Raw genomic sequence first — 72089 nt, 5'->3', positions numbered from 1 at the left:
ACTTATATTGGCCATTTACTAAAAAATATTATTCAATGGTGTCCTTATTTCGTGATAAGAGTAATACCTGGTTGTTAGCTAAATTGTAGCTTCTCTTTTCTATTGCCTCAAATTTGGAAATGTTGCTGTAACTCAACTGTAATCAAATATTACTCTCATAATAATTGTATTGGATGTGAATTTTAAAAATTGTATATGTTACAACAAAAACAAGCTATAGAAGAAAAGAGCCAAACAATAATAAGTCACCACACCAACAAAAGTGTAACTCAACTAACATAGTGTTCGTACTATTAACCTTGAGGTCAGATGTTCGATTCCCCCACTTCACATATACTGAATATATTTACAAATATGGAGAATAATTGTTTAATTGTTTTGACGACTAACTTCATAGGACAACTCATTTAACTCACTTCTTTATGTACTACTAAGCCAATCTAAAAAAATCTAAGTATTTCATTAGTGTCTAAAATCAAGATATATTTAAAATGGTTAGTCATATTGTAGGGTTTGAGTGAGCTTTGTTGATTTTTCTAGCCTACTTTTTTTTTTTTTTTTGTCCTTTTTTCTTGTTAATATGATTAGGTTACCTTAACCACAAAACTCAGAATGTAATAATGAATATGATTATTATTATTATTATTATTATTATTATTATTATTATTATTATTATTATTAATAAGAGATAGATTAGAATAACAACAACAAAACACACAAAAACTGAGAATACAATTTGGATTAGATTTGAAGGGCAGAACATATCTGCCCACACCCCCCATCCAGTCTCTTCATACAGTACAACCACTCTGCAGCTCACACAGAAAAGGATCTTAATTAATTTATAAAATACTCATTAAATTCAATTTAAACAAATAAAGCCAAAATGGTAATCCCATTTTTCCTTACTGCCTGCCTGTGACTGTAACATGGTCACAGCCACATTTCCCACCGTTGGTTTATGGTTTCTTTTATATGTGTGTGGTGGTCACCAAGCCTGGCTGAGGCTGACTTTGTTATGCTGTCACCTGTGGAATATAAATGAAAAAGTAAAATTAATTTCTTTTTTTTTTCTTTATTTATTTATCTGGACTAAAAACATGGACTAAATAATACCCAACATGGAAAAAGATGTAATGTTTTCATCTATTGCCTTTTGACTATTTATTCAACCCAATGCACCAACCATTTTCGTCTTCTTTATTATAAAAATCTGGATAATATTTTCTTTCGCATTATTTAATTCAATTTTTTTACTGGTCCACAACCAAATAGTTGAGTTTATTCTAGGAGTGTAAGTCCAACTTTAACTACACCAATACAAGATAATTGAATCCACTCCGTCCATTAATTTCACATTATTTTTCTTTAGTCTGGTAACGAAATAAAAAGAAGAGACGTCATTTTGCCGACATGCATTGTCTAAATTTTCATAAACGTTAAAAATTGGAAAAAGAAAAATCTGAGAGGATAATTGATATTTAGATGTTTCATTTCCTAATTAGTAGAATTAACCAAAAGATGCATAAATACAGACAACAACGAAGAAGAAAGTTGATGTCTTTCCCAAAAAAAAAATGAATTTACTGAAATACTAATTAATTTTCAATCGAAATTATCCAAATGAGAGTTTTTCTCTTTGGAAAGGAATGAGAATTTTTCCTTTTTGGTCAGCCTATTGGACTAACTAAAAAAACTATTTGATTTTTATCTTCAATTGGATCTATGATCGAGTTGGGTAAATATAGAACACATTAACCTATCAATGAGCAATTATTCAAAAACTAGGCTATCACAGTATAATTGACAATTTTGTATTGTTGTAACTATGAGGAAAAACAATAAAAATACTTTGAATTTATCATTGAAGAATCATACGTTGAACTGATCAATTATTATATTGTAGAAGGATCATTACCTTGAGAATGTTTACTTTTTTTTTTCAGATCCACGAATGAGGATAACAAATGATAATAAGATCTACAACCATAAATTTTTTTGTAAAAAAAAAATAAAAATAAAAGTTTGTTTCTTTTTTTACGTGCAAACAAGATTACTTGAACTCGTCTGCCTGACTAGATAAACAAACAAAGAAACAAGTGTATGGGGAGAGATTTTAATACCAATGTGAAAATGCTTATAGGGATTTATTTCTTAACCCTAATTCGTAAATCTATCTTATTTTTTTAAAAAAAATAAATAAACTCTTGTATGTCATATTTTTTATCTAGGGAAAATAAGTACGTGAGTAAATTTTGTACTAAAATCTATACCAATGTAGTTAAAGAACATGTTATATTTGATTCAATCATAAAAAAAAAATAAAAAAAAAATAAACACATCATCCAAATTCATACCAACTAATTTAAACAAGAAAATTTTAAAATTTTAAAAACCACATAATTAATCCCATGACATAAACGATTCATATAAAACTAACAAATACACTATTTCCAAATAAAAAATTAGCGAAACAGAACTAAATAACAACAATTATTAATTATTGTTTTGTTGGATTTAGAATTTCACAGCTTGGAGATAAAATATATGGAATAAAAATAATTGACTAAAAGCATACACAAACGGGACAGTTGTTTCGAAATAAAACCCCCAATAATTGATTCTGTATATACCACCACTTTTCACTTTTTTTTTTTTTTTTTGGATAAAAGCGAATGCATTTACTTTAAATGGAATATTCAGAAATAAAATAGAATTTAAAAAAGCTGTTCGTTTCAGGTTCTAAGTTTGATAAATTCCAATCTTACATGGCATTAAAGAAAAGACGATTAAAAAAAAAAAGAAGAAGAAGAAAACGAAGGAAAGAGATTTTTGGTATTTGAGTCTGTAAAAGCCATTATTTTAGTGAAATGAGATAAAATAAAATAAATAAAAAAATGGAGCTGAAGAGAACAGAAACTCCCTTTGCTTTTTTGTAAGCATATTGGGTGTGGTAGTCAACACCTGTTTCTGAGACAAAAAGAGGAAAATGGGTCCTCCAACCATACTCCAAAGTTGAAATATTCCTAATATGATGAGGAAAATGGCCCCCAAAACAAACTCTCTTTTTTCCTCTATTCTTTTATTCCCTTCCCATATACTTTCCCTTTTCATTTAAATTTGCTTATTTGATAATTATTTTGTTTTTTTTTTTTTCCGTCGAGAGTCGTTTACGTAAGATTCAAAAGCTATAAGCGATCTAAACCCAAAAGAATAGAAAGGAAGAAAGGGTGGGTATACATAATACCAATCTGAAAATAATCTAGTTGCGCTTAGTCGACATCCCGTGGCCGACATTATTAGAATTGTACATAATCATAGACGATTATAAAAAAAACATGCATTTTAAATAGCCTCATTTGATGACTCCAAAGTGAAAAAGTAAGTAATCTCCAAATAAAAGTTATAACCTTACTTATGGAAAATTGTCAAAAATAGCACGTTGAAGTTTTCATCTTACAAAACTAGCACCATGTTTTTAAAAACTTGTTCGAATAATTTTTCTCGATCCATCTCGAGCGAAATCGAACACCGAGATATAGTCTAAAAATTAACTTTTTCTATCATATCAGTAGATGAAATACCGAGATTCTACTGATTTTTCCAAATATTATGTAATCTACCCAAATCTTATATATTTTTAAATTTTCTCTGAATTCGTTATCTTTACCAATTTCTTACGTAATTTTTCCAAATATCTTTACCAATTTCTTACTGATTTTTCCAAATATCTTTACCAACACAATATCATATTCAATTCTTATGTAATTTTTCAAAACTTTAGAACAATTTCTATTTCTATATTTATATGCGTTTCTAAATTTTCAAATGAATTTACCAATTAGATTTTTTTTTTGCCGATAGATGATTGCATTTTGATTTCTAAATTTTGAGAAATATTAAATTTTGCAAAAAAAAAAAAATTAGGTTAGATAGGAAAATATATAAAATATCAATGTTAATCTACCCAAGAATTCACGGATCTTAGTGTTAATATGCCCGAGATGTACTAAGAAAGGTTAGGGGCCAAAACAATCGATAAGTTAGAAAAAGTTAATTTTTTAGCTAAATCTCGGTGGTTGATCTCACCCGATATTGATCGAGAAAAACTATTTGAACGAATTTTAAAAAAAATGTACTACTTTTGTAAGATAAAAACTCCAACGTGCTATTTTTGACAATTTTTTCTTACTTCTTGTGTGCTTAGTTGAATTATACACCCGTTGTACTAACTTAGACATCAAGTTTGGTAGCTCGACATCATGTTGGTGCGAGGATCTTCTAGGCAAGGCAGCTTAGAAAGCGAGATCGGACCAAGAGAAGCGGACCAAGGTAAAGCCCACAAGAGATATGTGATGATGACGAACACATGCGAGATCCGAGCGCCAACCATTTTCTATTTTAAAAATGTAAACTGTTTTTTCTCAATTTCTTGTCCTACTTTCATCCCTTAAAAAAAAAAAAAAAAAAAAAAAAAAAGAAACATTTGTAGTCATATTAAAAAAAGAAGTTTTTGGCAACTATTTTTTAAAATTTTTAAAACTTAGCGTAATGTTTATAAGTTCGATTTTTTTAAAAAACAAAATAAATAATTATCCAATGAAGTTTTTTTCTTTCCTTTTTTTTTTCTAAAAGATATCTAGCATTTATTATTAAATTTTCGTAAACTATTTTACCAAAATTCATATTTGATCTTAAAATTCGATAACAATGACAAACCTTTTACCTATAAGTATTATATGATATTGTTTACTCATAAGGCATAAATCTCTGTCTTTGCTTCAAAACCAGCCATATTAAATGTCAATAAAATTAAGGTTAGGATTTGTGGGGTGTTTTTCCCGGTTGTTTCATATATTCCTTCTTTTGTTAAGTGGTCAAAATCTCTTTTACTTTGCTGTCTGCTTTTATGTTGCGAATGATAGGGACAATGTAATAAAATTTTACTGATTTTTCTACACCTTTTCTTTCTTTCTTTCTTTCTTTCTTTCACTCCTTTATATTATATCTTTTATTTTTTTATATGTTTTTTTTCTGTGTTTTTCTGCTGTCCACCAACTCTGTTTAAGGTTCTTTTCTGAGTGGGAATTTTAATTTTGCATGCAAATATAACCTAATGCGTCAAGTTCTGATGGACACAAAATTCAAATCATAATTATTTAGTTTTTTTTAATTTTTGAATCCCTTGGGGAATTTTGATTTTATTTTATTTATTTATTTTTCAAAAATTTTTAGTTCAACAACAAATGAATTAGGACCCTCGTAATATTATAGTATTACGTCGTTTTACTTTCAAATGAACGAGTAATGTAAGGCCTCATCACAACGGGTTTTTATTGGGTGTTTGGGCAAAACACTTTGACTACTGTCATTTCTCTCCCTTTCTTGCTTTTTTTTTTTTTTTTTTTTTTTTTAATAATATTATTATTATTATAATTTTGGAAAATATATTCCTTTCATTTTCATCAACCTTTTGAGTGAGAAACAAAATGTGACAATAGTTGGTGGGTGCTCTCCCTTCTTTGCTCCCTTTTTTTTTTGCTTCTTTGTCTGCTTTTGATGATTTTTCAAAACCTCACACTTATCTCTTCCCTCATTTCTTTCCTTTCCATTTTTCAAATATTTCAGCCTTAAATTAATCACTCATTATTCCATATTTTTCTTTTTTGCATATATTTTCTTTTTAACATGTGAAATATTAATTGAAACCAAATGTTGATCCAACTATTTCTAAAATTACCACTACACCTTAAAGCTTCACACGAATAGATTTTAAGTATAACTTTTTATACATATTCAACACCTTTTTATTTTTATATTATATAAATAATTAGTAACATGTTCTCTACGTTCCTTGATTTTTTTTTTTAAAAAATTATATTCTTTGCCCTTTTTATTAATATCCATACAAAAAAAAAATTGTTTTCCTTGGGCCCAGAAATCAGAACACAGTTTCATGCATACAGCGAAATAATCGACATAATTCAAATTGCAAAAGAGCTGGAAATTAAACCATTTCAAAATAATTCATGAAAATAGACAATTTTTTTTATGAAGTACGTCGTGAAAATATATATGATCACCCCACCGCCCCGCCCACCCCCCCCAAAAAAAAAAAAATATTATTATCATTGCTTTTTAGCTCTAATTAATTAAAGGCTTAAAGCTCAATTATAAAAGTTTATAAAAAATGGAAACTTTTTTTTTTTTTGTAGTACAACATTATGAGAAGGTATGGAGATTTAACTTTCCATTTAAAAAATAGAAGTACAGCTTAAGTTGAGATATGTTTTATTATCTTATTTAATATGGAGAGATGTATATTGAGAAAATAAAAAGAACTTTCCTAGGTTATTATAGTTGGATTATAATAATTTATATTTGGGGTGTAGATTATTTTATTTTGGATTATAATAGTTTATAAACTATTTTAGTTTGATAAGTGAATAGTAAAAACTATATAAAAAAAATAATGTAAAATAATAAAAGCTATAATAAATAATAAATACTGTACTACATGGGGATTTTGAAATAGAATTGACTGTAGTTAATTAGAAAATGCAAAACAGTATTTATTGTAGAAAGAGCTGATTATTATAGTTTTAGAATAATTCTTGTCCCAAACACACTTAAAATCTAAGAGAGATGATCAAAATAATTATATTGAAATCAAATAGTGGCCTAACAACGTAGCAAGTCACAAAATAGTATATGGATAGATTAGGGACACATGTGATGCTTTGAAAAATTATAATAAAAATATAATTTGATTTTTTTTAAATAAATATAACTTTTCAGGTTATAAATTCATTCCAAAATAAACCATGTATGAGTTAATACATAATAAACTATAAAACATGTTCATAAATTAATTTATTTGGTTGAAATACAAGTTGCTTCTAGACTCTTGTCCCAAAATTAGTTTATAACTAAATATTATACGAAGATTAAAATACTATTTCGGTCTCTATATTTTAGAGTTTGTTCAATTTTAGTCATTGTACTTATAATAAATCTTTAATTTACTCTATAAAAGCTAATTTTTATAGGAATGGTTAAATGCTAACGATTATTCTGGATAAGAAAATATAATATGTAAATATGTCTTCAAAATTTATAGTAAAAGCACTTAATAGGTAATAAAAAAAAAGTTGTTGAAATAATCAACAAACAAAAAAAGTCAGTAACAAGGACTAAATTTAATATTTATTATAAGTATAAGAATTAAAATTAGACATTTAAGGCCATGTTTACACCAATTAAAAGGTAATCTATCAATGGTAATGTAAAAAGTAGACCCTAATTGATTTTGTTGTTGTTTATCTGTTTTTCAGTAATTGTATTGAGATGTGAGACCCACCTTGAACTTGCAATCAAATTGTGTAATTAAATTGATGAATGAAATGTGTTCAATTTGATTTAAAGGAATCGTGAGGTCCATAACGAAAGCGAGATCGGTCCCAAATTTTATTTTCACATAAATCAAAATTTACAGTACATAAATTATACATCAAAACAAAAATTACAGTATGCATTTGATAGAAGAAATTATGGAAAAGGAAAATTTTACCCTTGAAGAAAAAAAAAAAAAAACTTCACGAAAATCCTTCGTCTTCACGAATCTTCATAAAAAAAATAAAGAACACCACCACAAGTAAGACTTTTGTATTCTTTGTAGGGGATGGGAATTCTCAGGAGGTGTGGGTTCTGAGTTTTGGGAGAGGGAGAATATTGAGAAGAGAATCTTTCAGGGAGATTAAGCAATAGAATTCACAGAGATCGTCTCTGTGAAGAAGATGAAATGGATTGATAAAAATTGATCTCTCACTAGCACAATTAATAGAGAGAAAAGGGATAGGGAGTTACAACTCCCTCCTAAAAATAATTTTCAAAAAATAATTTAATTTTAATAAAATGTTATATATATATATATAAAGTAACATAACTTATAGTTCTTATATTGTATCAAATAAAATATAACTTATAGTTTTATTTCTCTCAATAATGCATGATATTTAATATAAATCATATTTATACTAAATTTAATTATATGAATCTCATCCATATAATTAGTATTTGAATCAAATTCAAACATTTAATTCCCCTTGTAATAAACTATATATCATAATGAATCAAATACCTTATATTAATTATATCACATATATTTAATTTAATTTAATTATATCATATATAGTTAATTCCCTCAATTAATTTGAAAAATTCAAATTAACCAAAAATTCATTCTAAAAAATCCATGTTTAGCTACAAATGGAACCTTATAGACCTATAGATTGAAGCTCCAACGATACTTGAATAATTAATTAAACTTTTTTAATTAAATTATTCAACATTCAGTAACTGTCGGTCATTCCACTAAAGACTGACAGCTGCACCTGTCTCTTATACACATCTAGATGTGTATAAGAGACAGATATATATATATATATATATCCATTGGATATAACCAATCAACAATGCAATGACCCTTCACAATTGCTCGTAAGTGCAATTGGGTTGAAATTACCGTTTTGCCCCTATAGTTACATCTAACTCCGTAAGTACCATTGATCCCTCTATTGAACAATAAGTCATAGTTCAATTATGACCAAACCCCTCTTGGATCAAGAGAGGATGCGACGCCACATTGTTCAAGCCCCGGAATCAGTTTTTAAGAGAACAATTTATCTATTTACCCCGGCATCATGGAATGAGTGAATACCATCTTGTGTACCTATGTTCCCAGCTCCCCAATCAGATGAATCCTCAAAATGGTAGGCTTGTTGAGTCAACAATCTGACCACTCCCACCCATACAAATCAAAGGATCGTCTTCATAGGTAGGAGTTCACAACTCACTCAGGATTCAGGTCATGTCATCTATGGTCATTCTGGTGAAATGTAAGTCTCTATTATTAACGGCATTATATAATGAGACTATTCATTTCATGGTCCGGTCTACAAACTCCTTTATATAGAATACCCTCGCTCACATGTCTCTACATGAATGATCATGATCAGATCATTTGTAGTACTTTACAACAATTTTAACATCTACAAAATGAGTCATATTCGTAGTGTCACAAGGATAAGGTACCTAGTATTATTCATCTACTACATACCATTTAGGTTATCACTTAAACATGATCCACTTGTATGTCTCTACATACATGTTTAAGCTACAAAAGATAACCTTGAATTTTAGTTTATTGGTTTGTGGGTTAATGCTACTAAATTTTGAATAAAATATCTCATAGTTTATTAAATAAATAAAATTGTTTGTACATTACAATTACAAACTATAGGATCCACAAGATTTAGGACATCAACCCCAACAATCTTCCACTTGTCTTAAAGCTAGTGGGGTGTACAATATAAAAGTCGTACTAATATAAAAGTACACACAATAACGATAAACTAGGCATGATACACGCCTAGTACAAAATCTCCCACTTGCCCAAGAATAAATGTGGCCTGCCCCGTAGACCTATACTCTGCAGATGACCCTCAAACACCTTACCCGTGAGGGCCTTTATAAATAGATTAGCAACGTTGTGCTCCGAAACTACTTGCTTGACGATCACGTCCCCTTAATGCACAATCTCCCAAATGAGATGATACTTCCACTCTATGTGTTTTTCGCGCTTGTGACTCCTAGACTCTCGGGAATTAGCCACAGCAGTAGTATTATCACAATAAATGGTGATGAGCTTAGACATGTCGAAAACCACTTCCAGATCAGTTAAGAATTTCCTGAGTCATACAACTTCCTTAGTAGCTTCATAAGCCACTACGTACTCAGCCTCTATGTGGATTTCCTAGAATCCTTATCAGTTCGGAGATCAAAGTTCGTGTATCCTGTAAACATCAAATCCTTAAAACCTACACAAGCATGTAATCCATCATTCTCCAAAGACATTTGAGGATGTTCTTAATGGCGGTCCAATGATCAAATCCTATATTAGACTGATATCTACTAACTATCCTCACTGCAAAGCAGATGTTGGGTATAGTACATGACATCGTATACATCAGGCTACCAACAGTCGATGTATAAGGGATCCGTCTCATTTCCTCAACCTCTTAAGGTGTCTTAGGACACTATTTCCTTAGACAAAATAACTTAGTGCTAGAAAGAGAGTAAAGCCCTCTTGGAGTTCTGCATCGAAAACTTGACAAGCATCTTGTCAATGTACGATGCCTGAGACAAGACTAGCATTTTGTTCTTTCTGTTTCTAAAGATATGAATGCCCAGAACAAACTGCACCTCTCCTAGATCTTTCATTTGGAATTGGGTCGCTAGCCAATTCTTAATTTCAATCAGCAAACCTATGTCATTCCAAATGAGTAGGATATCGTCTACATACAACACAAGAAAAGCCACTAAACTATTGATGATTTTCTTGTAAACACAAGGCTCATCAACATTCTGATCAAAGCCATGAGATTTAATCACAGAATCAAATCTTATATTCCAAGTGAATGAGCCATTGAAGGTCCTTGAGTGAAAACGGAATCAGACCCAAATCCCAAAATTTGTAGAATGTTCAATTTACAGAGAATAAACAGAATGTTATGCAATTTAATTTATTTTGCAACATGCAAAGAGAATGGACACCACCACGGAAGAAACCTCTGTATTCTCTAGACGAGAATCCAGGAGCGTGTGGGCTCTAGCTATTTTAGAAGAGAGATTTTTAGAGAGAAGAGAGAAAATGATGCGATTTAGATTTTCTCAAAACATTTCTGTGAATCTGTGTTGTTTCTGTGAAACACGCCAAGAAGAAGAAACCCCTCTTTTCTACCCCACTATCACGTATTAGAGAGAAAAGAGGAAGAGGGTGTTGACTCTCCCCCAAAAAGGATTTTTAAAAATTAAATTAAATTATTTTTAATAAATCAATGTAATATATAACCATATAGTTTCTATAATGTATCAAATACAATATAACCTTCAATTCTCTCTCACCAATGGTTTTTAATATAAATCACATTTATATTAAATTTAATTATATGAATCCAATCCACATGATTAATATTTGAATCATATTCAAATATTTATTTCCTCTCAAATAAACTTTATATTATAATGTATCAAATACATTATAGTAATTATATCATATATAATTGATTAAATTAATTATATCACATATAACTAACTCCCTCAATTAATTTGAACAATTCAAATTAATCCAAAAATTGATTCTCGTTAATTCTCATTGAGTTATAGATGGGATATAACGACCCGAGTTCATGAGGGGTACATGAATGAACCGGTATCACATCCGAACGAGAGAGATCCTAAGGACATGAAAGTATGGTTAAAAAAAGCTTAAAAGAATTGAAAGTTACTACCTATACCAACAAGGTGCACCTTCCTTTTCGGTGGCTCAATCATAAGAACTCCAAAGTTAAGCGTGCTTAGCTTGGAAGTGAATACTTAATTAAACTCCTTTAATTAAATTATTCACCAAATAACTAGTCAATAGTACAATGACCCTTCACAAATTTCTCGTAAGTACAGCTGGTCCAAAATTATCGTTATGAATAACATTATCTTATAACCAGTCAGCAATCTTATGTTGGGTGAAATGTAAGTCTCTGTTATGAACAACATTATCTAATGAGACTAGCAGGTCATTTTTGTACAACTCATTCAGGGTTCAGGATTCAGGCTATTCTTATACAAACTCCTTTATATAGAATATCCACGCTTACATGTTTCTACATAAATCATTAGGATCAGATCATTTGTAGTACTTTACAATAATTGTAACATCTACAAAGCGGGCCATACTCATAGCGTCATCAGGATAAGGTATCCAACCTTATCCATCTACTATAGACCATATAGGTTATCACTTAAACGTGATCCACTTGTATGTCTCTACATACATGTTTAAGCTACAAAAGATAACCTTTGATCTTAGTTTATTGGTTTGTGGGTTTATGCTACTAAATGTCAAATAAAACATATCATATTTTATTAAATAAATAAAATATTTATACAATACAATTACAAACTATAGGACCCTATGAGATTTAATGTAAACTCCAAACCCTAACTTTCCCACTTAAGTGTAAGTTAATATTAAATATATAGGGAAAAAGTTTGAGAATAAATGGAAAAGGAGGAAACTGTTCTAAGTGTTGAGATTGTAGCTCTCAGGTAGTATTGCCATTTAGGTATTAGGTGAGAAAATTTGGCTAAGTGTGAAAGCTAGAACAACCCATGCGATGGAAGCCATGCGTTGAAGGTTGATGAGGTGTGCAACAACCAAGTTTCATGGAGGTTAATTAAGAGATTGAGAGGCGTAAGGCATGGTATGAACGACCAAGTGTAGTCGAGTTGTTGCCATGCATTAGCATGGGCAATGTGCCAACCAAAGCCATGTGAGGTTAGAGGAGAGTGGCATAACAAGATGCCTAAGCATTAGGGTTGTTGAATGCATTGGTTGAGAAGGCGTTGGCGCATGAGATGAAAGGAAGTGATTGTAAGTGTCAAGGAGAAGGCCATGCGTTGAACATGAGTTATGCGTTAACCAAGTCTCGAGTTGAGGTAGGTGGATAAGGACGCGCGTGCATGGGCAAGGATGCCTTAACCAATGTGGATTGTGCATGCATTGGCGTACGACGACCGGGCAAGGATAAGCGTGAAGTAGGGCCATGCACTAATCTTGAGACTAAGCATTGGGCACAAAAGGGGCATTGATGCATACGATGGCTGAGTGATGTAAGCGTCCAAGTGATGCTATTCATTGGTGATTGGAGGAAGCTCTCAGCTTAATCATCAATTTTGGTGGCCAGCTGTTGAGATTAGAAAGTCTAATTTTACCTAGTGGGATAGGTGGTAAATTAAGCTTGATTATGGCCATGCAGCTGTTAGTATAAAATGAAGGTTTTAGTTTAAAGGGTTGGTTTGGGCAATTCTCTCATGCTAAAGGGGTGATTTCAGACCTACATGAAAGTGAAGAGCGTAGTTGAAGCTCTAGAGCTGCTGGGAAGAAATTCTTAAGAGTTTAAGTTGATTTCGAAGTTTTCCTCAAAAAGGTCGGGCTCTCAGGTGAATTTAGGCCAGAGGTGAAGATTGACGATTTTTGAACAGACCAAGAGGAATCTAGCGCTTAAATTTTAAGGTAAGCAAGTTAAGACATTTCATAAGTTTGTAGAAAGAAATTTCCCGAATAGTGTCTGAAAAAATAAGTAAAATTAGCGTGAAATTGAAACATGGATTTTAGTTTGAATAAGTAGGCAGCTACTTGGGATGAGCAAGCAAGTAGTTTGAACGGCGAGACGATGAGGCTGGTGGACGTGCTCGCGAAGGGCTAAGTTGTGTGCAAGTGATGCACTAGGTTGGTTGATGCAAGGCATTATGTAGGTCAGGGTGCTCGATTGTGCACGAGAGGAGGCATGGGTGTACGTGCAAGGCATGAGGCATGCGATGGGTGCATATATGGTCTTGTGGCCGCACGGGACGAGTGTATGAGGCATGTGATGGGTGCATATATGGTCTTGTGGCTGCACGGGACGAGTGTATGAGGCATGCAATGGGTGCATGGTTGGTCTCTTGGCCGCATAGTCTAGCAACATCACCCAAGGTATTTCTCTAAGTGTTGGTTGCATGATGTGTGCGTTGAGATGGGAAGTTGTTGTTCTAAGTTGATGTTAAACTTGTTAAAGGGAGTTAGGCTCATGAAGGAGCTAGTGATATTAACCAAAGTTTTTTGTCAACTTCATAAGACAAACGGCATAGGAGAAGCTTACCAACCTCAAGGAGGATGCCCAAGGTTGTGAATGACAAACTAAGTGTTTTCTAAATGTTTAGTAAACGCATGATTTATCCAAAAGACTAGTTTTCATGTCAGCTTTTATGTAAAGTATGTTAAAATGATAGTTTAACGCATGTATAGTTTAAAGATTTTTATAAAAGCATGTTTTAAGTATTTATATACTTTATGTTATAAGGAAAGTGTTAGTAAGTGATGATTATGCAACGAAGAGGTTTAAGCATACGATTATGTTATTTATGCTTTCCAAATATGTTTATGTTTCAATGAGTAAGTTTAATGACGAGTATGATGAACCCGATATCGGAGGACTATGAGAAGGTATCTAGGATAGATGTTAAATGTTGAACCGATACTGAAGGACTATGAGAAGATATCTAGCTTAGGATGAAAAAATCGATGTCGAAGGACTATGAGAAGGCATCTGTCCCTGACACCAAGGTATGACGGTATTCAGGGTTGTACCAAACTGACGTAAGTAAGGCGACGTAGGTAAAGTTAACGTAAGTAGAGTTAACTTTGGTAGTGTTGAGATTACTCCATACCAACTAAGGATAGAGATCGAGGGATTTAGCAAAAGGGTTCTCTCTCAACTAAGGATTATGATGACTTATGCTTTCAGTTAAGCTATGTTTTAAAAAATTTGAAGTATGAGTTTGCTTGGCAGTTTACAGTTTTTAGCATGATGATTATATTGTATTAGTACCGTTGGAGCTTCAAGCTACAAGTCCATAAGGTCCCCTTGGTAGCTCAATAGATTCAGTTGAGGATTAGTTCTTGGTGTTGATTTGAAATGTTCAAATTGACAAGAGGTAATTCGATTATATATGAAATGATCAGTGTGGTGTATGAGATACATCTAGTGGAGGATTAATGTAAATGAGATTTACATTAAGTGCCATGAAATAGAAAAAGAGCTATGGTTTGTATGTTTCATGAGATGAAATATTAAAACTATAGGTTATAAATATAGTATGGTAACTTAGTTATCATTTATATTTATAATAATATTAATTATTGGATATTTATCTCTTTTTCTCTAATAACCAATTGAGTGGGAGGTTATTGGTGGTTTCATGGTAACCGTGAGATAAAAGGAAAATTGTTTTCTTAATTTTAGGAATGTTGTTTTTTGTGAATTTAAGATTTTCTCTCTCGGGAATATTCTCACGGAAGTTGTCAAGTAAATAGGATTTACTAAGCGACAAATTGGATAAGGTAAACGATCGTGGAGTGTTAGTAGGCGATAGACACTTAGCTACGCGATGAGTTAAACGATCGCATAGCTTTTGCTAGACGATCGCTTAGATTTTTCTAAACGATTGGGCATCGACCTATACGATAGGTTCTGCCATCTCCCACTTGCTCAATCCTTTACGCGATATTGTTTCCTTCGTCTTTTGCCTCAAACCAAGTCCACAAAGAGCCCACCCTTTAGATTCTCACAACGAGAATACCAAGGTAGCCTTTTTGGTGGTGTCATACTCAACTCGACATTGTCGAGGTTCTGTGGAGACCGTTCGTGTTGTTTGGGGTGTTCGAAACAAGGCGATCCCTGAGTTCGAGTGCACAGTGATTGTGCAGTGTAGTGGTTGTGTGACGAGCGTTTATGGTTGCTGTGATCAAGGAGCTTGTAAACGAGTCTAAAAAAGTGTGTAGCATTTATCCTTTATCTTTTGTACTATCATACTGTAATTTCTGCAATTAATGCATAACCGTATGTTTTTGTTTAAGATTGTAATTGTAAGTTCATATACAATTGTAATTTGGAATGATCTTTCCTCAGCTCATGGAAATCCTCGTGTTCGATTTCCTTCAGGTTTAACCTTAACAGGTTGATCTACAAGATCCCAAACAAAATTGAAGTACGTAGACTCCATTTTGAGATCCATAGCTTTGATCTACTCATCTTTGTCAACATCCTCCATTACCTTCTTATAAGATAATGGATCCTCAACATCTCTATCAGCTACCATAGCTAGGATTTCTGTTAAACTCATAGCGTTGGAGGTTCGTAATCTTCCCACTACGTTGAGGTTTCCTCGACATTCGAGGTGGATTTGACCTACTAGATGATCGAACTTCAACAACTCTTGTTGAGGTGTTGGGTTCTTCAATAACTTTTGTTGAAGTTTCAGTAGTTTCTTTGGAAATTTCATTCAACACAATTTTACTACAGGGCATATGCTCCTTTATGTGGTATTCTTCTAGAAAACTAGTGTTTTTTTGTTGGGGATGATACCCTAAATTCTCGTGTCCTATAGTTTGTAAACATAGTTTTGTACGAACGCTTGTGATATATAATATATGATATTTTCTTCACTACTTGTCTTCGAACATTGTATGTTTTATTTGCTTTACTACAAACCAATAAACTAAAATCCTTGGTTGTCATTATGTAACTTAAGCATGTATGTGGTGACATACAAGTGGATCATGTCTTAAGTGATAACCAAAATGGTCTGTAATATATGGATATAGAAGGGAAACCTTATCCTGGTAACACTACGGATACGGCCCGTTTTGTAGAACGAGTTAAAGTGTTGTGACTTACTACAAATGGTCTGATCCTGATCATTCATGTGAGGACGTGTGAGCGGGGACGTCCTTTACAAAGAGTTTATATAAGACCTGACCACGAAGTGTTATCGTCTCGTTATATAACGCCGTTCATGATAGAGACTTCACTTCACTAGGATGACCATAGGTAACATGACCTTAATTTTGAGTGAGTTGGGAACTCTTGCCTTTGAGAGCGGTCCTTTGATTTGCATGGGTGCGAGTGGCCAGCTCGCCGACTCAAACCTACCACTTTCGGGATTCGTCTGATTTGGGAGCTGAGAACTCAGCTTCACAAGATGGAGTTCACTCCTTCCCTAAAGTAGGGGTAAGTAGATAGATTTCTCTCTTAAGAGTTGATCCCGAGGCTTGACCGATGTTGGCACCACACGACTTTTATTGGCTAAGAGGTGGTCCACACATAGTTAAACTATGTTGTATTGTTCATTAGAGGTATCAGTGGTACTTAAGGAGTTCGATGTAATTATAGGGGTAAAACGGTAAATTTGTCTAGCTATACTTACGAGCATTTGTGAAGGGTTATCGTACTGTTGATTGGTTATATCCGATGGATACAAAAATATTTCTGTGGTAAAGAGAGTTCAGCTATCGGTCTATAGTGGGATGTCTGACAGTTAACGAATGGTGGACCTCGTGGCTAAAGAGTTTAGTCAGGTATTCACGTACTGTTAGAGCTTCGAGCCATAGGTCCATAAGGTCCTCTTGGTAGCTCAATGGATTCAAGTTGAGAATCAGTTTTTGGGTCAGTTTGAAATGTTCAGATTGACAAGAGGGGGTTCGATTATATATGATATCATTGAACTGGTTAATTATATATGATATGATTGACTTTATGTATGAGATACATTAATTGGAGGAAAATTGATATAAATACGATTTATATCTAGTGGAGGAGAAAACACTATGGTTGATATATGATATTAAACTATAGGTTAATGAATATAATATGATTATATTTATTATTTTATTTTTGACAATTATGGGATAATTGTACACGCCATTTTCTCCGTAACCATGCGTTAGTAGAAAGTTCCAATCGGTTTTTGTAACTGAAGAATAAAATTAAAATTTTTTTCATCTTGCAAGAATCACGGTTAGTTGCTCACGAAGTAAATTGAGAGACTATACGATAGCTCAAAATTACTACCCAATCGCTTACACGTGCGCGCCATCTTCTAAACAATCGCCTACGTTTTACTAAATGATCGTCTAGCACTCGGGCATTTACTAAACGATCGTATAGACGATCGCTGCCTATTTCCTACACGATCATGTACTACATTTAAACGATCAAGCATTTTGACTATACGATAGACTAAACTTTCTCCCACTTACTAGATCGCTGTATACGATCTTCATTCCTCCTTCCTTCTACCAAATTCGAACAGAGTCCACTCTTTGGATTCTCACACCGAGAATACCGAGGGTTCCAAGTGGAGGTGTCTTCTCCATTTCCTTCTGTTAATGTGGAGGTCATTCGTTGTAGACGACCGGTGGTATTGTTAAACAATAGCTTGACGTTCCAGCGAGAGCACGAGCATCTATTCCCTTGGAAAGAGAGAGTTTTGTCGAGGAGAAAAGTTCTTCAATTGGTAAGTTCCCTTGTTCTCTTGTTTGTTTATTCTTAAAACATACCGGTAATTTACAGTATGATGCATATATGTATGTTTGAATGTGAATGTCGTAATTTATCACAATGTCTTTGAAAAGATCTACTTCCGCTCAGAGATACTCTTGTATAAGAGTTCCTTCATTTTCGACACACACTTTATTTTCTTTAAGGTTGAAGAAATAACTACCTCTCGTTCCTTTGGGGTAGCCTACAAATAGGCACAATTTTGAACAAAGTTCCAGTTTCTTAGGATTTGCCTTAAGCACACGTGCTGAGTAACCCCAGATTCTGAAATGACGTAAACTAGCTTTACAACCATTCCATAACTCCAAAAGTATTCTCGTAACACTCTTGGATGGAACATAGTTCAAAATATACGCTGCAGTCTATACTGCAAAATCCCAAAACGAATTAGGTAAGAAAGCGTTACTCATCATAGACCGAACCATGTCCAACAAGGTTTGATTTCTCCTTTCTGATACACCATTTTGTTGAGGTGTACCAAGTGCTCAGAGTTGGGATACAATTCTATACTTTGTCAAATAGTTCTAAAATGTAAGATCCAAAAACTCACCACCTCGATCAGATCGAAATGTCTTAATTATTCTATTCAATGCATTTTCTGAAGTAATCCTTGTAAAAGGATCCTTGAGCGGAAACGAATCTACCCAAATCCCAATTTTACAAAATTCTAATTTTACAGATGAAAAAGAAAAATTATGCATTCTTAAATACAAATACAACATGCTAAAAAGAAATTGTAGATGGTTTTAAAAAGGTCTTAGCTTTGATGACTTTCTTCACACATCCTTCTCCTCTGTGTAAACCACGAACGAAATCCAAATGGACCAAATGAACAATACTACTCAGAAGCCTCGATATTCTCTGTTGAGAATCCAGGAGGTGTGGGCTCTGATGATTTTGGATTGAGAGGAAGGAGGAAAGATTGAAAGGAAGATGGAGGAAATTTATTCTCTGGTGAGAAGTCTTTCAATCACAGAACTATTCTGTGAGAATTGTTACAGAAAGAAGAATACTGAAAGTGCCAAGCCAGGTTTTCCACTCACGTAAAGTAGAGAGAAATAAGGGGGAGCCTCCCTTAATTAATTTAAATTAATTTTAAATTAATAAAATTAATTAATGTAATATATATTAATATGATAACTAACTTATCATATAATATGTATTAAACAATATGTTATATCAAATATAACATATAACCTATAGTTTCAATATTGTATCATATACAATAGAACCTATATTTTATTTTCTCTCATTAATAACATTTAATATAAATCACATTTACATTGAATTTAACCATATGAATCCAATTCATATAATCAATATTTGAATCATATTCAAATACTTATTTCCTCTCACAAATACTTAATGTGATGCATCAAATACATTATAATAATTATATCATATATAATTAATTCCCTCAAGTAATTTGAACCAAGTTCAAATTAATCTAAAAACTTATTCTCAAATCCCGTTGTATTATGATAACGGGCAGAAATGCACGTTTACGACAACCAAAGTCATAAAGCAATGCAGGCTTGCGTTGATAAAAATATACAATATTGCGTTCCAAAAGCATTAAGTTCACAACATTGCGATCGCATGCATCTATCGCATTAAAACAGCTAACTTATGTATTTTTGTACAGAAAATGCGTTGACGCAAGGTGGAAATGCGATCCAAAGAAATTAACGTCCAAGCGCATTAAGAGATTCCGTTGATGCAAGGCTATGCGATCATTTGCGCTCGCGAATATCTGCTCAAGAAGGTTTCCGCATAGAGCCAGCGTATCATGGTGGGCGCATCTAAGTGAAAAGCGTTATAAATCACGATAGGACAGAAAGTTGATGACGATCGATTCCGAATTAAGTTGACAAGCCGTTCACGACCTACTGTAGCAAGTACACTCAACTTTTCGGTGACAAATATTCGGCACATCAGACAGAGAATTCATGTCATCCCATCAGTGCAATCATAAGAGAGAATAAGTCTTTCACCTCAAAGTTCTATAAATACCGTAGGCCACCTTCGTTCAGTTAGATAATTTTCCATATAGATAGAAGTAGCCTTGTTCTTAGTTTTCTTTTATTTAGAAGGTGGAAGCGAGCAAAGGGAGATTATATCGGGAGATTGTTCTGATGAGTTGAAAAAGTGCCGGAAGAGTCGAAACCAGAGAGAGGGTCAACTCTTGCGGAAGCAAGAACATCTTTTGAACAGAATAGAGATAATAGTGTAAAAGCCCTGGGAAACAAGGAATTTCTACCAGGCTCTCTACCCTTTATTTTCATTGTCATTTTGTACTCTGAACTTATATATATAAATGAAAATTGCATCTTTATATCCATTCACTCTCTGTACAATATGCATGAGTAGCTAAATTTGTCGAATGGGTTGAGAAGCACTTAGCTAGCATAACCTGGGATCTTCATTCTATTCAATTATCTTGTATTATGTATGCGTCATTCGTCCATTAGAGATACTCGGGAGGGTAGTCTAAGGATAAAATCTAGGCTTGGAAAAGTCAGGTTAGAATCTAGGCTCGGGATAGTCAGATTAGAATGCATAATCAAGAGATAGAAGCTTAGGAATAAGCTCTGTTTGTTATTAACGCATCACATACATCCTAGAGATAGGTAATGACTGTATGCGGTCACCTTATCTTTGCGTGCATCTTGCATCATCACATAGGCAAAAAGTAGAGACTTAGGAATAAGCTCTATAGACACTATCGCATTCATTGCATGCGTCCTAAAATTAGAAGCCACCGCATATACATTGGAAAATGATTTTCTGTTGCATGAGTGTATCATGATCGCATAGTTTGACGCATTCTCGGGAAATGCTAGTTAAAGACCTTCTCAACCTGTTCCGCCATATATTCAATGTATCTGTCGCATAATTATTCTTATCTCAAATCTGTCGCATACTTTTTATACTGTATACAACAAACCAACCAACTCCTTGAATTATTTGTTACCGAAGAGTAATCTAAAAATTACCACCGCATATTGCTTTCCTTAATCCCTGAGTTCGACCCTGGGCTTACCAGGAAGCTCAGTAGGGTTTATACTTGGGTCCTGTTGAGAAAACTTGTTTGCACAATGCATTTTCCATCAACGCAATCCCTACCATTATTTCAACGCATAAAATAATGCATCAAGTTTTTGGCGCCGTTGCCGGGGACTTCGGCAATACAGTGTGCTAACGGTAATTTTCTGATTTTCTTTGTAGCTTTCAATCTCTGGCGAATTACGACCTAGTGATTGAAAGAACGTTCTAACGAAGACTGAGAAACAACCGCCAACAACAAGACAGAACTCCAAGAATGGCAGAACAACCAGAAGAGAAGGCCGCAAATGCAAATAATATAATGGCCAACCCCATCCTCTTGGCGAATGACCGCAATAGATTAATTCGAGACTATGCGTCACCCAACATCTACAATTTCTCCCCAGGAATCATGAATCCAGCGCTAGACGGATCGAGGTTTGAAATGAAACTAGTTATGTTGCAGATGATTCAAACGGTCGGACAGTTTGGTGGTAGGCACGGCGAGGACTCGCATGCCCACCTTCAGAGTTTCATAGAAATCTGCAACACTTTTGTGTTCCCAAATATCTCTACCGAGGAGGTTCGACGAACGTTGTTCCCATTTTCTTTATGCGATCAAGCAAAAAAATGGGTTTATTCTCTCGAATCGGGAGAGATAACATCGTGGGAACAAGTCGTGGAAAAGTTTATGAAGAAATACTTCCCTCAAACGGAGAACGCAAGAAGGAGGAAGTTAATTACGAATTTTGAATAGGAAATTGACGAATCACTCAGCGACGCTTGGGCGAGGTTTAAGAGGCTGGTAAGAGATTGCCCGCATAACGGATTACCAGACTACTTACAGATGGAGATTTTCTATAAAGGATTAAACCCGACATCGCAGACGGCTGCCAATGCGGTAGCAGCTGAAAGTCTGCTGGACAAAATTTTGAGGAGGCCAAAAATATCCTTGATCGTATTTTTAAAAAATCACGAGGACTAGAGAGAAAGCGATCAAAGATTAAGAATTAAAGACAGTGACGTGAACAATGGGGCCATCGCATCCCTTCAGATCCAAATGACTGTGATGATGAGTTTGATACAAGGCATCGCAATTAATAGCACGGGAGTGCAAAAAGGGCAGGTCAACGCAATTGCCCAAACGACCACAAGATATGTCATTTGTGGAGAAGTACACCTGATGGCAGAATGCCCAGGAGATCCACAGTCTGTATGCTTCCTAAAGAACAACCCTTATTCCGATACGTACAACCCCGGGTGGAGAAACCACCCTAATTTCGCGTGGAAAAATCAACGGAGGCTTTCAACAGTGGCATAAAAGGAAGGCCACTAGGGTTTTTCCTGCGAACAACACGGTCAGACGCACAACCAAGCCAGCAGTTTGCAAGCACTGCAATCTTCATCCTTAGAGAGCTTGCCGAAGTAGTATATCGAGAAGAATGAATCAGTGCTTCAGAATCGAGCAACGTCTATTTGAAATCTCGAAATTCAGCTAGGACAAATTGGGCGAACTCAAAAATAGACTGCAAGAGCGTTGCCGAGCTCAAACTGAGCTCCCTCTGCAACTCTGGGGGGGTACAGGAAATGAACAATGCTTAGCAGTCTCCTTATAGCGGAAGTAGGTGAGGAATCCATCGCGACCAACTTGAATGCGGTAAAACGAGGACCCGTTGACTTATGATTTAGAAAGAGCCCGAGAAGATGAACCCAGGAGTTGCGTCCTTTTACGCCTTTAGAACGCAAGATAGAAGAAGTCCAACTATCACCATTCCGGCAATGATTGAAAAGAAACAGAATGATGAAGATAAGATCGCTACAGAGGCAGTAATGCAAATAAACGATCCCACAAACAAAATGTTCGACCCGGTATCTTCACGATACTATGCTCCATTGGAGGGGTCAACACTGGTTAAGCACTATGCGATCTTGGGGCGTGTATAAATGTAATGCCGCTATCAATCTTCAAACGATTGAATATGTCATGCCCATGACGGAGACTCTCTACTTGCGGACAGATCCCGAATACATTCTGAGGGAGAGTTGAAAGATGCCGTAATCTCAATTGAAAAATTCATCTTGCCAGCAGACTTCATCATTTTAGACTATAAAGCGAACCGAAGATGTGCCGATCATATTGGAAACGACCATTCCTCTCGACTAGTCGCGCCCAAATTGATGTGCACAAGGGGGAATTATAATGACGTCCAGCGGAAAAGCTCTGGATTAAGGCAGTCAAGATCCCAGAAGACCGAGAAAAGAAGAAAAAGCTGACGTGGACATAAAAAGTCCAGCTTGGAATAAGCAGTCCTTGAGTTACTATGCGACTCAGCCTCATCAGGGGCGCAATCCTTTTGAATATCATTTTTTCATATCAATGCTTCATGAACTTTCATTACTTCATTGTTAACTATTATCGCATATTTGTTTATTTATTACAAAAAAAATTATAATGCGATCGTATTGAACGATCGTGGTGAATGATTTTGTTAACTTTGTTTTATTATTATTTGACCCTCTTAATGTTTTTTTTCAACGATCGAGGTGAACAATTGTAGAGGCGCTACACGAAGACACAACTACTTTATTTTGTCTTCGTAATCAAAAGAAAGCAAATCGCCGCAAAGCAGGATGCGTCCACAACTAATGCGGGCGACAACGCTAATTTGGGGGTCGTATCTTTTCTTGACTTTATTCCAAATTTTGCACTATCATATCACATTTTAATTTTAAAAATTTTATCACCGCATCCTCTTTGGTTGGTGCAATCATTTAACATTGATTAATTTAGTAAGTCACCGCATTATTTCTCTTTGCCATTTATGATTTCAATGATGAAACACATGCCTATATTTTTTTTTCATATATGCTAAAGTCAACTTAATTTTAGGACAGTCACCTCATGAAATATTTCTAGAAGTTAGTGATCTGCTAGCTTTCTTTCAAACTAACTTTTTACGAAACTTTTAAAGAGCATCGCATGACTTCTTTCATCCTTTTAGCAATGAGGACATTGCCACATTTTAAATTTTAGGGTTCGGTATTTGTTTTTCGACCTTACTATTTGTAGCCTTGATAAAAAATCATAACGTTGCGATCGGATCCTTCTCGTAGTTGGATGTCTGCATGATACTCGTGGTTACAAACCAAAACAAAGGTAGGAATCGTGATCAATGCATAAATAAATGATCACAACTCCGCTGCCAAATAGGCATGAGTTTAGATGGAGAAAGAACGACTTGCTCGTAGTTAGATGTACGCATGACACACGTGGGGACAAGCCAAAACGAAGGCTAGGCACTTGGATCAGCGCAAGGTCATATATATATATATATATAAAAGTCTAAAATATGCAAGGATAAAAATCATTTGAAAACACCCTAGTGAAAAGTTTTTTTATGAAATAAATCATGCGATGCCCTAGAATCTGGTAAAGTCTTTTTTATGGTTAAACTTGCGGTCCCTAAATTTTAGAAATGAAGAGACATGGATAAGAATTAAGGAGATTTTGGTGTATGGGATTTGAATAAGGCATCCTTGAGTAATCTAGAAAAGAGAAGGCGGTCGACTTTCTAAAGAAAATCTTTAGCTTATGCTTGAGAACAAACATTGTTTAAATTTGGGGGTGTAATAATGGGAAGAAATGCACGTTATTACAACGCAAAGTTATAAAGTAATGCAGGATTGCATTGATAAAAATAAACAATATTGCGTCCAAAAGCATTAAGCTCACAAGATTGTGATCGTATGTGTCCATCGCATTAAAACAGTTAACTTATGTATTTTTGTGCAGAAAATGCGTTGACGTAAGGCGGAAACACGATCCAAAGAAATTAACGTCTGAGTGCATTAAGAGATTGTGTCGACGCAAGACTATGCGATCATTTGCGCTCGTATATATCTGCTCAAGAAGTTTGCTGCATACAGCGGGTGCATCATGGTAGGCGCATCTTGGTGAAAAGTGTTATAAATCACGATGGGACAAAAAGCTGATGACGGTCGATTTCGAATTAAGTTTACAAGCCATTAACGACCTACTGTAACAAGTACACTCAACTTTTTGGTGACAAATATTCGGCACATCAGACAGAGAATTAATGCCATCCCATCAGTGCAATCATAAGAGAGAAGAATTATTTTACCTCGAAGTTCTATAAATACCGAAGGCCACCTTCAGTAAAGGAATTCGTTCAGTTAGATAATTTTCCATATAGATAGAAGTAGCCTTGTTCTTAGTTTTCTTTTATTTAGAAGGAGGAAGCGAGCAAAGGGAGATTATACTGAGAGATCGTTCCGATGAGCTTGGAAAAGTGCCGGAAGAGTCGAAACCAGAGAGAGGGTCAACTCTTGCAGAAGCAAGAATATCTTTTGAGCAGAATAGAGATAATAGTGTAAAAGCCCTGGGAAGCAAGGAATTGCTACCAGGCACTCTACCCTGGTTAGAATCTAGGCTCGGGAGAGTCAGATTAGAACGCATAATCAAGAGATAGAAGCTTAGGAATAAGCTCTGTTTGCTATTAACGCATCGCATGCATCCTAGAGATAGGTTATGATTGTATGCGGTAACCTTGTCCTTGTGTGGATCTTGCATCATCACATAGGCAATAAGTAGAGACTTAGGAATATGTTCTATAGATGCTATTGCATTCATCGCACGCGTCCTAAAATTAGAAGCCACCGCATTTGCATTGGAAAATGATTTGTTGTCGCATGAGTATAGCATCATGGCATAGTTTGACGCATTCTCGAGAAACGCTAGCTAAAGACCTTCTCAACTCGTTCCGCAGCATATTCAGTATATCTGTCACATAATTACTCTAATCTCAAATCCACGGCATACTTGTTACACTGTAAACAACAAACCAACCAACTCCTTGAATTACTTGTTACCGCAAAGTAATCTAAAAATTACCACCGCATATTATATTCCTTAGTCCCTGAGTTCGACCCTAGGCTTACCAGGAAGCTCAGTAGGGTTTATACTTGGGTCCTGCTGAGAAAACTTGTTTGCACAATGCATTTTCCATCAACGCAATCCCTACCATTATTTCATCATATAAAATAACACATTAAGCTACCGACGCGACCTCATGGACTTGTATCTTGAAGCTTCAACAGTACATGAATAATTAACTAAACTCTTTAATTAAATTATTCACCATCTGTTAACTGTCGGACACTCCACTAAAGACCGACAGTTGCACTCTTCCCACTAAAGATATATTTTTGTGTCCATTGGATATAACCAATCAACAGTACGATAACCCTTCACAAATTGCACGTAAGTACAACTTGGCCAAAATTACCGTTTTGCTCCTATAGTTACACCTAACTCCTTAAGTACCATCAATTCCTCTAATGAAAAATAAATCATAGTTCGACTATGATTAAACCTCTTTCATGCCAGGAGAGGGTGTGGTGCCACATTGTTCAAACCACGAAATCAACCCTTAGGAGAGCAATTTATCTACTTGCCCTGACATTTGGGAAAGAGTGAATTCCTTCTTGTGTAGCTGTGTTCTCAGCTTCCAAATTAGACGAATTCTCAAAATGGTAGGCTTGTTGAGTCGGTGATCTAGCCACTCACACCCATACAAATCAAAGGACGACCCTTATAGGCAGAAGTTCACAACTAACTCAGAATTCAGGTCATGTTACCTTTAGTCATCTTGGTGAAATGTAAGTATCTATTATGAACGACGTTATATAATGAGACTTAAATATTTCATGGTTCGATCTTATACAAACTCCTTTCTATAAAATATCCCCACTTACATATCTCCACATGAAAGATTAAGATCAGATCATTTATAGTAATTTACAACATTTGTAACATCTACAAAGAGGGTCATACTCATAGTGTCACAAGGATACAGTATCCAGCCTTATCCATCTACTATTGACCATTTAGGTTATCACTTAAACATGATCCACTCGTATATCTCTACATATATGTTTAAGCTACAAGATAATCTTGGATGTTAGTTTATTTGTTTATGATTAATGCAACTAATTTTGAAATAAAACATCAAATATTTTATTACATAAATAAAATATTTGTACATTACAATTACAAACTATAGGACCATACGAGATTTAGGGCATGAACCCCAACATTTTCAACTTTTGCCTTAAACTCTTTGAACTTTTCAAAGGATTCAGACTTATGTTGTATTAAATAAACATACCTATATCTTGAATAATCATCAGTAAGGGTGATGAAATATTCAAACCCTCATCTTGCTTTTACATTCATTGGATCATAGAGGTTTGAATATTCTAGCTCTAAGGGTTATTTGGCTCTGTGACCTTTTCAGTCAAAGATCTTTTAATCATTTTGCCTTCAAGGCATGACTTACACACAAGTAAAGAATTTTCTTCTAACTCGCTTAGAAGTCTATTCTTTACCAATCTCTCAATCCTATTGAGATTGATGTATCCTAATCTTAGGTGCCAAAGTTGGGCATTTTCTTTTGGAGAAATTCTAAGTCTTTTATTTTGAGTTACCGCAGTTTTAAACATTTCAGTTTTAAACGGTCTTATCACATAAATATTATCTTCGAGATTTGCATAAAAAATATATAAAAGATTTTTGAAATAATCACTTGATTTACATTAAAAGAGATATAATAATTTTGTTTTAACAGACATTTCACAGAAATAAGGTTCCTTTTCAAACTTGGAACCAAAAATACATTATCTAGTATAACATAAGATTTCTATAAACAAAGTCGAATTCCCACTACTATAGCTGAGGTGACGTACCCAATTCCAACCTGCATCATCATCTCCCCAACTTTCAATTGCTACAAGAAACTAATTTCCTGAAATTAAGAACAACCATGGTTAGTATCACCCAAATCAATTATCTAAGCTGAATCATCATTCTGCACTAAACAGGATTCTAAAACAAGTAAATCATATTTACCTTGCCTAGCCTTCTTCTTTTCTGCCAAGTATTTGGAACAGTTTCTTTTCTAATGTTCCTCTTAGTTGCAACGGAAATAGATTTCCTCTGCAACCTTTATTTTTTTGCCCTTTTGGGCAACAACTGGTGGGTTAGCATTCCCCTTTTCACCTTTCTTCTTCTTCCACTTTTTGGTGCCGAAAAAAGAAAGCACAGACTTCGTCCCAGAGGTCAACCCTCTGAAGATATTCTTAGAGGATAAAGCAAAATTTGCCTCACCCTTCTGTTCCTTGGTTTTCATCAAGGATTGAAAGGTCTGTAGCTCATTGAGCAAGGTGGTCAGATTGTAGTTAATCTTATTCACAACAACATGCTATGGAGCTTAAGGAAACTTTCAAGTAAAGATTCCAGGATGAAGCTAACCTGACTAGCTTCATTGATGACGGACCCATTCATATTTGCCATGTTGAAGTGGACCATCATATTGAGAACATGTTCTCTAACAAATGCTTCTTTTTGCATAGGGGCATTGAAGATGTATTTGAGAGCGTCATGCCTAAGCTGTGCAGATGGTTGTCTGAACATTCCCCTTAGGGACTCCATGATCTCACGAGCTGTGAGCATAGGTTCATGCTTTTTGGCCAATACTTCGGAAAGACTTATGACAAGGCCCAAAACTTATGTCGTTATTAAGCCCAAGACTTGATTGATAACTTGTAGAAATACAAGTTATTGTCTCTTGAAAGTTGGAATTAGGATTTTTTATGATAAAATCTCTTCTTTCTTAAAGGAAAATGCATGGAATCCTTCATGCATACCTAACCTTTACAAAAACAAATGCAAGCGCAACTAACACAAAGGCATGCGTTTGAAGAATTCCAACGCATAGCAGATACATTATTTCGAGTTGTTCCTGTCAAATCACAACTTGCAAGTATGGTATCTGAATGTCGGTGTCTGAAAAGCAACTGAAATGGAAAGCGACTGTCAGGGTATGGAAATTAATGTTTTCATATCACAACTTGCTGAAGGAAAACACATATAAATTGAAGACTTGCAATAGAAAAATGGAGCACTTAGCATAGAGAGCATAACATAGCATAACACAAAGAGCTTAGAATACAGAAGTGCTACTGCTACAAGAATATCACAGGAAGAAAAGAACCATCACCATTGTTGATCAAGGAGAAGTGAAGAGAACCAAGCTCGAGAGAGAACTCTTCTTCATTTCTTTAACAAGTTGGTTGTACACATATTAGGATTAAGCCAAAGAGAACAAGAAATTGAACTCTGCGGCTTGACTCCTTCTCCTTTTCCTCTATTTTCATTCATCATTCATGCGATTAAGTATGTTATTGTAAAGACAATTTCAATCTTTATAAAATCATGCATTTAATCCATTCACTTGCCTCTAGTTACAATCCACCGTGTTAAATGTGTTTGTGACTTTGTGCATGCTAAAATTCTAAAAGTTTTAATCATTATGATAATTTAGTTGAAGTTATCCCAGCTAAATTGTTCAAGAGAATAGGATAGCTAGAAACGCATCAAGTCAGAACGCACAGTAGCTCTAGAGATAAAGATGAAGGAAATCGGACATGAGGATTTCCATAAGCAGCAGAATGATCGTTCCAAATTCCATTCGTATTTGAACATACATAATTACAATCAAGAAATGGAAACTTAAAGGCTATGCACAATACAAAATTACAGCATGCTTTTAATAAGATCAAGGGAAAGATTAACATACCTTTGAAAGCACATCTTCAAAATCCCTCGATCATGAACACTTGAACAATCTCCAAGACTGCAACACACGAACGCTCGAACTCTGCGACCACAACACAGCACGATCACATCGATCACCACACGAACACCATGAACTCAACGAACGATCTCCAAAAACCTCGACTACATCGAGTTGAGTACGACACCACCACAATGGCTACCTTGGTATTCTCGATGTGAGAATCTAGAAGTGTGGACTCTGTGTGGACTTGGTTAGAGGAAGAGGCTGGAGGAAGAACAATCGTGTAAACGATTGAGCAAGTGGGAGATGGTAGAGGTCTATCGTATAGACTATGCCCAATCATTTAAAAAGCTTTGCGATCGTTTAGCTAATGGCCAACTGAGTGAACTATCGTGTAGTGTCACTCCACAATCGTTTAGTCTCTCTTCAGCTATCATTTAGTGAATCTAATCCACTTGACAACCAACCGCGAGTCTTTCTGAGAATAGAAAATCTCAAAAAATTCAATTATTAAATTTAGGAAAACATTTTTCCTTTTATCTCACGGTTATCATGAAAACTACCAATAACCTCCCACTCAATTGGTTATTAGAGAAAAATAGATAATTATCCAATAATTAATGTTATTATAAATATATATGATAACCAACTTACCATACTATATTTATAACCTATAGTTTTAATATTTCATCTCATGAAACATATAAACCATAATATATATGTAAATCTCATTTACATTAATCCTCCACTTGATGTATCTCATACATCACACCGATCATATCATATATAATCGAATTACCTCTTGTTAATTTGAATATTTCAAATCAATACCAAGAACTAATTCTCAATTTCAATCCATTGAGCTACCAAGGGGACCTTATGGATCTTTAGTCGTGGGATCCACCATCCGTTAATAGCCAGCACTCCACTAAATACCGACAGCTGAACTCTCCTTACTATAGATATATTATGTGTCCATATCGACCAATCAACAATGTGATGACCCTTCACAGATCGCTCGTAAGTACAGTTGGACCAATAACTGTTATGCCTCTGTAGTTACATTTAACTCCTTAAGTACCATTAATCCCTCTAATGAACATAAGTCATAGTCCTACTATGACTGAGTTATCTCTTCCAAAGAGAAACTGTGGCCACTACGTTCAAGATCCGGAATCAGCCCTTAAAGGAGCAATCTATCTACTTACCCTTACCTCGAGGAATGAGTGAATTCCATCTTGTGTAACTGAGTTCCTTGCTCTCAAATTAGAATAATTCCCAAAAAGGTAGGGATGTTGAATTGGCAATCTGGCCACTCTCACCCATACTAATCAAAAGACCGCCTTCAAAGGCAAGAGTTTCCAAAACACTTAGGATTGAGGTCATGTCACCTATGGTCGTTTAGGTGAGATGTAAGTCTCTAGTATCAACGACGTTACATACAGTGACTAGTCATTTCGTTGTCCGATCTTATACAAACTCTTTGTATAGGACACCCCTGCTCTCATGTCTCCACTTGCAAACCTTTACAATGTAGGTCGTATACGTAGTGTCACCAGGATCAGGTATCTCTCCTTAATCCTTATACTACAGACCTATTTAGGTTATCACTTAAGGCATGATTCACTTGTATATCTCATATACATGCTTAAGTTTACGTACAATAACCATGGAGCTTTGTTTATTGGATATTAGTAAATGCCAGATAAAATAACTCTTATTTTATTCAGAACAATGTGTATAGATTACAAACTACGGGACTCTTTGAGAATTAGGACACCAATCCTAACAATATCTTACTTGTCCTAATGCCTTGGGAGACTAATGTACAATACAAAATAAATACATGTACAATATAAAATAAACTAGGGCATACCCCAATATCATCTCCCACTTGCCCAAAACAAGATGTCGTATGTCCCGTAGACCCAGACCCTCTAGGTGACCCTCGAACACTTTAGCCGTGAGAGCCTTTGTAAATGGATCGGCAATGTTATGCTCCGACGCGATCTTCGTGACTATCACATAACCATGATGCACAATCTCCTTGATCAAGTGGTATTTACTTTCTGTATGCTTGCCTCGACGATGACTCTGATGTTCCTTTGAATTTGCCACAGCCTCGTTGTTATCATAATAGAGAGTGATTGACAAATCCATATTTGGAATAACTTCCAAATCTATAAGGAATTTCCTCAGCCAAACAACCTTCTTAGCTGCTTCACAAGCAGCTACGTATTCGGCTTCCAAAGTGGAGCCTGCGATGCTCCTTGCTTGATGCTTCGCTATTCTACAGCCCCTTCATTCAGAGTGAACACTGACCCTGATATCGATTTATGAAAATCTCTATTGGTCTGAAAGTCAGATTCTATGTATCCTGTAAGGTCGGATCCATATCTCCATACACGAGCTTGTAGCTCCTCGTTCTCCGAAGATACTTGAGGATCATCTTGACCGTCGTCTAGTGATCAAATCCTGGATTGGACTGATACCGACTGACAATCCCTATTGTATAGCAAATGTCGGGTCTGGTACACAACATTGCATACATTAAGCTTCCAACAGCTGAAGCATAGGGAATCCATCTCATTTCCTCAACCTCTAGAGGTGTCATAGGATATTGATCTTTAGACAAAACGATTCCATGCCTGAAGGGTAACAAACCCCTCTTGGAATCCTACATCCTGTACCTGATCAAGATTTGATCGATGTACGATGCCTTAGACAAGGCTAACCTTTTGTTCTTACGATCCCGAATGATCTGGATCCCTAGAACATACTGTGCCTCACCCAAATCTTTCATTTGGAACTAGGCAACTTGCCACTTCTTAATGTCAGTCAGAAACCCTACATCATTCCCAATGAGTAGGATATCATCCACATACAGTACCAGAAAAGCTACGGAGCTGTTGATGATTTTCTTGTAAACACAAGGCTCATCAACGTTCTGATCAAAGTCAAAACGATTTGACCGCACTGTCAAATCTAATGTTCCACAATTGAGACGCTTGTTTCAGCCCATAAATGGACCTATTAAGCCTGCAAACTCTTTGCTCTGGATCTAAAACTATGAATCCCTCTGGTTGAGCCATGTAGATGGTCTTCTCAAGATTAAGATTAAGAAAGGCATCTTGACGTCCACTTTCCATCTCTCATAATCATAAAATGTGGCTATGGACAAGAGTATCCTGATAGACTTCAGCATGACAACAGGTGAGAAAGTTTCCTCATAGTCCACTCCCTGGACCTGAGTATAACCCTTTGCACCTTTCTATCTACACGTCGCTTTCGTTTATAGATCCATTCACAGCCTATAGATCTTACCCCATCAGGAGAATCCACAAGCTTCTAGACTTGATTGAAGTACATGGACTTCTTTTCCTAGTTCATAGCTTTAATCCATTCATCCTTGTTAACATCCTCCATTGCATTCTTAAAAAACAATTGATCCTCGTCTCTATCATTAGAAATGATGTTCTGGGCTTCAATCAAACCCATGTAGCGATCTGGTGGGTTCATAACCCTCCTATTACGTCAAGGCAATCTCAACTTTTGAGCTGGTTGACTAGATGTATTGACATCAACAACTCTCATTGATCTGTCAGTTTGTTCAACAACTCTTGTTGAACCCTCAATAGTCTCAGTCTCACTAGAAATCTCACGTAAAACAAGCTTACCTCTTGGTTTATGATCCCGGATGTGGTCTTCTTCTAAAAAGATAGCATTTGTAGAAACAAACACTTTGTTCTCACTCAGATCATTGAAGTATCCACCCCTCGTTTCCTTTGGGCAACCTACAAAGAGGAAAACTTTTGAACGTAGTTCCTACTTCTTCGGGTTAGTTACAAGAACATGTGTCAGACACCCCTAAATCTTGAAGTGGCGTAAACTACCTTTACGACCTCTCCACAACTCAAAAGGTGTTTCAGAAACACTTTTCGAAGGAACATTGTTGAGAATGTAGCAAGCAGTCTCCACTGCAAAACCTCAAAACGAGTCTGGAAGATGAGCATAACTCATCATTGACTAAATCATGTCTAAAAAGTTTATGTTTCTTCTTTCTTATATACCATTCTTCTGAGGTGTACCTAGGGCCGAAAGTTGGGACGTAATTCCATGTTCTATCATATCGTTCTAGAATTGGAGGTCCATATACTCTTCACCATGATCAGATCGTAGTGTTTTTATCTTCTTACCTAACAAGTTTTCAACTTTAGCCTTATATTCCTTGAACTTGTCAAGGGCTTCAGACTTACGTTGCATTACGTAGAGATGCCTGTATCTTGAATAATCATCTATGAAAGAGATAAAAAATGCATGCCCACCTTGAGCCCTAACACTCAACGGTTCATAGAGGTCTAAATGTACAAGCTCCAAGGCTTCCTTGGCTCTATAACCTTTGTCAGTAAAAGGTCGTTTGGTCATCTTTCCTTCGAGGCATGATTCAAACACCAGCAAGGAGTTTTCTTCTAAACTCTTTAGAAGTCCGCTTTTCACCAACTGCTCAATCCTTTATCTTCATTCTTGCCCACTCTTTCTGTCCATCTTACTTGGATCAATGCATTAACTTATCACTTAGCACCATTCCTTCATTGAACACTATATTTCACTTGAACTCCTGTTTCTTCTTGTACGCAAGCAATTAAAGTAGTGTAGATAAATTTTTTCAGCATTTATTTAGAACCCCTTTACATTTGTGCAATATATGGCTTGCCTTAGTCTGACCTAAATCCCTGTGTTCGACCCTGGACTTACAAAGAACCTGATTTAGATTTATACTTGGATCTAGCTTAGGTAAAAGTTGTACGCATCACCCAATGAGTGTAACGCATTATCCATTCTTCTCACCTAGAGAAGTCATTCACCATTCATCTTCATTCACATCAATCTTATCTTCCATTTCCACTCATTACACACTCTTAGCACACATCACAAAACCATGAACATTGATCAAAAGAAAATTTATAAAATCGTACTACTCTTATTACTACTAAAATGTAGCAACAATTGTAAGTGTGGGGTCGAACCACGGGGAGACAAAGAATTAATTTCACTTAAGTTAAATTTGACTGTGAAAAGCGATAAAAACAGGGTTTTGGGTTTTGATTGATGAAAAACTTAAATGCAAGAAAATAAATTACAAGGATAAATATAAACGGTAATTGGTTCATCTAGTCCTCAGACCAAAATAGGTATTCAATGCAATTTCGATCATTATTTACTGCTAATTGACTAAGCATTTGAATTATGCATGCATAGCTACCAAAATGATGCGATTTAACTAGCCTCTACAAAGGCCGACAACTAATTAAATCGAATTCAATCAAGTGTCCTAATTATTAATTAAGGTCTGGAAAGAAATATCTTAACTAATCTATATACTCCTAAATTCAATTGAATTCTCAGTGGCCACAAAGAACTGGAAACACATGCATTAAGATTTAGGATTCAACTATGTCGATTAACTATCGATAAAGCATAACAGTCAACATCAATAGTCATGCTTGGGAAATTAAACAGATCCAAAGAAAAACATAATTCATAATTGCAACATCAATTAAAAACAAAAATCTCATGAAATTGACATCAAATTCTTGATCCAAGAAACTAAATGAAAGTGATCTCATAAATTCATAGAAAAAATCAAGAGTTCAAGCCAATACATCTTTACAATCCAAAATAAATCTAAAAGCTAACCTAATGATACCGAAAACATCAAAGGAAAAGAAGATAGTTCAGCCTCTCCTCGTCCTCCATTGAATTTCAACATAAAAATTAACCTAAAATCGAAGGAAAGTATTTATAGAAAGGTGGCAGCATCGTAACGCTAGATAGAGTGTTGCAATGCTACAATGCAGTTGGCTTTGAGCATCAGGCATAAAGGCACAATGCTTGGGCTGACGCTCACTTGTGCGCGCTAAGGCATCTCCATCTCTATGTTCGTAGCATTGCAACGCTTCCCTGCACCTTAGCATTCTACCTTCAAGCATCAGACGAGTGTTGGGGCTAGGCAAATCACGAGCATTGCAATGTTGAGGTAGGGGAATTTTGGTTTTTTTAACTTCTTTGAAGCTTGGATACTCAAATCAACTCCAATTTGCTCCAAATTAACCCCGTTCAGCACCAAATTACCAATTCTACCTCTTGATTACTCGGTACCTACAAAATAACACAATAAATACATAAAATCCAATAACAAGCCCAAATTAAGCTAGGAATAATAGCCTTTTTTTAGATCTATCAAACATCCCCAACTTAATTCGTACTCATTCCGAGCAAGGTAGAAACACACAATCAAGTAATCATGAAACATATCCTAGCTTTAGTTGCAAAGTTGCTACTTCAGTCTCAATAGTCAATTAGAATAAAGTTTTAATCAAGAACGAAATTCAATTACAATTAATCAATTAAGCACAATTTTAAGAATAATTCTTAATCTATTCATGCATGAGTGAGTCTAGAGTCTTGCTAGTTAAGCTTGCATAGCCAAAAGAAGTTTTATAAGGTCCTCAACCCGTTTTCCCCTACTCTGGTTCAGTTATCAACCTCGGACATACCAAACTTGCAAAAAAAAAAAAAAAAAAAAAAAGAGCAACACTAAGACAAGGGTTCCTAAACACACAAAACATCCAGGGCATTTATTTTACCTAAAGGTCTAGCATTCACACCCCACCGCCGAGAACCTATCCACTCTTTTCTCGCGAGGTCCTAGCTTGACATGGTAGAGGTAGATTTTTTCACCTTAATCCACGCATGCACAAACATTATTTTTTTTGTAGGCAAGCTAGCTATTACCTCATTTTTTAAATTTTTTTTTAGAATTGCACTAATTTTCTTATCTTTCTTTTTCTCCTTTTTTTTTTTAATACACAAAAGGCCCTATTTTATCCACTTTGTCTAGTTTTGCTCTAAACAAGTAAGGTTACTCCTAAGTCAAAGGTGGACCTTTCAAGGTGACAACAGGAATGCAAACCAATAATCGAATTCTAAGCATACAAGACTTTAATTTCGCAAAACAATGACTTAAAGATGCATGAGAGATAAGAATTTTTTTTTATATAAATTGGGCTAAAAATCGTGATCATACTTTCCTAACATTCTTTCATGCACATTCTATTATAAGAAGAGTGTGTCATAAACCATCATCATAATAATAGAGCAATAGAACAAACAAGGCAATCAAAGCACACAAAGCATAGTTTGAATACAACGGTCAAGAACCCCAAGCTAAGATAAAAACTACCCAATAGGTACCCACGCCTAACTTTAAAATGAAAAGAATGAGGGAACAGTAAACCTCCACTGAAAACATGTCACGCATGAGATGGTGGTTGGGATACCGCTCTTTTCACTTTAGCCACTTTTTGTTGAAGCTTTGGAGAGGCCTACAAAACGAAGAAAAATAAAAGAAAAACAAAAGTAAAAGAAACCTACAAAACAAAAAAAAAGTTAGGAAAACTAAAAAAAAGAAAAACTACAAACTACAAAAATAACAAAAAAGGAAATAAAGAAAGGAAAATAAAAATACTACTGAGGGCACAAGAAAGGTTAGCCTCAGTTAGAGACTAATGAGTCTGGCTCCCTCTGAAGATTGCTTTGAAAACCCATGCTACCATAGTAAAGATGATTATGCTCATAGATGTAGCTCACCATCATCTCCATATGCCTCACGCGATGCACAGTTTCCTGATTAACCCTTAGGGACTCGGTAGCCACCCTAAGGGCTTCAGTGGACATTCTTAAAGCCTACTCCCGATAAAACTCCTCTACTACTGGCACATCGTACTGCTCCTGGGCATCAACACAAAGAAGCTCCTTTACTGCGAGAATATCCTTGTCATTTCCATCATCCTCGTCCTCTTGATCTACTCCACACCCACGGAAGGTGGCTACTGATGACCTATAGATGGGTGCCTGACGTCCCATCCTCCCCTCATCATCAGGGATCTCCACCTTAAAACTCTGACACAGGTTGTTAATTAAGCTCAGGTTCCCTAAGCTATCTATGGTGGAACAACATCCACAACGGCGGATTAAAGGCCTAATGACCCATCCCGTTTTAACAAACATCCCTTAAACTAGATAGTATAAGAGTTCAGCTCAGTCTTTGGTGACATCAGTGAGGCGTAGCATTGGCATCAATCTAGAACTTACAAATGCATGCCAAATTTGATCAGAGACGGACACATCTGTCCCTCTAAACCTGATTGCAACACCTCTCGACCTAGCCCACTCAACTCCAAGTCCGTACATAGTCTTAATAACCTCATGCTCTGGGAACGGCTGGGAGAAAAATCTACTATACTCATTGTTGAAGTCTGTCAACCCGTAGACTTTGAACGGACAAAAAAAGAACTTTAATGCCTCTAACTGATGAAAAATCCCCATTCTCGTCAATATTAGCATAAAACTTCTTATCTATGGGAACAATCGCCTCACTGTGATGGTTAGCCAAGGATTCTCAAACTCTCCGTTGTATCTCAGCAGAGATATGGGGGTAGAAATCGACCTCTAAGGTTAAGGCTCTCTCAAACTAGGTTCCTAGAGGAAACCACATAATGGTATCTATCTAAAGCCTCTTGAGATTAAACCTAGGGTGTTTGAAAACCGACTCAGGGTCACCTCTACCCCGACTAAAACTAGCATCATCCCTTCTTCCTTCTTTCCTAGGACCCATAAAAGTTTGTCTAATTGAAAAAGCTCACAAAAATTGGGTTTTGACCTAGGAAAAATCCAACTAAATCCTAAAAAATGACTATATATTATTACTTAAACATACATACATTCATACTATATATTATAACATACTCCAAACATACATTCATACTATATATTATAACTCTTATAATATAAAAGATGTATGCATATGTCATTAATACATGCATACATATATTATAACATTTATAATATATGATGCATGAGCATGCTATAAAATTAAATCATGTAACTATATATTATAACATTTTATAATATAACATGATGCATGAATAAAATGCTTAACCTATGGTGGGATTTTATACTATATGACATACAATAGGGCATATAATGGTAAAATTTAAATCATACATCACATGCATAATTTAAAGGAAATTAATGGACTGGGACTGGACATCTAAAAAAAAAAAAAAAAAAAAAATCTAACTATTAAAAATTAATAGTCATCAGGTTCGAAACAAATGAACTGGGCCTTGAAGTGCTCGAACCAGACCATGAACCTGTCCAAAAGAACCCAAAAACTCGAACAGAAGAACCCACAACTGGACTGGACCAGCAAACCACAAACCGAAGTTGGACCGCATGTCTTCTCCGTCTCGGAGTCTCGCGACGCCATGCCATTAGCGTCACGACGGTACGGAGAAGATTTTCATCCACCGCATTGCAACGTCGCGACGCTACGATATAGTCACCCACTGTACAATTTCAAACTCCTTTGAAATGCTTTTGATTTTTGCATCGTTTTCCCAAAAGATAGACCAAGAATAGTGACTCAAGAACAGTATAAAAACAGACTTGATAGAAGTTTTATGCCCTAAAACATTGGCCTTTACAGAACAATTTTGTAAAAAGAAAGCGATAAACTAAATGCCCAATCCCGAAAACATCCATAATTACAAAACAACATTCAACACAAACATCACATGAATATACAAAATGTTAAATCCCACCGTCAAACTGTAAGATCATTATGAAATTTTGGAAAAAAATTGGGCCAAAAAACCCCGCTTTAATACCAATTGAAGAAACTATTGATGGTTCTTGAGCGGAAATGGGATCAGACCCAAATCCTAAACTTTATAAAATGTTCAATTTGCAAAGAATAAACAGAATTTTCAATTTATAGAGAATAAACAGAATGTTGTGCAATTTAATTAATTTTATAACATGCAAAAAGAATTATACAGAAGAGAAAAAATGGGTTCAAGAAACACTTACCTTTGAAGACCAACTTTTAAGAGAAAGATCTCTTTCAAATGGATACCACCATGGAAGAAACCTTTGTATTCTCTCAATGAGAATCCATGAGTGTGTGGGCTCTGGCTATTTCGGATGAGGGAGTTTTAGAGAGAAGAGAGGAGATGATGGGATTTAGATTTTCTCAGAATGTTTCCATGAATCTGTGTTGTTTTTGTAAACACACCAAGAAGAAAAAGCCCCCTCTCTTCTGCCCCACTATCACGTATTAGAAAGAAAAGAGGGGGAAGGTGTTACAACCCCCTTCCAAAAATGATTTTTAAAAATTAAATAAATTAAATTTATTTATTTTTAATAAATCAATTAATATACATTTATATGATAACTACCTTATCATATAATATATATATCAAACTATATGTTATATCAAATATAACATATAACCTATAGTTTCTATATTATATCAAATACAATATAACCTATAGTTTCAATTCTCTCTCATCAATGGCTTTTAATATAAATCACATTTATATTAAATTTAATTACATGAATCCAATTCACATAATTAATATTTAAATCATATTCAAATATTTATTTCCTCCCATAAACTTTATATTATAATGTATCAAATACATTATAGTAATTATATCATATATATAATTAGATTAAATTAGTTATATCACATATAATTAATAAAGAAAGAATAGTAGAAACAAAAGACCAATCCCCAAATTATCCACAATTGCAAACCATTCACATTCCATACAAATTCATCAATATAAACAAAATACAGAATGCAAAACCCACCAACAAACTAATTTTTAATTTTGAAAAATTAAAATTGGGACCAAGAAACCTGAATCTCAGTTGAAGGATCCATGAGGTCCGTAGCGGAAGTGGGATTAGTTCTAAATTTCATTTTCACGGAAATCAAAATTTATAGTACATAAATTATGCATCAAAACAAAAATCACAACATGCATTTAATAGAAAATTAAGGAAAAGGAAAATCTTACCCTTGAAGCCAAAAAAACTTCACGAAATTCCTTATTCTTCACGAATCTTCCTTGAAAAACACAAGACACCACCACAAGTGAGACCTTTGTATTTTGTGTAAGGGATGAGAATTCTCAGGAGGTGTGGGCTTTGAGTTTTAAGAGAGGGAGAATATTGAGAAGGAAAATTTTTCAGGGAGATCAAGCAGTATAATTCACAAAGACCCTCTATGTGAAGAAGATGAAATAGATTGATAAAAACTGATATCCCATTAGCACGATTAATAGAGAGAAAAGGGAAAGAGGGAGTTACAACCCCTCCTAAAAATAATTTAATTTTAATAAGGTATTACATATATATAACCTCCTTATCATATAATATTTCTTGAACTATATGTCATATCAAATATAACACATAACCTATAGTTCTTATATTGTATCAAATACAATATAACCTATAGTTTTATTTCTCTCAATAATGCATGGTATTTAATATAAATCCTATTTATACTAAATTTAATTATATGAACCTATAGTTTTATTTCTCTCAATAATGCATGGTATTTAATATAAATCTTATTTATACTAAATTTAATTATATGAATCCCATTTATATAATTAGTATTTGAATCAAACTCAAATATTTAATTCCTCTCATAATAAACTTTATATCATAATGTATCAAATACATTATATTAATTATATCACATATAATTAATTCACTCAATTAATTTGAACAATTCAAATTAATTTAAAATTAATTCTAAAATATCCATGTTGAGCTACAAAGGGGACCTTATGGATGGGTAGATTGAAACTCCAATGGTACTTGAACAATTAATTAAAGTACTCGACATCCTTTAACTGCGGGTCACTCCACTAAAGATGATAACTTCACTCTTCACACTACAGATATTTTTATGTCCATTGGATATAACTAGTCAACGACACAATGGCCCTTCACAAATTGCTCGTAAGTATAATTGGGCCGAAATTATCATTTTGCCCCTGTAGGTATATCTAACTCCTTAAGTACCATTGATCGCTCTAATGAATAATAAGTCATAGTCCAAGTATGACCAAATCCCTCTTGGGCTAAGAGAGGGTGTGGCGCCACATTGTTCAACCCATAGAATCAATCTTTAAGGGAATAATTTATCTACTTACCCTGACATTGACATATTTCCTTCACCCACTTACTATGAACTACTTCCCCCTGTTTACCTTGTTATTGACTCATACATCCACTTTCCGTATGGAGGTCACTCCCAAGGTGACACAAAGCTTCATATGAACCTCACGGTGTAAACTATATGGAGATGTGGCAGTTGAAATCATATACTTGATTTCTGTTCGAACAACTTCCCCTTATTCAACGAAATCTAGATTTAAGCTAAAAAATACTTTCCGTATGGAGGTCACTCCCACGGTGACACGAAGTACCGCTTAAATTTAGACTGTGAACTCTTAGGGATGTGAGAGCTAAAAATAACGTATCGTATATGTTATTAATCTCCCACTGAAGTTTTCTAATAACTTTATCATATAGAAGTTATTGAACTACCACTGAACTATTCTATTTAAAAGGGTAAATTTATACTTAGTTTCTTTTTCGGTTAATAAAAACAACCCTAAGTCTATGTGGTTTATCCAAGTAAAACACTTATAAATGGATTTAAATCTACGATGTCTAGGTGATAAACCGTTTTGTTACCTCACATTGCTCACGTATGCTCATAAAACCAATTACCAACGCTCAATTATTCGACCATAATCCCTAGGTAGAAGGTGTTCCGTAGACCGTCAACTTAAACACCCCCAACTTTCGATAGGATTATATACCGGTTGAGTTTGTAACCTGAGTTTTTAGCAGTTTAACGACCTATTTTAACTATTAAAACGAGTGGTTAACCTACGTGAGCATGCAACTGTTCTTGTTATGGATTTTAAACGCCTAATTTTATAACAGCTTACAAAAATTTAGACATACTAAACATCCACAACATACATCAAAGCATTCAATATTTAATATAACAATTATATTAAATACAAGAAACTCTAATATGCATACTATATATTATAACAAATTATAACATACTTTCAATGCATGTCACATGCTTCCTACGGTGGGATTTTAAATCTACATGGCATACTATATGCACATACAAGATTTATTTAATTTTAATATACATCAAATGCATATATAATTAAGCACAAACTGATATGGTCTTAGTTTTTGACAAAACAAGTAAAAAAAAACCTAGTAATTACAAAACAGCTTCTGAACCGCTTCCAGATCGCTCGAACCACTCCAAACCGGACCCAAGTAGCTTGACCGGACCTGAACCATCTGAATCGAACAAGCAAAGTCATTTTTAGGCTGAACCAGATCAGACCTCAAGAGAACTGGTCGAACCGGCTACTCTCGCTCCATGCTCAAAATCTCGCTAAGGCTCATCATTTAGCATTGACAACCATCGTCTTGCGTTTGCCTGATCGTTTAGTGTTTGCGTGATCGTGTAGCAGCCAACATATAGCACCTGATCAAGCTACACGATCGTGTAGTATCTTCCTTCTATCGCATAGTGTCATCGTCTAGTGTCAGACAACGCTACACGATCGCTTAGTGTCCAACACTATCGTTCAGCACCATCGTCTAACGCCAGACAAATATTACACGATTACTGAGCACCATCGTCTAGTGCTTCTTCTTGATCGTTTGGCGCGTTCACAAAGGTAAATGATCGTGTAATGCTATTGTAAGCACCTGAACGCATTGCCTAGCTACCGCGCAAAGCTACACAATCGCTTAGTGCCATTGTATAGCACTTCAACTCATCGTTTAGCTGTCGCTTAAAGGTAAGCGATCGTGTAGTCTATCGTATAGTATTTCAACGTATCGCTTAGCTCCCACATTGAACTACATGATTGTGTAGCGCTATAACATAACACTTCAAAGCTCAACGCCTGAAGTTAAATGATCACCTAGCGTTTTTTCACATCGTCTAATGCCTGAAGCTAAACGATTGCCTAGCACTGAACCTGAACAACGATATGAACAGAGGCTGAAAAACTGGAATATGCAACCGGCCTTCTTCACTTGTTTATTCAATTACCACTTAATTTCAACTCTAATGACTTCAAATAAATTACAGACTCTTGAGAACACATATAAACTCATCAAACAAGAGCTAATTACAAATTTAATTGAGAAATCAAAGACAAATTAAAAGCCAAAACCCAGAAAACCATATCAGTATAGCAGTTTCATATAACTCATATAAAACACTCACCAAGCCAACATTAAACCGAATTGAATACTTATATGATGCTCTGATACCAATTGTTGGATTATATCATCACATAGTGGATGCAACAAGGATCAATAAGCACTCTAATTCATTAATTTTGGTAGAAACTAAAGCATGCTTATACAAAGATAAATGGGTTTTAAGTCATACCTTTGTAGAACTTCTTCAAAGCTTGATTTCCAGCTGCAAATCTCTCCAAATGTTGTTGTAGACCACCCGAAGGTTTTCCCTACTATTTTCTTGGTGCTCTAGATTGAGTTATGAGTGTTAAACCCTAACACTAAATCTAAAGTAGGAGGTTAAATAGAGAAGAAAAATCCTAAGTAAGGATATAGGGGCAAAGAGTAGAAAACATTAATACTAAATTATCCAAAAAGGTGACCAAAAGACCAAACGCATATGGGAGGGTTAAATATGTTCAACGCAAGAGTGCATGGAGGATGGAAGCAAGAAGACTTGAAAAATGGCCAAGGACTTGCATACAAAAAACGCAAGGGCATGCGAACACAAGCAGGGCATGCGTCGGAGGCATGCGTTGAATGAACTAGGCACACAGGCCATACGTCGAGACCAAGCGCACAGGCATGTGCTAAGGCCAAGCACGCAGCCCATTCGTCGAGCAGGTATGCCGAGCACCCTGCCTATGCGTCGAGTGGGCAAGCCGGACGCCCGTCCTATGCGTCGAGCGCTGCCAAGTCTGCCGAGCAGCCATGCGTCGATGCCTTATGCCAAGCACATGCCTATGCGCAAGGCACGCCCATGCGTCGAGACGCGTCCATACGGCCAATAGCGTAAGCGCCTAAGCAGCACACCCATACGTCGATGGTCAGCATCGTGCGTTTATGCGTAGTAGGCCGAGCAAGCATACCTAGCAAGGCCATGCGTGAGAGTGAGCGGCACCCTATGCGTTGGTGATGGTCGACTCATGCGATGGCTAAGTGGAATTTCAATGAAGGTAAGTTGATACGTTAAGGACAAAGAATAAGGCTAATTGATGGAAAGGAACTCCAAGGAGACATGCCAATAGTTATACGATTATAAATCTTAACAATTTAAATAGAGGATATGTTTTAGTATTTAAGTGATTTAGGTGGCAAATGAAGGATCACACAAAGTTCTAGCAGGAGGTGGACAAAGGAGATTACATTCAAGGAGGTCTTATCACCCTAAGCAGGAGGTGGGTGAAGGATTTCATGCAAAAAAGGAAATTTTGGCTGGCAAGTTGAGGTGAGAACAACTAAGACTAGGTTAGGTACACTAAGTGTTGGCAGCTCCAAAGTGAGACAAATGGAGTTGAGTTGTCAAAGGGGTGAGTTTCGAATGGCTATAATAGAGGGGTTGGGCGAAAAGGATTTATTCATACCATCACCAAAATCTTGTGTTGAGAGCATATTTAGAGTACTACGTTCGAGTTATTAGGATGCCAAATTAACTGCAGTTCAAAAAAAACAAAGTTGCGTTGATGAAGCATTGAGCCAGCTCGGATGCACAACTAGCCAACGCATCTGGCACCCTGCACGCACGCCTTGCAGTGCTGCGTCCGCCGCAACACGCCGAGGCTAATTTTATGATTTTGGCTAAATTGGAGTAAGGGTAAGTTGGTATTTTCATTATATATTGGTATTTTGGCTATTTTGATATTATTTATTGATATAACAAGTATTAATTGAGGAATTTCCATTGATATGGAGAAATTCTAGGAAGGTACTTCAAGGTGATTTTTAGAGGAAAACTTGCTTGCGGTGAATGGTTCTTAGTTTTATGCGTTGATATGGAATAAATGCATATGTATGTGCAAAATGCAATGCTTATGATTTATGTTGTTTGCCATGATATTGTTTGTGAAATTTCTATGGAAACTGAGATTATACCCGGACTACATGAGTTAGCATGCTTAAAAAGGGTACTTGGCGGGAAAATATAGTCGCCTCGTTGGCGGAAATAATAGTCCGGTGACGACCGACGAAAATATAGTCAAGTTACCTAAGCATGACTAGCGAAAAAGAATTGTCGATGTGCACATTGGCGGGAAAAGTGGGTTATAGGAAAGTTTCCATAAAAAGATGTTATTATTGATACTATGTACATGATATGAACATGCCAAGTATAGCATGGAACTAGAGGATAATGATTGTATGAAATTACCCATGATCATGCATAGAGTATACTAAAATTGTGATTATGTGATTAACTTCCAAAATATGTTTTGTAAAGTGTTTATTATTTTAAAAGCACTACTCACTAGGCCTTAGTAGCTCACACTCTTCCAAATGTTTTCTTATATCCCCCAGGAGCAAAGCGGAGCGTTCAGGAAGGAGTCTATAAACCACCATAACACCGGACTTGGTAATTCTCAGGACACAGCTTGGATCATGTGATAAAAGAATATAGGAAATTGACTATATGTATGAAAGTTAGATAGATCATTGTAAACATGTTAAAGTCTTTAATAGATAAGGGGGAGAAATGTTAAATTTAAATGTTGTCTTGGAATACTACTAGTGTATCCTCATGCCCCTTCCAAGTCTTGGGGCTAAGGCTAGAGAGGGGTGTGACAGTGGGACTCAAAATAAGCTTGAATTAAGTGGAAAGGAACTCACAGTAACACCCACTTGAAGACCTGAATTTTCAAAAAATTCTATTGGTTGCATTGCTTTAAATTCACCCAATCTACTCAATATACTACAGACTATCATGCAATGAAGATCACTGTATGAGATGCAGCTCATGTTTGGAGTAATTTCAGCTTAAAGATGGTGGGTTATAGGTGAGCAACTTATAGAAGATAATGGAAAAACTCATATTCCATTTTCTGTTATTTTCTTCTTCTTTTCAACTTTTGAAAATTGATTTCATAAATCAATTTAAATATTGAAAATATTATTAATTTTAACAAATTAATTTCATAAATTAATTTTCTTAATAAATTAATAAATAATTATTTAAACAATTTAAATAATTATAATTAATTTAATATTAAATAATAAATTAATTTTATCAATTCCACATTCATATATTTAAATCATATTTAAATATTAATTCTCTAATTCCGTTTAATTCTCAAAATTAAACTGTAATTATATCTCATACCAATTACTAATTCCTGTAATTCTAATTTGAACGTTTCGAAGTAATTTATCACGCTACTCTAGAGGTAATCCATTTATGAGCTAGTAGGGGACCTCGCGGACCTACAGATCATGGGCTCAAATGATCGAGATTAATCAGACTCATTAGACTAAACTAACCCCCATTTGTTAACTAATGGGTCACTCCACTAAAGCCCATAGTTTGAACTCCCCTCACTATAGATATATTATGTCCACTCGATATAATCATGATTAGTAAGTTAACCCTTCACAGGTTGTCTGTAATAACGGTTGGGTCAAATCTCTGTTTTACCCCTGAAATTACCTCTTGTTCCTTAAGTCCCACTGATCCTCTAATGAACAATTGATTTATGATCTAATCAATAAATCGAGTCCCTCTCTGGCCAATGAGAGGGTGGGGTCCCTTGTTCAAGACCCAGAATCAGCACTTAAAGGGAACAACCGTCACCTATCCAAATCTAAGGATAATCCCAAATAAACAGGAGTTCATATTTAGCTCAGGATTAAGGTCAAGTTACCTAGGTCATCGCTTTGAAATAGTCAGTCTTAAACAGAAATAGTGTTATAAAGTAAGAGTAACTGATTTCGTGGTCCGATCTTGTACAAACCCTTTTGCACAGGGATGCCCCCACTCCTCTTGTCATAACATGTATGAATTAGGATCACTTCGTTTGTAGCACTTTACAACTCTTTGTAACAACTACAGAGTAGGACGCATCCAATAGTGTTACTAGAATAAGGCACCCAACCTTATTCATATACTATAGATCATTTTGACTATTTACTCGAACCTGATCCACTTTTATGTCTCCACATAAAATTCAAGTACTCATGTAATAGTTAAGGGACTTTTAGGTTTATTGGATTTATAATAAGCAAAACATCTATCCAATAATAACTTATTGAATTTTCAGAATGAGTTCTATTGTTAAAAACCACGAGTTTTAGGACATAAAACCCAACAAGTTTATTTATTTTTTGGTTAAAGCTACTAAATGTCGAATGAAATATCTCATATTTTATTAAATAAATAAAATTATTTGTACATTACAATTACAAACTACAAGACCCACAAGATTTAAAGCATCAACCCCAACACGATTGTGGTTGAAAATTAAGTGGGATCCCCTACCATTATCATTATTGTTATCGTTACCATTACAAATATAGTTACTGTAAAAATATGAAAAATTACGAATTTGCTACATTTATTGTTACCTTTACTATTACCATTATTGTTATTGTTACCATTATAGTCAAGCAGTAATGATAACAATAATGGTAACAGTAAAATGTGACAGATTCATAATTTTAGATAAACGCAATCAAAAGCAATCCAATTATATTTGTGATTTGGGCCTATCGCAAGTCATCTATGAATAAAATCTCATTCTGATTTCACAAATTTTCATTACGGTTTGCATTATGTCCTGATAACATAGTTCAGTATTTTTTTATTCTTGAGAATGGTCACCACCAGTGGATCCTTGGACATATATGAAATGGAACAAAGATGCAAAATAATCTTTAATGTACTATCAGCAAGAGCCGGTTTTTATTCTTTCATATTTCTTTTTGAAGCTACGACATCCCCAATCTTTGGGATCCAAAAGAGTCAGTGTTGGACCTTATCCCAGTGTGTAACTGGTATTCTTGTGATCGGTTTAGTCGTATTTTCTTTTATGGTTCATTTTCTGGCTTAGGTTCATCTCTATAATAATCGGATGAACAGAGTTGTAGACATGAAAGCGTAAGAACTCAATAGAATCCCCCTCAAATCAGAAAAAAAAAAAAAAAAAGTAATTTCGTTAAGTTGAAAGGAATTCTTCGAAGAGAAATGGATTATGGGAGTGTGTGACTTGAACTATTGACTGGGTTGTGTAGATATATGTGGTTTTATCTACCACATTGGTCGTTGGCTAAACAAACATTTGGTTATGCTATTTTGGGCTTTGCTCCCTAATGAAACTAATAAAGTATAAAGGTAAGAAGGGGTAAGAGGGCAGTATAAATGTATTCCCTTTTTTGGTTCTTTGTTAGCTGGTAAGACTTGTCTGTTCGATTAAATACCATTGAATGGAATGATATGAATTCTATTCGAGCCAATTTCGAGGTATCTCTCAATTCCATGACTAATGAGAGTTTGAATCGAATGGGAGTCCTAACCTAAGATACAAGGTCTTAATCAGTATATCTTCTCTCCTTTACCCCTATAAGTAAGGTTCGAAAGATAGTTTGTCCATCCTTTAGTAACAATGGTAAACAAGAAGTTTCTGAAGGAACTCCATTTAAGAAGGAACTTTGAGCAGAAGCAAATCGTCTAAATCCCATTGTGATTGAACGCATAGACAAGTTTGGTGTGGATGAGGAAGACGATCGAGTAAACGAACAAGTCTATCACATAGACAAGTCTCTCGATCATGTAGATAATAAGGCTATCGTATAGTCTCTCAAGGAATCGTGTAAATACTCGATTGTTAATCCTTGTTAGTATGGAATAATCAGAAAACCATTTTCATTTATCCCACTTTTTCCATAAAACCAAATAACTACCCACTAAGGGTGGTTATTGAGAAAAAAGAGTTAATTATCATATAATTAATAAATTATAAATAAATATGATAACTAACTTATCATATTCGATTTATAACTTATAGTTTTAATATTGCATCATATACAATATATAAACCATAGTTTTTTTCCCTCAATTTTATGGCATTTAATATAAATAATATTTATATTAAATTTAATAACTATGAATATAATTCATAGAAAATATATTTGAATCATATTCGAATATTTGTTCCTCCAATTAAATAATAATGTATTACACATTATATCAATAATATCCTATATAATCGAATCAACTTAATTATATCATATATAATTCAATTCCCTCTTATTAATTCGAGTATTTCAAATTAACCCAAAATGGATTCTCAACTTAAATCCATTGAGCTACCAAGGGGACCTTATGGACCTGTAGCTTGAAGCTCCAACAGTACGTGAATAACTGACCAAACTCTTTAATCATATTATCCACCATCCGTTAACTGCCTGACACTCCACTAAAGACCGACAGCTGCACTCTTCGCACTACAGATATATTTTTGTGTCCATTGGATATAACCAATCAACAGTACGATGACCTTTCACAAATTGCTATAAGTATAGTAGGCCAAAATATATTCTTTTGCCCCTATTAGTTATATCTACACTTCTTAAATACCACTGATCCCTCTAATGAATAATAGGTCATAGTCCACTATGACTAAACCCCTCTCGGACCAAAAGAGGTGTGGTATCACATTGTTCAAGACCTGGAATCAGCTCTTAAGGGAGCAATTTGTCTACTTACCCCTGCTTCGAGAAGGAGTGAATTCCTTCTTGTGTAGCTGAGTTCCCAACTCCCTCCTCAAAATGGTAGTCTTGTTGAGTCGGTGATCTGGCCACTCTCACCCATGCAAATCAAAGGACCGGCCTCCTAAACAGGAGTTCACAACTCACTCGAGATTAAGGTCATGTTACCTATGGTCATCCTAGTTAAATGAAATTCTCTATTATGAATGTCGTTATATAACGAGACTAAATATTTTGTGGTCTAGTTTTATACAAACTCTTTTGTATAGAGTATCTCTGCTCACATGCCTAATACACGAATGATTAGGATCAGATCATTTGTAGCACTTTACAACATTTGTAACACCTACAAAATGGGCCATGCTCATAGTGTCACCAGGATAAGGTACTTAGCTTTATCCATATACTACAGACCATTTAGGTTAACACTTAAAGACGATCCACTTGTGTGTCTTCACATACATGTTTAAGTTACAACGATAACCATGGATCTTAATTTATTGGTTTGTGGTTAATGCAACTAAAATATCATATATTTCATAGACAGAAGTGAATAAAATATCATATATTATAAATCACAAAATGTTTGTTCATACAAGTGTTTACAAACTATAGGACCCCACGAGATTTAGGGCATCAACCTCAAGAATCTCCCACTTGTCCCAAAGCTAGTGGGGTGTACAAGATAATCAAATTACAAGTACACAAAACAATAAACTGGTGTATAAATAAGCCCAGTACAAGATCTCCCACTTTCCTTAATCTAGCTGTGGTCTGTCCCATAGATGCATACTCGTAGGTGACCCTTAAACACTGTAGCCGTGAGGGCCTTCATAAATGGATCAACAACGTTGTGCTCCGAAGCTATCTTCGTGACAATCACATCTCCTTGATACACAATCTCTCGGATGATATGGTATTTTCGCTCAATGTGCTTATCGCACTTATGACTCCGAGGCTCACGGGAATTCGCCACAGCACCATTATTATCATAATAAAGGGTGATGGGCCTAGACATGTCTGGAATAACTTCCAGATCAATCAGAAATTTCTTGAGCCAATGGCCTTCTTAGCAGCTTCACAAATCACTACATACTCAGCCTCCATGGTGGAGTCCGCGATGCACCCCTGCTTGGTGCTTCGCCATACTACAGCCCCTCCGTTAAGAGTGAACACTGATCCTTAAGTGGATTTCCGAGAATTCCTATCAGTCTGAAAATTAGAGTCGGTGTATCCTATAAGGATCAAATCCTTAGAACCATACATAAGCATGTAGTACCTCGTTCTCTGAAGATACTTGAGGATGTTCTTGACGGCTGTCTAGTGATCATATCCTGGATTAGATCGATATCTACTGAATATTCCCATTGCATAGCAGATGTCAGGTCTAGTACATAACATTGCATATATTAAACTGCCTACGACAGATGCATATGAAACCCGTCTTATTTCCTTAATCGCTTGAGGTGTCTTAAGACACTATTCCTTAGACAATGTAACTTCTTGCCTGAAAGGAAAAAGACCCCTCTTGGAGTTTTGCATCGAGTACGTGATTAGCATCTTGTTAATGTACGATGCTTGAAACAGTGCTAGCATTTTATTCTTTCAATCCCAAAAGATCTGAATACCAAGAACAAATTGAACCTCTCCCAAAACTTTTATTTGGAATGGGATCGTTAGCCATATCTTAACTGAAGTCAGTATGCCTACATAATTCCCGATGAGTAGGATATCATCTACGTATAACACTAGAAAAACTTCTGAACAGTTGATGATCTTCTTGTAAACACAAGGCTCATCAACATTATGATAAAAACCATAAGATTTGATCGCAATATCAAACCTTATATTCCAAGATCGAGATGCTTGTTTCAGTCCATAAATGGACCGATTCAACTTGCAAACCTTTGGCTCTTGACCTTGGACTATGAATCCCTCGGGTTGCACCATATAAATGGTCTCCTCAAGATTGCCATTCAGTAAAGTAGTCTTGACATCCGTTTGCCATATCTCATAGTCATAATATGAGGCAATGGATAGGATGATGCGGATAGACTTCAGCATGGCAATATGCGAGAAAGTCTCCTCATAGTTGACTCCCTCTTCTTTGGTATAACCCTTTGCCACCAGTCTAACCTTGAAGGTTTGCACCTTCCCATCAACACCCCGTTTCCTCTTGTAGATCCATTTACAACCTATAGGTTTAAACCCATCAGGTTGATCTACAAGATCTGAAACTGAATTAAAATATATAGACTCCATTTTGAGATTCATGGCTTTAATCCATTCATCTCTGTCAACATCCTCTATTGCCTTCTTATAAGATAGTGGATCCTCAACCTCGTCATTAGCTACCACAGCTAGGATTTCAGTTAAGCCCATATAACGAATGGGTGTGTTCGCAACCCTCCCACTACGTCGAGGTTCCCTCAACACTTGAGGTGGATTTAACCTACTAGATGAACCTTCATCAACAACTCTTATTGAGGTAGTAGGCTCTTCAACAACTCTTAATGAAGATTCAGTAATTTCTTTGGAAAGTTCATTCAACACGATTTTGCTTCTAGGTTTGTGCTCCCTTATATGATCCTCCTCAAGAAAAGTAGCATATGTCGATACAAACATTTATTTTCTTTAAGATCATAAAAATACTTTGAGGTAGCCTACAAATAGGCATAACCTCGAACTTGGTTCCAATTTCTTAAGATTAGCCTCAAGCACATGTGTTGGGTAACTATAGATATGGAAATGACGTAAAGTAGCTTTACGATCATTCTATAACTCCAAAGGTGTCCTGGTAACACTCTTGGAGGGAACACAGTTAAGGATATAAGTTGTAATCTCTACTGCAAAACCCCAAAACGAGTCAGGTAAGGAAGCAACTCATCATCGATCGAATCATGTCCAACAGGGTTCGATTTCTCCTCTCTAATACACCATTTTACTGAGGTGTGTCAGGTGCTGAGAGTTGTGAAACTATTCCATGTTCTATCATATAGTTCTGTAATTCAGAATCCAAAAACTCTCCACCTCGATCAGATCGAAGCATTTTAACCGTTTTACTTAATGCATTTTCAACTTCAGCCTTGAACTCTTTGAACTTTTCAAAGGACTTAGACTTATGTTGCATTAAATAAACATACCCATACCTTGAGTAATCATCAATAAAAATGTTGAAATATTCATAACCTCCTTTGGCTCGTATATTCATCGGACCACAAAGGTCTGAATGCATTAGCTCTAGAGGCTCTTTGGCCTATAACCTTTTCCAGTAAAAGTTCTTTTAGTCATTTTGCCTTCAAGGCATGACTCGCACACAAGTAAAGAATTTTCTTCTAACTCGCTTAGAGTTCCATTCTTCACCAATCTTTCAATCCTATTGAGATTAATATGCCCTAAACATAGGTGTCAAAGTTCAGCGTTTTCTTTAGGAGAAATTTTAAGTCGTTTATTTTGAGTAATTACAGTTTTAAACATCTCTATGTTATAGAGAGAATTTGTTGCTAACGGCCTTAGCACATACAAATTATTTTCCAGTTGAGCCGAAATACATCAACACTATTTTTCGAAATAAACACTTTATTTACTGAAAAATTAAGTTGACAATTACATTCGAGTAAAGACATTACAGAAATTAAGTTCCTCTTTAACTCGGGAATTACATATACATCATTCAAAATGATAAATCTATTCTATAAAGTCAACCGAAGATCTCCCACTACCATAGCTGAGACGACGTGTCTGGTTCCAACGCGCATCGTCATTTTACCAGCACCAAGCTGCCACCCGGAACTAATTCCCTAAAATGAAGAACATGAAGGAACTCTAAATTAGAGAACTAGGAAGAAGAAGTGGATCGTTCCAAACTCCATTGAGAAAGAACACACACATTTATAGTTTAACAGAAGAGATTACGCATAAAGAGTAAATTACAACATGCTTCTTCAAAATAAATACAAAGGGATCGAGTGTAATACCTTTGAAGAAAAATTTCTTCACATATTTCCCTTGATCGATCTTCTCAACGCGTCCAATCAAGAACTCGAACGCAACGATCAACACAGCAAACAACACGAACTGGAGAATCCTCGATCACAATCAAGTACAACTCGATTTTCAACCCTCGAACATCAGCGAGTAAACAAGACACCACCACGAGGCTACCTTAGTATTCTCGGTGTGAGAATCTAGGAGTTGCGGGCTTTGTATGACTTTGGATAGAGGAATGGAGGAGGTATACGATCGAGTATATGACAGAAGAAGGAAGTCTATCGTATAGACTTGATATTCGATCGTGTAGTAAGAAGAAGCCTATCATATAACTTGCTACTCGATTGTGTAGCAACGAGTAACTATCGTATAGAATACTCGACGCCTTTCGTTTACTCTCTCTACAAGTAATCTGATTACTTGATGCATGTAGCATGTGTTATTACAAAATAAAAACTATTTCCATCTTTATCCATCAGTTAGCCATAAACCATAAATAACTTCCCATTCGAGTAGGTTATTAAGAAAAAGAATTATTAATTATCACATAATTAATATATTATAAATAAATATAATAACTAACTTATCATATTATATTTATAACCTATAATTTTAATATTTCATCATATGAAACACATAAACCATATTTTTTCTCTGGCATTTAATATAAATCACATTTATATTAATTTCTCCAATTAAATAATGTCTCAAATATATCATATCAATTACATCATATATAATTGAATCAATTGAATTATATCATATATAATCAAATTTTCTCTTTTAATTTGAACACTTCAAACTAACCTAAAGTTTGATTCTCAACTTGAACTCATTGAGCTAATAAGGGGACCTTATGGACCTGTAGCTTAAAGCTAGAACGGTACGTGAATAACTGACTAAACTCTTTAATCACGATATCCACCATCCGTTAATTGTCGGACACTCCACTAAAGACCGATAGTTGCACTCTTCGCACTACAGATATATTTCTGTGTCCATATAACCAATCAAAGTGCAATAACCCTTCACAAATCGTCTGTAAGTGTATTTGAGCCAAATTACCATTTTGTTCCTATAGTCTCTAGATCATGTAGATAATAAGGCTATCGTATGTCTCTCAAGGAATCATGTAGATACTCGATTGTTAATCCTTGTCAGTATTGAATAATCAAAAAACCATTTTCATTTATCCCACTTTTTCCATAAAACCAAATAACTACCCACTAAGGGTGGTTATTGAGAAAAAATAGTTAATTATCATATAATTAATAAATTATAAATAAATATGATAACTAACTTATCATATTATATTTATAACCTATAGTTTTAATATTGCATGATATATAATATATAAACCATAGTTATTTTTCTCTATTTTTTGGAATTTAATATAAATCATATTTATATTAAATTTAATAACTATGAATCTAATTCATAGAAAATATATTTGAATCATATTCAAGTATTTGTTCCTCCAATTAAACAATAATGTATCAAACACATTATATCAATTATATCATATATAATAGAATTAACTTAATTATATCATATATAATTAAATTCCCTCTTATTAATTCGAACATTTCAACTTAACCCAAAAATTGATTCTCAACTTAAATCCATTAAGCTACCAAGGGGACCTTATGGCCCTGTAGCTTGAAGCTTCAACCGTATGTGAATAACTGACTAAACTCTTTAATCACATTATCCACCATCTGTTAACTGCCTGGCACTCCACTAAAGACCGACAACTACATTCTTTGCACTACAGACATATTTCTGTGTCCATTGGATATAACCAATCAACAGTACGATGACCCTTCACAAATCGCTTGTAAGTACAGTTGGGCCAAATTACCATTTTGCCCATGTAGTTACATCTAACTCCTTAAGTACCACTGATCCCTCTAGTGAACAATAAATCATAGTCCCACTATGATTAAACCCCTCTTGGGCCAAGAGAGGGTGTGGTGCCACATTGTTCAAGATCCGGAATCAGCCCTTAAGGGAGAAATTTATCTACTTACCCCTGCTTTGGGGAAGAAGTGAATTCCTTCTTATATAGCTGAGTTCCTTGCTCCCCGATCAAATAAATCTCGGTAGGCTTGTTGAATCGGCGATCTGGCCACTCTTACCCATGTAAATCAAAGGACAACTCTCATAGTAGAAGTTCACAACTCACTCAAGATTAAGGTCGTGTTATCTATGGTCATCCTAGTGAAATGAAAATCTCTATTATGAACAACGTTATATAACGAGACTAAACATTTCTTGGTCCAATATTATACAAACTCCGTTGTATAGAATATCCCCGCTCGCATGTCTAATACATGAATGATCAGGATCATATCATTTGTAGCACTTTATAACATTTATAACACCTATAAAGCGGGTCATACTCATAGTGTCACCAGGATGAGGTACCCAGCCTTATCTGTATACTACAGACCATTTAGGTTATCACTAAAACACGATCCATTTGTGTGTCTCCACATACATGTTTAAGTTACAATAATAACCATGGATCTTAGTTTATTGGTTTGTAGTTAATGCAACTAAAATATCATATATTTCATAGACAGAAGTGAAAAAAATATCATATATTATAAATCACAGAATGTTTGTTCATACAAGTGTTTACAAACTACAAAACCCTACGAGATTTAGGGCATTAATCCGAACAGTTTCTTCGGCAATATTTTTTTCCATGCAAGATGCATTAGGGGACGAGCGTGTCTCAAAAGTTAGACAATATGAAGAAGATTCGAAAAGAATTTTGAGCTGTGAGAGTCAAAATGATCTATACAAACTCTAGCCTGTCGAGTGCTCTACCTCAGGCCATCGACATCATATGCTCTACTGAAATATATTTTCCCAGAAAACCAGCTATATCCGATCTTGGTTGGCCTTTCACCCCTAGCCACAAGTCATCCTCGTATTTTGCCACATACGTGGGTTCAGTCCTCCAAGGCCTATTAGAGCTCTCTTCAACTTGCTCATCAACTTTGAAGCGTATTTGGGTATTGAGATTTTTTTTTTTCAAAATTCGATTACTGTCCTCGAAGTCCTTCGTAATTGACGATCCCCATTAGCATTGAGAAGATAGCTTTCCTTAGAAACTCTCACAATTTAGTACAATCTGTTCCCAAGAAAAGGAACTTTATCGACATCGACCACTTTTAGGAAACTAGGCTGGACGGATTGCGGGGCTCGTCTAGCATAAACTAATCGAGCTCCGTTTGATCTCCCATAAGCGGAATCGTTAGGGTATTCTAGTGCGTTGTAGAAATGATGATTAAAAATAGTCAATTATAGTCTAATGTACTCACAACCAAAGTTTCATTAACTAATTATAATAATTTTCATCAATTTTCATAATGTTTTTTGAAATTTCTATTGATAGTTCCATAAAATCAGGAACTTGGTATTTCTAAATTCTATATATTATTTCTTTCAGATCAACCATGATAGTTGCTTTTATTTCGCATGTTAAATTATAAGCGTACAATTTTATTGAAACAGATCACAAGTTATTTAAGTTTTATGGTTTGACATGATTTATCATTTTAAATAAATCTATACATGATTTATTTTTAGATCAGATTGATAGTTGCTTATTTCCCATATTAAAATTTTTAAGTGTACCGTTTTATTTGAAACATATCACAAGTTATTTAAGTTTATGCTATCTTTGTCAATCTTTATAATAATAGCATTAACGATAGTATAAAGATAGTGGATTTTTCTTTATAATATTTTGGATGATTTAGATAATGATTACATTAAAGGTTGTGACAAATGGATATTGATGAGCGTGCCCGCGTTCCTATCACCAATTCCATTATATGAGCTAATAAAAGTTATTGTTTAAATTCAACCTAGGAAGTTATTAGTTTTTAAAAACCATGATAAGCTTAAATAGTTTTTAAATTTCTGTTATTTCTTTTTATAAGGGGAAAAAGTGCAACGTGTTCAATGATCTTTCTTTTTGTTTTTGCAAGAGAAAGTATATTAAAACGCGAGATAAAACTAAATACAACCAACATAATTTTAGATGTTAAATTCAACAGATTTTTTTTTTTTTTTTTTTTTTTTTTTTTAAGATAGTGACTGATTCAGGATTTTTTTTAAGAGACACAAATTTATATAAATATAATTTTAGATGTATCAATATAATAGTCAAATTATATAATAATCAAAACAAGAATAATTAACTTATATACGGATAGTGGCAAATCCAAAATTTTATGTTAGAGGGCACAACTTTATATAAGATTAAAACTTTAGCAAATTAATGTCTCAATTTGTGTTATAAATAGTTTTTGAACTCTAAAAAATATATACTAGATCACTAATATCTCGATTGTGTGTCTAATATGTAATATCACATATATTTGATTTTAAGAAATAATGTAATTATTATCTACAAAATTGAAAATTTGAGGTTCAATTAAAAACAAAAATAGTTTTTTTGTCTAATACAATGGTTAATTTTTAAGCATTTTGTATATTTTGTGAGTTTCTTAAATACTAAATTGATCTTTATATACCTATTAGACATTTTTAAGGGACTCATTAGATTTAAATTGAAATTGAAAGTAATTTTAAGATAATGGTAAAATAAATAACAAAATAAAAAAAAAATTATATGTGAAAATAGTATTTGTGTCTTAATTTTAAAAAACTAAAAACCAATAACTTAAAATATAAACATGGAAAAGAAAAAAAAATATTTGTATGTAAACATGAAGGCAAATGTGGAAAGAATTAAAAGGTGAAATTTCGTTTTTCTAATACGTTATATATACATTTGAAATTTTAAGCAACAAAAATTGGTTAAAAGAAAAAAAAAGGAAAAAACTTGTGTCCCAACAGAACAGACTCTAACCTTGATTGCTAGTGAAATAAAATTTATCATTTCACCACCGACGAAAACAGCCTACTTGTGTCCTATTGGGGATCCTATATGTTCATAATATAAAGAATATTTTTTATATTTAATAAAAATAATATATTTATATGTAAAACGACATGATGTGAGGAGCGTACCTTGCCCCTTCATAGATCCACTCCTGGTGAAGGATACACTATTTGGTAAAGATCCAAACAAAGAAAAAATTCTTTTGACCTCTCATTCAAGGAAGAAACATTTACAAAAAAAATTGGGGAGAAGCCAGACATTCGTCATTGCAAGAGTATGAGCAACCTTATTGCAAGCCATATTACAGAAAGAAAACCTCATAAATCAGAACATTCACCCAATGAACGAGGAAAAAAATATCCTTAACAACATTCATCGTCTCAAATAAATCTACATTATCTTTATTAAGAATATTGATAATCTTAAAAAAATTCATCTGGACTTTCAAAGGGGGTACGCATTTTAAAAACTTATTGTATATCATCACGACCTTCTAATATCGTTAAACTTTCAAGAGCTTTTACCAACCATTTCCTATACACCACCTTGAAACTTACCCAATAGGAGACCCTTGAGAGTTTAAGATAATCCACCCAAGGTCATCTCTACCCTTCAATTCACTCACCTGGACGCAATGTTAAAAGTAGATAATTCACTTCTAGAGGATCATTTTTTCTTTTTTTTTTTCTAACATTTTAATTTAAAAGTGGATAAGTTTCATATTAATTTTTATTTTTAAAATTAAACATTCTATTGAAATAGGAAGGGATATATGTAAACCCCTAACCTTATTTTATTAGTTAATTATGTTTGGGTCCTCTTAATTATGAATTCAAGTTTTTGTAAGTATGTGTATATGATCATTGAATTAGTTGAAATGGATGAAAAGCTTAATGTGTATGTATGTAAAGATTAAATGAGGAAAGATATTCTAAGTGTTAGGAGGGCAGAAAAATACTTTAAGTATGGGTCCTATGGGATGATGAGCTCTTGGGTAGTATAGAGAAGAATTGACACATAGAAGGAAACAAAGAGTTCGATGCGATGGAGTGCTGCCAAGCTATGCGTTCAGACATGTCAAACTATGTAGCCAGAAGTCCAAGGATGGAGCATTATGGCTAAGTATGGTCTATGAAGTATGGTGAAGGCGAAAAAGTTAAGTTGTCTCTCGTGAGAGTAAGAGTTGGCTGAGGTTGGTAAAGAAGTATACGACCAAATTCGCATGAGGTTGGTGAAGGTCAATGTAGGTAGTGTGCAAGTGGCCAAGTTGCCTAAACAAGCACTCCAAAAGGATGCAAAGGTAGTGTGTTAGGAGGGTCGCGAAGTAAGTATTGGCCGAAAGGCTTAGTTGGAAAATGAGGCGGCCATGGACTGATGCGATGATGGTATCACTCATGTGATGCGATGAAATAAGTTAAGGAAGTTAATGAGCCAGGTAAGTCTTATCAGGAATGCCTAAGGTAAGACAATGCGACAATGGCTAGATTATGCGATGAATAGGGAAGGGGTAAGTGATCATAAACCATATGCAATGAAGTTAAGCCGAAGAGTTCAACTTAATCAAATAGTAAGTTGGTTAAGTGGCAGCCTTAGAAATGCTAATTGACAATTAGCATGCCAGGCGGTGTATAATTACGACAAGTTTACATGCAAGCTCAAGTATAAATAGGCTCTGTAAAAAAGAAATCTGTTTTGCCAAAAATTTTCTTACGCCTAAGAGAAGTGTGGTTGCATCTGAAAGCTCATAAGGAGTTGAAGAAGTTCTCGGTAAGCTCAAGAGATTAAGGGGATTTCCAATCTATTCAGAAGAATTTAATGCTCGAACTCTAAGGTAAGAAGAGTTAAGATGTTTATGAGCAAATTCTTGGAGGAAATTTAGGTAAATAATGGATGGATTAGAAGTTATAAATGTAGAAGTTGAAATTTGGAATGGTATTATGGATGAATAAGTAGACAGCTACATCCGAAGGATAAGCAAGCAGCTGATCAGGCAAAGAATGCAACGAAGCGCATAGGCAATTAGTAAAGATTTATGCGATCATAAGCAATGGACATTCATCGCATAGGCACAAAGGCGTGTTTCATAACATCATATGCACCCGGTAGCAAGGATTTCCTATCTAGAACCAAGTAGAGTTTATACGTTAAGCTCAAAATTAACCAAGGGACATTTCCTTATGACAGGGTAAATGTGAATAGGAGAGACTTACAAACTCTTGGATAAGTACTGTGAGTGATATGTTTTTATTAGTGATTTATTTGAGTATTTCATAAATGATTTTCGTCACATGGCCAGTCAAACATGCTATTTTTATGTCATGATTGCCTTGATGCATGCCTTAAACGTATGTTGATTGCATGATCATTTGTTTTCAAAGAATGTGATTTTACATGTGAATTTAGCATGCGTTTTTAATAAGTTTATGTTCATGTTATGAGGCATGGTGGTTTCAGTAAAGAAATTTTATAAGCATGTCTGATGCTTACAAGGCATTATGCGATGACGTGTTATTATGAAGTTTTAGTCATATCACCATGAGTATTCTGTTCTATGTTTATGAAATGTTTTAAATGTTTTGTGCATTGTACAAGCCCTACACCAATGTTGGTACCGAAGGTATAGTAATGTACCCATATTTCAGTAATGTTGTGAATCCTTAACACCGAAGGTATAGTAAGGTGGTCAGGTTTCATCTCAACTCTATGTGCACGTATGACTTATGTTGTTGATGTTGATGAGATTGAGCAAAAGGGCTCTCTCTCAACTAAGGTTAATAGGGATTGAGCAAAATGACTCTCCCACATATTCAGACAAAGGAGTAGAGGAGTTTTATAGGATAATGAGTACGAGCTTTTATTTTAGGATATATATATGCTATGATTTCCTATTTAGCTTTTATTTTCAAATCCTGAAAATGAGCATGTAAATGTTTTATGTACGACGTGTTATATTATTTTTGTATGAAAGCATGTTTCTTAAAAGTAGTCATTCATTAAGCATTTTAAGCTCATAATTTCAAATGTTTTCCTCCTCAGGTAGTGGTCGACGTCCCGCGCAGATCTGCCAATCAGTCATTACTCAGGATCTTCCCAACATTTTGAAGTTTAGGTGATCCACTTTGTTATGTTTAGACCATGGTTTTTGTTTGTACATGTCATGGGGGAAATGGTAGAACTTATGTCAAACTATTGTTGTATTAAACTTAAGTTTCTAGAATCTGTTAATATATGTTGGTTCTGTCCGTATATGTGCATATAGTGGTTTGATGACGAGATTATTGTAAGGTGTAGAGATTATAAACTGCTCATTGGGTTTAACAGGTGCTAATAAGACAAGTTCACAAGAATAGGTTGGTTAACAATTGTCATAAGAGAGAAGGTGATTACTGTCTTCACATCCTTTCTCGAATTTAGAAAATAATCTGAGAAGGGAGGTAATATATGTTATACCACAATTGTAAATCAAAAGAAAGATTTCAAAAAATGAATAGATATGACCATATATATTGTTGGGGTTGAAATAAGAAGGCGTGAAAAAATCTTTGAGTGTAGTATGTTTGGATCGGATCTCTATATTTTGATGTATTTGGATTTACCATTATTGGGTGGGATTTTTGATATTAGGAAGTCATAAAATATAAACAACCAAAAATATAAGAAAAATTGGGCAATGTGGTGGATTGTCACAGTGACCAGACAGAGATGTGATGTGCAATTGGGAAGTCACAGAAAGACAGAATTCAAAGCTAATTTCTTGTTTTAATTTTATTGGTATTCTTTAATAATTAAACAAAACAAACGACAAAAACACCCACCCCTACAATCGGGTTTTCGTCTAAGATTTTGACTTCTTTTATTATATAAAATCTTTGTATTGTCGGGAACTTTGTACTAAATTACTAATCTCCAATTAGCCTTTCATTCATTATAGCAAAAATACAAAAAACAAAAATAGAATCTGACTTTTCTTTTCTCTTCCCCCCCACTTTGAATATAATTAATCACACACTTGACACTACTACTAGATACATGATTATAAGGATAACTACACCATTTTTTTTTTCTTCTTATTTTGAAGTGATTAGGACAACCGATATTTCTGGTGTTTTATAATAGTATTATATTATCTTTTAAACCTATGTAATTGAGTAACTTGAGTTAATGTCATTTACTTTTGATTTTATGTAAAATGTCTCATCTTCTATCGTATTAAGCATAAATGATTCCATTATTTTGTGAAGTCCAAATATTTAATCAAATTCGAGCTAAAATTAAAAACAATTATAGAAAGAAATAAAACAATCAAGAAAAATCTTGATATTACATTTTTGTCGACATGTCACCATTTCTAGTAATAGTTCTACATTTTCATAAATTTGAAATCAATAGGAGAGGTGTATCGACATTTCGATTATATCATAAAAATCTATAAAAAAAAAATAAAATAAATAAGTAATCAAATTTTTTTTTAATATAAATAACAAATATGTTAACTTGTTTAAAAGCTTTGTTAATTAATTTAAATATATTTTTTCTAATTTCATGATCGTATATTTTCTTTTTCTGAAATATTCACTAGTATGGATATTTTATTTATATTTTACAAGTTAGAATTTGATAGTGAAAGCAGTAGTTAGTAGGATTAAACACCTACGAGGTTGGAATTGTTCACCATCCAACTATGTAAATTTCTCACGTTGTAAGTTATCTATATTTTTTTTTATATAAAATTAAGACATCTATATTTCTATCAAAGAAGATCAACATCTTTCCAAAATAAATAAGTTTTTCATATGAAAATAATAATAAATAAATAATTAAAATCTTTGTTAATATGTGAGGACTGAGGATTGTTTTTAAATTTTGAAATGGCGGTCGAACAATGAGGCCCAAGCCCACAGTACGTAGACAGAAGTGCCTGTTCGCATTTATTTATTTATTTTTAATTTTTAAAATTTTAAATCACATATAATCTCGCTGTTTGATGTTTGTGGCTATTTATATTTAATTAGTGGGCTTTCAAATTATAAATTTAATCCCTTAAATCCCTTAAAAAATTGTTAATTATAGGAAAAAATATATAAAATTACCGCCCAAAAATTTAAAAGTTTTAAAGTTTTTATGAATAAACATAAAACTTATATTTATATTTACCATAACAATTTATTTTAAAAATTTACAGTTAAGTCTGAATGTCATGCATCCATTCACTAATAACGAAAAATCGAGATTGTATTTTCACACAAATTATATGATTTGTTACATACACACAAATACCTCGTAAATATATATTGAAAATGAAGTAAAAGTATGAAAATGTTAGGAGGCATATAAATCCAAGGTACATGTCCCTAAGCTTAGAAAACTCCAATGTATGGAAGGTTTAAGCAGTAAGTTATTATATAAACTAGAAACTCAAAGTTTGAACCCCTAAGTTGGGGCAGGGAATGGCAAATATCCCTCCAAATATGACCAAAAATAATTAATGGAGGGTGGGAAAAAGGGTCACGTGACATGATAAAAGAGCAAGAAAATTCCAAAGAAAGATCACACAAAACAGCAATAACCAATAATATATATAAAAATAAATAAGTCCAATAAAAAGGGAACAAAAAAGAAAAAGAAAAGTATGGTGAAGAAAATCACCGGATGATGGATACTTAACAGAGAAGGACATCTAGCTGTTAGCCTGCCACTCTCCCCACTCTTTAAATGCCTCCCTCCTATTTTTCTCTCTCTCTAATTAATTAATTAATTAATTTTATTTTAATAAAAAAGAAAAAAATAAAATAGAAAACTGTTTGATATTTAACATCTTGTAATTGTCACTGTCCTAGTCTATGCTAGGATCCGTCTGAAACCCACCCTTCAATGACATGTCACATTACAAACGCCATATCTGTCATACATATCTCATAAAATCCCCATTTTTTTTTCCTTTTCCTTTCGGGTTAAATTATATATCTAAAAACATATTTTGTTTAAAAAACTTATTAAGTCAATGTAATTATTAGAATGTCTTCGATTTATTATCTTAACGTTTCAAATGGTTAAGTACGATAATTCTATAAATATGCACTTTTTTTTATTTAAGGTTGTTTTTCGTATTTGCCATATTTATGTTTTTTATCTAGAGTTTAGAGAAATTTATTACATTCATTATCTAACTCTAAAGACCTTTGTGGTCTATAATTTTTTACAGTTCTCTTTAATGAAACTATTTTCCATCTCTCTACGTGAACATAATTAACAAACTGTTAGTAAATTATATAAATATGTGTGTTGATCCTTTACTCTTTTACTGTTTGCACTTTTCTATTCATCTTTATTGGTTGAATTTCATTACATAAACTTTTACCTATCTTTAGGATAATATGACATTGTTTACTTATGATATAAATTTTTTTCTTTTGAAACTATCCCAAACGATCTTATACCAATTGACATAATTTTTCTCACAATAATGTACTATAGATCATTCTCCATCTATAGTAATGTGAGACTTTATTTGTACCTAACACTATTGTTATTAGAGACAAATATGTTAAAATCTATGAATGAGTAATCCAATGTAAAATTTTGAAATAAATGGTATTTGTAAAGTTGAAAGTTCAAATTTTATATCGATACTATTATATCATGGGAAGTAATAATGTATTAAATGTAGGAAGTTAAGTTGAGGTAAGAAAAGAGGAAGGAGTATGGAAAAGAATGTGGGGAAGAAAGGTGGGAAAGAAAAAGAAAAGGGAAGAAGAAAATATAATGTTGTGAACCTCTCTTTACCTAAAAGAGTGAAAGTTTGTTTGTTAATTTAAAGAGGGAGAGCAGAGCACAGACGCTCTGAACACAAAAAGAAATCTAAAGCATACGTCTCTTTCCTACACATAGAGGTGTATCATAGTTGGATGGTGGTTTTTACTCTTTTTTTACCTTTTACTTTTACTTTTTTTTCAACTATTATTATTATTATTATCATCATATCAATCACTACATTATATTATTTTTACGTACACCCTCGAACTCTATATACATGTTGGGTTCTTTTTTCTCTATATTATATAAAATAAAAGAAAGATCCCATCTTTATCCATTTTCATTGCTTCTAAATGGAAGATAGCCATGAAGAAAGCTTTGCTTTTTATGGAAGTTAATTTAAGTGGTCTTCTTTTTCTTAAAAAATTAAAAGAAATGTATAAAAAAATTATACAAAACCAATTGGTAAAGAAGAGAATAATCCATGTATATTTTAAAGACGGCGAGGACTAAAAAAATTTCAATGAAAGATGATCAACATACTCTTCAAGATGTTATATTTTTCGGGTTCGAAGAATAACTGATGTTGTATTTTTTGTTAAGAGAGGTTGATTAAAAAATAATAGTAAAAATAGAAAAAATGGTGATTGGGGGATCTGATGGAAGATTTAGTGAGGTATTTGATTGTGTGTGGGTCAGGTACACAGAGGATATAAGGGTGTGGGACCACATAGAGAGATTGAGGATAATGTGAATGTGGATATATAAATAATTACGTGATCATACCCACATCATGCTTCTTCTTCTTCTTCCTTTCTTCTTGACGATGATTTTAGTGATGCAATGGTCAACGCTGATTGGAATTTTTTATTTTTGTTTATATATATATATATTTTTAAAAACCTTGATGTTTAAATGGAAAACTAAAAAGAAAATTATTGTAAAGGGTAAATATGGGAGATTTTTGGGGAAGGGGATGAGATGATGAGACGGGTTTAGGGGCAATGCATAAAAAATAAAATACAGTTTTTTTTTTTTTTTTAATTTTTTTAATGGGCAGAAAAATTAAAAGAGTCTGCGGCTGCGGCTGCGGCTGCGGCCACAGACACCTTCTACGGAACCAGTCCCTCCTCTATCTTTTCCAATCAATCCATTTTCTTTTTCTTTTTATTTAAAGATAATAGCATCATGTCATTTCAAAAATTAATATATTAAATTACAATCTAATCTGTCTACGAATTGAGAGATTGAGATACGATACTATCAATTGGAAAAATATCAAAACAAATTGCAATACTCTAATATTATTGTGGTATAAATGGTAAAAATCACTCCTAAAATATAGGAGTAGTTAAAAATTTATAATTATACCTTTAAAATTTCAATTATAAAAATTGAGTCCCCAAATTTATATAAATGTTATTAGACCTTAAACTTATATAATCATATAAATTTTAACAATTTTATTAACTTAAGGGTTAAATTTAACATTTGTATAAGTTTGAGGGCATAATTTTTACAATTCAAAGTTTGAGGATGTAATTGCAACTACCATCATATTTCATTGATAGTTTTTGCTAGAGTGGTTATTCAAACTACAAAAATCAAACCGAGAACTCCATGAAACAAAAAAATGCGATTCGGTCTGGTTTAAAGAAATTTGAAACCGAATGAATTCGATTCGATTTAATTTCAATTTCAAAAACCAAATTTGAAATCGAGCCGAATCATTATTAACTAATATATATATATATATATAACATAAAGAATAAATTCAAATTTAAAACCGAACTGCTTCTTAATTTTAAAGAAATATAATACATATTTTTCTCGTTTTCACATGAAGAAATTTTACAGTTCAACTTGTTTTCACATGAAGAAATTTTACAGTTCAACTCGTTTTCACATGAAGAAATTTTAAAATTTTTGGTTCAATTTAGTTTGACCACCAAATTGAACCGAATCGAATTGTTTTCACCCCTAGTTTTTGCAATTTTCCCTCTTGCTACGTGGGTTAATGTGTAACATCAATAAGTGAAACTTATAGATGTGGGTATGGTTTACATATATTGTACCATGGCTTTGTATTTTTTTCAAAATAGCTTATGAAACAATTTTAAAATGTATTTTAAATAGTTTTTGTCAACAACGTTTAAATAAAAACAATGCTTTTGAAAAATATTTTTTTCTCTAACTAATCTAAATAGACCCTAAACTTTGTTTCTATTATGGTAAGGGCAGTCTCTTTATTGGCTTGAAATATTTAAAATAGAGAGAATTTATGTTAGAAGATGCATAATAATTTAATAGTATACTTAGGCCAATGACATAGGAATGTGTAGAAAAAAAAAAGAATTTTAGAAGAATAAATTCAAATTCCACAGTACTGAATGGTTTATGATATTAATCTAATCTATCATTGGCAATTAAATGTGGTAAAGTTAAACGGATAATTAATGTGAGTATTAGTGGATCTAAATATGTAATATTAGCTAAAATAATTTGGCATGACATATTGGATTTTTAATCAAACATTAAATATGATTCAATTGAATAATGTCGTAGGTATCTATTGTTCAAAATCGAACCATTTCTAGTGAAGTATCACACTACATTAGTATCTTTGTGTTGTTTTGGACATCAACTACAATAGTATACTAAATAAACCACTAACTATGTCATGTCAAATACATAAATATAACAAACCATCTATTAATAATATAATTTTTTCATTTAACATCAAAGATAAACATACGATCGTATAAATGACTTATCAACTTGAATATATCTCGACTGATTATAACATTATCAGCTCGACTAAAAGGTTCGAATATATTGTTCAGGGGAGTCGAATTTCAAGAACCAACAAAATTGCAGAAAGTGGGTAAATATTGGGCCATTTTAGATCTTAATGGAGCGGGCCTCAGGGTAAATGGGCCAAAACTTCGAAATACTGATTGATAACCCTTGTGAAAGGCCCGTTAAAAACATCTATTGACCCAACAAGAGATGTAAATTACTGAGGCCAGGCCCAAATCCCATTAACATAAAACGGCCCAACTTCGGGAGAAGATATGGGCCCAATTTCTCGAGAAACACCGCAGGAAAACAACTATATACCACCTAGATATTATCGACATCGTTAAATAATCGAATTAACTTGAAAACAATTTTTATTGATTAATTATTAACTATTAATTAGTTTTATTATTGATAAACTGGTGTCTAGTCATTGTATTTTCTTCAACTATTAGCCAACCCCGTTTATACTCATAGTGGAATAAAACATGGTTTATGAATAACTGTTGGACTAGTCTCATGCTAAATATCAACTAATTTCATGTTGAGCAGTAAATTATAAATTCAAATTCAAATGTTGTCTCACTTTATTTTTTTTTTTGAAGAATATTATGTTGCATGCGTAGTGGAAGAATGTGACCCTACACCTACTAAAAGAAGTAGAAATGTGTGGTAGATCACTGATTTAAATTGACAAGTATACAGACAAACTTATTTTAAAAGCAAGTCGCAATTATAAAATTATCCAAATAAGCAACCGAAATCTAATTAATTAATTAGGAGCTGTAAATCCATAGTTGAGAGTGGGAAATTGTCACATTATCTGAGACATCCAAATTTTAAGATAATTTTTAATTTAATTATCATTACTTGGGTTGAATTTCGGGACTAAAATGAATTATTGGATTATGATAATTTAATTTAAATTAAGAGTAATATTTTTAAAAAATTAAATTTAAATTCGATTAAAGGAAATCTATTTGATTTTGGAAATTTGTTTTAAGTAGGATTTAAACCGTAGAAGATAAAGGATTTGGAAAATTGGAATCCAATTTTCTAAAATTGGATAAGTTATCGTGAATTTGGAATTTAAAGTTATGGATTTAATTTTTGAAATATAATCAAATTAATTTGAGATATTTAAGTTTAATTGGAAGGAGGAAAGGAAAGGAAATAAAGGATGCCTCGTAGAGCGTGAAAGTTAAAAAAAAAAAAAAAAAGGGGAATTCTTCTTCTTCGTGAGACCGAAGCCGTCTCTCTCTCTCTCCTCCGTTTGGATTTCTTCCGCTGATGTCTTCCACTACCGATCGTCGTCGTCGATCGAAGCTCCAGCCGCCGGCGTTTTATCAGTCGCTGCCTCAGCCGTCTGTCGTTGACCATCGCCTGGTTGCATTCTCCAGCCGCCGTTGTGTACGTATTTGCACCGCCATTTCTGTCGCCCGTCACCGTCGTCTCCGTGTTGCGCTGCTCCGAAAATCGTGAGGTTTACCAAGATAATGGGTTTTTTTTTTGTGGTTTCTTGGATTATCCCGAGTGCAATCGGAGGGAACATAAATTATACAGTAAAAACATAGGGATTATCCATTTAAAAAAAAGGTAATTAAGATAATTGCAGTTTAAAAAACAAAGATTAGAGAAATGAAAAGGTTAAGAAATCTTACCTCAAAGAACTCTTCTTCCTCACGAGATTCCTTCTCACGATCAATATTGAACCCACTAACCTTCAATGATAACACCACCATACAACACTACTATAAATGGGATTTCAAAAATCTTTCTACGTATCTATCTTTTTTGGTGAAAACCACACAACAACTAAGAGGGGGAGAGCTAGAAGTTCCAAAACGATTTTTAAAATAAAATAACATAATTTATTTTTATAAATCAATTTAATTTATAAGATAATTACCTTATCATATAATATATATTAAACTATATGTTATATAAAAAATAACATATAATTTATAGTTTCTATATTGTATCAAATACAATATATAGTTTCTCTCACCAATGACATTTAATATAAATCTCATTTATATTATTCAAATAAACTTTATAACATAATGTATCAAAATACATTATAGTAATTATATCTTATATAATTAGATTAAATTAATTATATCACACATAATTAATTTCCTCAATTAATTTGAACAATTCAAATTAATCCAAAAATTGATTCTCATTAATTTCCATTGAGTTACAATGTAACCTCATGGACCTCTAATGATACGTGAATAATTAATTAAACTCCTTTAATTAAATTATTTACCATCTGTTAACTGTTGAACACTCTACTAAAGATCCGTTAATTGTCGGACACTCTACTAAAGATCGACAGTTGCACTTTTCACACTACAGATATATTTTCGTGTCCACTCGATATAACCAGTCAACAATACAATGACCTTTCACAAATTGCTCGTACGTACAACTGGGTCAAAATTACCGTTTTGCCCCTGTAGTTACATCTAACTCCTTAAGTACCACTGATTCCTCCAATAAACAATAAATCATAGTCCAATTATGACCAAACCTCTCCCGGGCTAGGAGAGGGTGTGTCTTAAGCTTTGGAATCAACCCTTAAGGGAGTAATTTATCTACTTGCCTCGACATTAGGGAATGAGTGAATTCCTTCTTGTGTAGCTGTGTTCCCAACTCCCTATTTAGATGAATCCCTAAAATGTAGGCTTGTTGAGTCGGCGATCCGGCCACTCTCACCCATATAAATCAAAAGACTGCCTTCATATCCTCACTCCCATGTCTCTGCATGAATGATTGGAATCAGATCATTTGTAACACTTTAAAATAATTGTAACATCTACAAAGCAGGCCATATTCATAGTGTCACAAGGATAAAGTATCCAGCCTTGTCCATGTACTACAAACCCTTTAGGTTTTCACTTAAACATGATCCACCTGTATGTTTTTACATACATGTTTAAGCTACAAGATAATCTTGGATGTTTGTTTATTGGTTTGTGGTTAATGCAACTTATTTGGAAATAAAACATCACATGGTTTATTACATAAATAAAATGTTTGTGTAATACAATTACAAACTATAGGACCCAACGAGATTTAGGGCATCAACCCCAATACCATTAATGTTTTGGCTTTGGTTAGTTGTCGTCCATTGTGTTTTGGTTTTGGGCTAAAGATTGGGGGTATTTCAAGCTACTGTCCAACAAGGGTTGTGGGTGTTTGGACAAATTCTTGGTTGGATTGAAGTTT

The sequence above is a fragment of the Benincasa hispida genome, chromosome 4 (genome assembly GCF_009727055.1).
Source record: "Benincasa hispida cultivar B227 chromosome 4, ASM972705v1, whole genome shotgun sequence".
Taxonomy (NCBI): domain Eukaryota; kingdom Viridiplantae; phylum Streptophyta; class Magnoliopsida; order Cucurbitales; family Cucurbitaceae; genus Benincasa; species Benincasa hispida.
The sequence above is the reverse complement of the archived record's forward strand: the minus strand, read 5'-3'. Positions refer to the sequence as shown.